Source organism: Haliotis cracherodii, unplaced genomic scaffold, assembly GCF_022045235.1.
Source record: "Haliotis cracherodii isolate W230 unplaced genomic scaffold, xgHalCrac1.p SCAF_7, whole genome shotgun sequence".
Classification (NCBI taxonomy): Eukaryota; Metazoa; Mollusca; class Gastropoda; order Lepetellida; family Haliotidae; genus Haliotis; species Haliotis cracherodii.
In genome coordinates, this window is record NW_027266330.1 from 4,924,994 (window position 1) to 4,997,082 (window position 72,089).

The following is a 72,089-nucleotide window of genomic DNA, read 5'->3' on the forward strand; positions in this document are numbered from 1 at the left end:
AGCAGCAAAACATCCATGTCAAGCCATGGCCCCAACTCAGTCCTGACCTTTACCCAATGGAACCCATTGGCGGACGTGTACGTCAACGTCAATATTCATTCCCCTATCCCAACGAAATCGCAGTTGCTTCTAGAGTTGAGTCAACCAACACGAACAACACGAGCCAAGCTGACATCAGAAGCATGCCTCGAAGAACTCGTACATGTCTGGTCAACAGAGGAGGTTTTATCCGATATTAGCGACGCTGTTTGCAAAATGCAAAATTCGAATTTGACACCCGACCTATTTAACGAAGTGTTGTGCCACCATCTCATCACATAATCTATTCGAAACCAACTCGATCTAATCCTCCTCAGATATGATCACATGATATCCATTTTCCAGTACCATGTTGATCAGAATATATATCTTGATGATTCCCAATATCCCCTACCTTTTTGCCATAGTTTTTGTTATATTATATTATTACATTGAACTCAAATTGATCACGTAGTTGGTTGTAGATCTATGAATGAATGGAACGTAATGTATCTCTACTCTCACAATATATAGTGTTATTGAGCTACTCACATTAATGTAAGGTGACTATGTAACCTCACTCCAGTTTGAGCAATAACGTATGCTCACTCATAAATCTTTAGAAAATGAAATTAAAAGTGTTATACTTACTATTTCCGCTTCGACTGAAAAGGAAAAAAATCATCAAATTAAACTAATTACATGAACAAACAATAATTATATTTCAGATGCAAGAAGATGCAAGCATGTTGCAGTTGTATCTCTATGTATTGTTACTACCGCATAGTTACCACGACTTCAGTTACATTGCAAGCAATCACATACAAACAAAAACTAAACATGTTGCTGGGATAATTAGTTCTTGGTTATTGGATATGCTTTGGGATATGTAAAGCTTGTAACAGGTTCAGGTGCGACCGACATACATAAGCCCACTGGAGGCATTTAGATACATTGAGAGATAGGCCCATGCTTACCACACAGCCATTCGACCGATTTGAAACATGAAGACTAGCAACAGAACAATGATGACAATAAAAGGGACGAGTATCTTCCACAGAGGTGTTGTGCTGTCATTCCCCTTGGTTTCATGTTCTTCCCCTGAAACTATACACATACAATCAGTTAATAATTCTAAAAGAGCTCACTCCTCTTGGTGGTTATTACAAGATCGATAATAGCATTTGTGTCATTTAATTGATAAATTATAAAGAGATATGTTTCTTTCATCTCTTATCAACTGCATTTCCTTGTGCCCCTGGTTACCGCTTACTGGTAACCATGGATACTGATGCAATCATACTGTATAAAAACTTAAGTCCGATGTGTTTTAAATATCATTTGCCAAATGTATTGTATATGAGCTGTCACAACCAGCTGACAATTTTTATAGTCATGCCCGTTCGCACATAGACGGAACCAAGTCGCAAAAATGGCCACAAGACGGGCCGAGTCGGTATTCTGCTTTTCCCGGAATAACACGCGTTGGTCTTGCATGACAAAATTCATAAAGATGAACATCTAGGAACTTGACTACTGTATTTTACACAGTCCCATATGACGAGCTTCTGTCATTGCCCCGCGTAGTGTTAATTTTCACTTGACCTTAAGCTGCATGGATGGTTAAGGTACACGCATGTCAAAACGCTTAAAAATATGACAAAAGAAATGTTGGATTCGCTACTTGTGACAACAGATATATGAAGACTAAAATTAAGTGGAATGTACAGTACATCACTATTTCTTAACACAAATCCCTGTCAACGCATGGAAAGAAACCTTGACATGTATATGGTTTTCTACAACGTCAACATTTGTACGTAAGGGGATATACTAGAAAAACATTAAGAAAGAAATGTTAACTGGATGTTGTATCAACATACATCTGTTGATAATATACTATAGAAATATACGGCTTCTGCTGATTTGACCTCATTTTGTATCCTGGTCCTGTGTAAATCAAAAAGTATTCATTCGAGTTTTAACATAAGACCCAATAGCCTTTTGCCACATATGCCGCTGTTAACTTTATTCACTCACTCAATTTTGATTAAGTGTAGAAGTGTCATTGAAGAACATTTTTTTTAAATAAGGGGATTCGTCATCTGTCAACTTAGTTCTCTTACCTGCGCATTGCCATGTTATTAACCTATAGCCAGAGAGGAATTAACTACACTCCTAACGATCAGGGGGAGATAACTCGTAAACTATCTGACAAATTCTTGCAAATAATGGCTGGAACAATACGGCAGGTTACTGGTGACTCTTCTTCAATACCCTGAGAAACAAATTCATATTATGCCATGACATACTTTTGTCACTTGAATTCAAAATGGCGGAATTGGAGGACACGTACACATATTTTGTGTGATCAGTTTAATTACATTTTCTAATTCATACTTTCACAAAAATTCCCCGTTTCGCCATCTTTACAGCCCGTTGTACACGCTCCGTCTCCATGATTGCAGATGTTGTTGATACATTTCGTGTTGCATTTTTTATTGCAGGTATCGTCATACCAGCCTGGAATACATCCTTCCGAACAACTTCCACTGGTCCTGTCACAGTGTATAATGCCCAGGCTAGGTAAAATCCTACAGTGTTCAGAACAGTTTTTGTCACATGTATCTCCATATTTGCCCCATGGACATATTGGGTCACCTCTGACATCCAGCACTGCAACATAGCATAAACAAATATTGTGCTGATAATGTAAATGTTTTCCTATCGTGTACATTTCTAAGTCTGTAGTTCGAATGATTAAATATACTCAACAACTTAAGTTCCTGTGACACCAATATTTTAGTGTATTTTTCAAACAAGTAAAGTTTGGTTTTCAATATAGTAGTACATGTATGGAATCAAGTCACAAAAACGCAACTGCTACAGAAAAGCATGCATTCCATGGAAAAGTTGACTTTTATGCAAGCCCGATGCATGTCACTACCAAAGAATGGGTATAAAAACTTGTGCGTGAACGGGATTCCATATGCGTTGTTTACTGTTTAGCATCGTACTGACAACAACCACTGCGAGCCATTGGCAGGCTTGAATCAGGATCGAGTCAACGTGATGTAGCAAGACCATTTAACGTCCACAACGTTGGCAACAGACGAATGCAGTCAGAGACCATCCTCGGAGTGGCAAGTCACGTGTAACCAATAATGGACAAGACAAATGGATTCGAACAACACACCTACGAAATCGATACAAGCCAACAACAGTGACTGCAAGAAACATCCCTGGCCTTCGACGAATACCTTTACAAACCGTACGTCGCCGCCTCAGAGGTGCATGGATTGTCACCAGAAGACCCGACAGACGGCCCATTTTGACAGGAAAACACCGTCAAGCACGCCTACATTGGTGCAGACAGCGTCTACGCTGGACTGCCATGCAGTGGGGACAAGTTCTATTCACTGACGAGTCTCATTTTCACCTCAGCCACAGCGATGGACGGATTCAAGTGTACCGACGTCGAGGTGAACGTTACGTCAATCATTGTGTCATGCAAGAAGATCGGTTCGGGGGCGGCAGCGTTATGGTATGAGATGGGATTGGATCATAGCAAGACAGTGGACCCGTTTCATAGTGGTGGAGGGAAATCTCAATGGACAGCGCTACCGCGACGAGATCATCGGCCCTGTTGTTCTACCGTTTTTGCGTCGTCATGGCCCAGGCATTACCTTTCAACATGACAACGCCCGGCCTCATATTTTTCGACTTGTTCAGGATTCTCTTCAACAAAACAACGTGAATGTCATCCCCTGGCCGGCTCGCTCCCCTGATCTCTCACCATTCGAGCACATGTTGGATGAGATGGATCAACCACGTATTCCTCAGACACCCCAGGAACTTCGAAACATGCTCCAGCAGATATGTACAGATATCCCACAGGACTTTGTGCGACGCCTGGTCCTTTCCATGAGACGAAGATGTGTTGCTTGCCTCGCACCAGAGCCGGACACACACGCTATTAATTTGTAAATGGATATTTTGGCATGTTCATGCTTTTTATGAAATCACGCCTTTTCTGAAGTGAGTTTGGCAAATTAAACCATTTGAACACTTACAGGCGTCTTTTATCTGTTGCAAACCGAAATTGTTTCAGATTTGGTAAAAAACATAACTTTGCATTAAATCATATTCAATGTCACAGGAACTTTTGTTGTTCAGTGTATATTATAATTTCCATTTATTAGATCCAAGAATACGCGTAGCTTACTTTCAAAACGAGAACATAAAAAAAATATTTTATGCAGATATTAAGTCATGTTATGTCACATTTTATAACGAAGCTATTTGTAAATAGACACACTCACCGAGTATGATATGTAGTAAGATAAACATCAGTACTTCTGCTCTTTTCGCTGTAGCCTGCAATGACACATTGGACATCCTACAGAGGACTACCCACTTTATTGGCATTGATTTGTAAACTAACATTGATAACCAAGCGAAATGATTAGGAATTTGAAGCGTTATGAACGATTATGAGAGATTGACACAGTGTCAGGGCATTGTTTTCAATATTGAACATTAACATTTTCTGTTTGTGATTTTCATCAAAAGAGATGTTATTTAAATGGTAGTGGATAGCAGTGGATTTCAGACTCGGCACCCCAATACATGGATCCAACATTCTGGTATCGATACTGGGTGCCAAGACTTACGAAGAATCAGAAAAACCAGGCTTTAGGACGACTGCATGCTGCTGGTGACCTGGCAGCGTTGCTGTAATCTGTTTCCCACGTCGACATTAAAAGCCTAAGCCTTGTTCTGGTTCTCAGATCCTTCGTAAATTATATCGATACTCGAATGTTGGATACACGTATTTTGGTGTGTGTGTGTGGGTGTGTGTGGTGTGGTGGGGTGGGGTGGTGGGTCAGGGTACAGTCAGGCACCATAAGTATTTGTCGTTTTCAACTACCCTTTGCCGTGTGGCAATGGTCACAAGCCATAGCTTTTCATACCGGTATGAATATCATTTTGAGCAAATAAATGACCCTCCCCGACTGAGTTTTTAAATGCAACATGACTTGCATGTAAGAATAGCATTGATACGTGTTGAATTGAATAAAAGCGACAAAACACTTTCCATACTCATTACAAAATCTCTGCTTAACGGTAAATTCGAAGAATTGGCTTTTTTTTCGTTATCGAAGAATATCAGATCATCTACCCGCCCGAGAATTGAGAGGTGAAAAGGTCAAAGAAAGGTTACAATTTAAGAAAAACACGTGTTTGGTCTTAATACAAACTTCTAGACGTACAACAGTATAAGTACAATTGAAACAAGTGGAGACTAAAAAGTTTTCAATATGGCCACCGTGGCGAGTGGATTGAAATTCGGATTAAAACCTGGGCCCCGCTCCAATCTTAATTAACGCTAAAATGATGGTAAATCACATACTTTAACATTCCCGTAGGCTTACGGTCACCGTTGCGCTACGATTGTTTCACGGAACGGGGCAGTAGTTGGGGGCCCCGTTACCGGACGAGGACAGGGTCTGCGCATGCGCGAAGGATACTCCCGTTTTCGGTTTGGTCACGTGACTGCGCATGCGCGAAGGGGCCATTGTGGGTCATGCGTGCGCGGGTTGTGCGCATCCAAGATGGCGGCATTTCCGTTTCCCTGAGGCGTGCGCACCTCCAAGATGGCGGCTCGGCGCCCTAAGAGGGTAGGAGGATAGAGGGCCGGAAGGCGGGAGGTGGGTTTTTTTGTGGGGGAGGTGGTGATGGTGGTGGTGGTGGGGGAGGAGGAGGAGGAAGGGGAGGAAGGGTGTGTGCAGGGTGTGTGCCGATTGCGTGTGGAGATGATAGATCACTGAGACGAGCTTAAAATACACAGTCGACGACAGTTGAGGTCATATCGGCGAAGGATCTTGCAACAAAATTTTAAAAAATCATGTCATCGGGTATGATGATGTGATTGTAAACTTTGAGGTGCAAGGTCTCGTTCCACAAGGCGATCGTATTGTAGCGCAATGACAGTCGTTCGTCTAAGTTAAAGTAGGTGAGTGGCGATCACCTTAGCGCTACGGTCATGTTGTGGAACGGACGCCTGAATTCTAAAAGTGAATCGACATGCACAGACGTGAACGTGATGTAGGTATATGTACGGAAGCCTTTTAGGGCCATTTGTTTTTTAAAACATTTTCGACAGTATCTTGAAATTCCAAGATACTATGTTGAAATTTCAAGATAATAAGTTGAAATTTCAAGATACTAAGTTGAAATTTCAAGATACTAAGTTGAAATTTCAAGATACTATGTTGAATTTCAAGATACTAAGTTGAAATTTCAAGATACTAAGTTGAAATTTCAAGATACTATCTTCAAATTTCAAGATAATAATTTGAATTTTCAAGATAATAAGTTAACATCCCATGATGTAAAAATACGTTTGAAGTGAATAATCTTGAAATATCAAGATCATCTGTTGATTGTTATAATTATATAAAGCTGTGGGTCAGCATTTGGGGATTGTCTTTTTGATAGGAAGGATGGTTCATCCTACAAGATCAAGGGAAACCACAGATGCTTCCAGCGCAGATGCAGTCAATGTAAGTAACTTTCTATGCCAATTTATTTAATCAAATTATCAAAATATATAGTGTAATATCATTATGTATTTCCATATTGGCCCGGTTACAGGTCCGAGGCCGGATTACTGGCTCGTCACTGTTTAACATAAATTGTAGCCCCTGACTGCTGAGTATAAAGTTTTGCTTTAGCGGTATGACAAATGATTGTATTTGACATTATAATTATCTCCCCTGCCAAACCTCACTCTAGAGTTATCTTCCTTTTGCAAATAGCGCCGTTTTGAGCAGTTCCTTTTCAACAAGACAAGTATGTACTATATTTGAGCTTTTGATATTTTGAGCATGCCTAGTCAAGGACGTACAAAGAGCTCTTTATTTGTCCTTGATTGAGTTAATTGCGAGTGTCCTGTCAATTCTAATGAAGTTCATGCTATTCTAAGCGAATAAATGCGTTCCGGTTCGCCATGTTGTAAACACAAACTGAAAGTGTCAAACCCCATGCTAAAGCATTTAGTTAACTAGGGATCTAATATTGCCAATATGTCGTAGTTGCCGAACATATGTGACGACGTCTGACAAAATGTAGGGCAAGATGAGATAATTGTTAGACCTATTTCACGGTACATCAGTGTCTCGAAAAACCTTTTTCAACATCTGTAATTGTGTCAAGCGTTGGACAGATCTATGTCTGAGATTTTGTGTGTACATTTTGTGTTCAAATTTGGGACTCATGTAATACCCGTGTAGGTAAAATTCAATTTAACAAGGCAATGTACGCTGTTAGCAGGTTAGACAACTCTATAAAATATGACCCATGATATTTTTAGAAGAAATTGTTGTCGATCACACGGACAAACAAATATTTCAGTCACCTTGGACAAATAACTTTACGTTGCTAAATGTGCGGTGGTCTATGTTATTTCGGGAAAACTGGTACATGACATTGTAAGTGATGATTTCACATCGTTAATACACAATTTGATAATGGTAGTAAGTAACGTATATTTTAGGAACACGTTTTGGTGAAAGACTAAACTACTATCATTAACTTTTGGGAAAATGCCGATTATGTAGAAAGAAGGACATATGATAAAAATGCCATTATTTTCTCAGCCACTGTGATGGCAACCAACCAACCCCCCCCCCCCCCCCCCCCCCCCCCCCAGAGGGGGAAGCAGAGATGGCTTCTCAGAAGAAAACTTCAAAACGGAAGCAGAGTCTATTTGATCGTTTGCGCATCAAACTGAACCGACCATCGACAAGTGATGATCCCCAACATATAAGTCCACAAAGCCAAAATGCTGTTAAGGTGACAAAAATGTTGGGAATTGGCATTATGAAATTGGACGAAAAGAAAAGCATGTATACTCAAGTCCGAACCAAATCAGGAGTGGGTACTCGGTACATATCGGTTACAAAACAGCCAACTAAACAAGATCTTCTTGTTCAAGCAAAGAATATCTTCTTCCCAGGTGGAGGTTCTGTAAAATTTGGACCCGAAACTGATTATGAATTTCATGTCATGGACTATCAGTTTATCATTCTGAACGAGGAGGATATCACTGTTCAGGAAATGTGTGATCTAACTCGACTGACGAACCTGAGGTTTTACTTGGCAATGAAAAAAGTACAAGACCCCTCCACCAGAGTTCCTGCTCCTGGTGATGGCTCCCAGACAGATGCACCTGATACAGAAACTCGTGCTCATTCAAGACAGCAGTCTTTGGAAGAGGCTAGGCAAGATCAACCAAGACCACCACCTTTTGAACAAGTTCAGCAGGATCAACAACCTTGGCCGAATTTTGAACCACAGGATAATCAAGATGATCGGGCACATGCTACAGGCAACAGAGCTGAACAAAGTGATGATAATGATGAGTTACCAAATATCTTGCCTCTTCATGCTGAAATTAATCCAGATTCAGTTGATATTGATCTCCTGAATAACTTCATTGCAGATCTTGAACACCAGACAGAACACGCCAATATCAACCACCATACCATCCGCATACACAGAGGACATGTCTTTAAGGAACTAAAAGAAAAATTCAAAGGAAACACATTTGATTTGGATAAGGATATTTTCAATTTCCAGATGCTTCTACCAAATGGAGAAATGGAGGTTGCCGAAGACAATGGAGGTGTAATGCGGGATACTTTGGTAGAATTCTGGGATTCTTTCTTTGAACAGTGTTGTCTTGGAAGGGCTTGTAAGGTGCCTTTTATAAGGCATGACTATGGGAATGATGATTGGCAGGCAATTGCTTCTGTTCTCTATTTCGGTTGGAAGTGGCAGAACTACTTCCCCGTGTGCATAGCAAAATCATTCGTGTCATGTTGCATTTATGGCATGGATATGTTTTCAACAACAAAAGAATCCCTTATTCAGGAGTATCTTGCCTTCCTTCCGTTGTCGGAGGCAGACATACTCAAGGCGTCCTTGGAAGGTGATTTTGAGGATGATGACATTGTTGATGTCCTCAGTGGTCACGAATGTAGAGTTCTGCCCACAAAGGAAAATCTCAAGAGGTTGGTTGGTGAGATAGCACACAAGGAGATGATTCAACAACCAATGTATGTGAAAGGAGCATGGTTCGACAAACTTACTTTGTTGGGGTTCAGTCTTGAAGAAGCATCACTTGAATCACTCTATGAATCACTCAAGCCAAATCCTCGGAAAGTCATGAAGATGCTTTCATTTCCAGGAGACATGTCCACGCAACAAAAAGGTACATCGGATTACCTTAGAAAATATGTTCGTGAACTAGAGAAAGATTCTCTTTCCCGCTTTCTAAGGTTCTGCACAGGAGCCGACTTGTGTATCACAGATGTACATGGTCAAGTGAAGCCAATCTATATTCGTTTCACAACGGTATCAGGTCTGGCAAGGAGGCCTGTTGCTCACACATGTGGACAAGTACTTGAACTGCCTGAACAGTACGAGAACTTCCTTGACTTTAGAACAGAATTCAACATGATCCTCGAGAGTGGTGTGTGGGTGATGTATTTTGTTTAAGAATCCATGCTAAAACAAGTTTGACTTTTGACGTTATTTGCTTTATTTTACTTTACAGTTCAGTAGTTGATTCTGTCAAAAATGTTAATTGACAAATGATTAATAAAGAACAAATATTAATGATGAAAACAAAGCTTTTTTACAATATAATTTGATGTACAATAATTACTTAAGTATCCTCTTTTGATGATATGTTTGCTATGACGTTTTACTGATTTGTCAGTTTGAGTTATAGTTGGTGGAACAAGAAAATATTGTAGTCATTGTATTTGTCATTTTTTTAAACTTTTATCATAATTACAATCCAAGGGGATTTTCTGTTTTAATGTAGAGCAATTATTGTAAGAGAAATGAAGTAAAGTAGCAATTTAGTGATATTCAATATTGTGACCTGTGAAATATTGCTGCCATTTGCATTGTTAGATCTCATTATTTTTATAACAGTGCAATGTGAAATTACAATAAACAATGACCAATACAAATACTATTGTTATGTTTAATTAGTTATTGAGTTGTCTTTTGATATATTATTATGGTTTGATATATATTTATAGTCATCACATGGTATCAGGTATTGCTGTGAACATTTTGAACTGAGAAATTCATGTATACTAACGGGAAAAAGTAACAGTGCTTCATGAAAAGTAGAGCAAATGTTATGTAATTGAAAATAACATAATATTTTGTCATTCGTCTGATCAGTGTTTTATCAACTCAATTAACTATGTCAATATCAGTGAGCACCATTTTAATTAATGCAGGCGAGGCAGTGGCGGCGCATTGAAGTACCAGGCGATTGAAAACAGCCTGAGGGGTGTCAACCAAACATTAGCTTAACTGGTTGGTACGGGTCCTGTCGTAGGCGTACTCCCATCTCATAACAGACATGTTCTATGGGGGAGAAGTCTTGAGAAACAGCCGGCCATGCATGGCAGTACAGCAATGTAATGCTGCCTCAAAATGTCCGTTACAACACATGCAATGCGTGGGCGGGTATTATCCTGCTGCAACGTGACGTTAGGTCCCGGCATTTCACAAAGGAAAGAACGATGTCGCCCTGGTAACGTACGCCATTCACATTGCCATAAACAATGATGAGTTGTTTTCTCCCATGAGTTGTTATGCCATTACACTTCCACCCCCATACTGACATTGAGTAACACAAGTGTCGCTAAAGTGTTCTGGACGTCTGATGACCCTTGCACGCCATCAGAGCTGTTCAGATGAAACTGTATACTGTCTCAGTCTTGTCTTCTGAACCTGAGATGCGGTTTACAATCGCGTGCCTGGCGGTGACGTGGAAGCAAAATTGGGCGTATCGCTTGACGTCAGGGCTGGATGGTGTGCTCCCTCGACCGGCTGTGTACGGTGGTGCTACTAATTGAACGCCGCTTTTAACAGTATTCCAGTTATATAACGGCAGGTCAGCTTAATGTGGGAGGAAAGCCCGATGCAGGTCTTAGACGTTTACCACTTTGGTGAAACCCACGAGCACGGGTATGGTGCTGACTATCCTACAAACATAATGGGGGCCAACCGGAATTCGAACCCACAATCATAGGTTTCTGGTGTGTCCAAGGGACGCAACTCTGCACAACGAATTGCGGCGCCTGAGACGACTTGGTCACCCGTGCCCCGGGTTTATTAGAGGGTTTATGTACCAGTACACCTCCCCATTTTTGTGAATTTGAAGCCAGATTTTGTGTCTGGTTTGGTCAAGGTTGGGGTTTCATAAAAACAAAACAATATAAGGATGTTTGTATCTTCACTCGGAGTATTTATCCAGTTACAATTGAAATCGCAGTTCAATAACATTAACATCGACAAAGGGTACAAATGCCAGATTAAAGAACAGAAAATACACATTCATCATATCTATATATGCCATATTAAACATTTGTTAGCAATATTAAGCTGAGTCGTCTTTCACAGCTCATGAAAATTGCCCCGTTATCATGATCATCCATTCCTGCTCCTTCACGTTCACTCAAAAGTTAATACTCAAAAAGTTCTTGTCTAAATTCTCTCCTGAGACCCAATTACAGTTTATTTAAATCAGTCTTGTCTTCTGGAAACAGCAATTGCTTTTCTTCCATGATCAAAACACACAAGTCAAACACTGTTGGGTCGCATGTCATTTGCATGTCTCGTGTAGTGGCCTCTTCCTCACACAGTTGCAGGACATCTGGGTCGACAGTCTGCACGTGGTCTGCCTTGTCATACAATGTGGGTAGTGAATACAACACTGCTGGTTTACCATGTTGACCTGGGTTTTTCTTGTTGGCTCTCATGTGATGAAAATTCCATGTGTGTGCGACACTTCTGAGTTCATCCTGAAATAGACAATTGTGTAACACTGAATTTACATATACTTAACATATTGATAAATACAATAAATTTGACACTGAATTTCCCATAAATTAAATGAACGTACTATTTGGAGAGTATTTATTTTACGTTACATTAAACATGGCATAATGAATTGTGTCTGACATATATAATTAAGTCAAAAAATATTAATTAGATATTATAAATAACGCCATCATTGATATTTTCAAGATACTTCAAACACAAAATACATCTACAAACCTGTATATAACGCAGAAAGCAGAACTGAACAAGATTCTTGTCTATGAAATCTCCTGAAAAATAGCCATCCTCCTTAAGCTGTTTGAAGTGATCCATCCAGTACGGTGCCCATTGCTTCCTGAGAATACACCACCACGACTCTATCCGTTGATTTGTCTGACTGGATCCACACAAGAAACTCTTGTGACCTGAGAATATGTCAGTATGTTGGCTTCGTAGTAAACGATGCATGTGTTCTACTGATGTGTTTTCTGTCCCCAGATCAGATCGAACTCGTTCTGGACAACCGTTTAGTCTTCTCACAGCTTCAGTGTAGTACCCAGCGATTACCTTAGGGTCATTATTTGTCACCTAAACTTCAAGCCAAATTACATATCGTGAAAAGCCATCTATGCATCCTGATACAAATGCCATAGGGTTTCAATTTATCTTAACCATCCATGTGCCATACAGAATTTGGTCCTGAACAGATATAGGTTCGACGTAATAATGCATGCTTTTTGCGACAGTTGACTCCATCAGGATCTACTATATAAGGTAAACACCGAACAGTCTCTTTATCAACAACATATCCCTTTTCCTGACACTTTCGATGCATCCAACGATAGCCGTGTTGTCGACCAGAAGAGTCACACTAGTGTAACATATACAAAGCTACTTGCAGAATGTCTGTGCATTCTTTCCTCCGAAACAACCTACACTTGGACAGCAATCGTTTCAGAGTCCTGTTGCTTATTATCATCCCGTGGTCATGGGCGAGGAAACACAGAATCTCATTGTTCGTCAATCCAAGGGAGAAGTATATAGTAATGAGTTGAACACGATCAGGTTCCATTTTGCCACCAGAGGTGCAATGAACTATCAAAACATGTGCACTATATAAATGTATTCCGAGGTTGCTCATTATCTTGAAATTTCAACTTAGTATCTTGAAATGTCACGATAGTATCTTGAAATTTCAACTTAGTATCTTGAAATTTAAAGATAGTATCGAAAAAAATAAAAAAAACAAATGGCCCTAAAAGGCTTCCGTATATATGCCTACGTGATGTATTTCGTGTCTCCATGCAAACGTTGTGCCACGCGTGACTACAAACAGACGTTTATAAATATGATTATGTCGTTGTCACTCGTTCATCCACGCCGAGGAGTTGGCATTCGTGTATGCCTACATGCGTACTTTTACGCGTGTCTTCAAACAGACGTGTTGTACTTCGTGTCTTCAAACACACATGGTGCACTACGTGTCCCCATGCAACCGTGATGTACTACGTCTCTCCATGCAAAACGTGGTGCCCCGCGTGACTACAAACAGACGTTTATCAATATGATTATGACGTAGTCACTCGCTCATCCACGCCTAGGTGTTGGCACTCGTGTATATCTACATGTGTGCTACCATTCGTGTCTCCATGAAAAACGGGGTGTCATGCGTGTCATCAAACATACGTTTATAAATAGTATTATTCATAATATTTATATTTATAAGGATAGAGAGAGATCGATAGACATCTGTGGTGTTTTACTCGTGTCTCCATGCAAACGTGATCCCACTGAACACATACATACATACATACATACATACATACATACATACACACACACACACACACACACACACACACACACACACACACACACATACATACATACATAGAGGCGTGGTGTCACTCGTAGGCGTGTACCTCCAAGAGGACTGGGGAGGGTGTGGGTTCTTTTGGAAACAAGCTGGACGAGGCTTGTCTCTGTTTTACATTACTTTCCTTCTTCTCGATGCTAGATAATAATACGGACCACCCGAAAAGTCGGGGACGTCAACTCCGCGTTGTATAGCTTGTTGTAATGCTGTAACAGCCTCACACTTGTTCTTAAACCAGTGCGGGCTCTGCGATAGGATCGTCTCCGATTCAACAGGTGGGTAGGCCACTACTGTCCAGGCCCCGGGATCATGAAACTAACTTAAGACCCAATTTGGTCTTAACCCTCTTGCCCTTTTTAAACTGTGAATTTTGATATTTAACACTGAGTGCGCAAAGTCAAAACTATAACCATCATCACCCCAATCATCTGAGCTTTAACATCGTGTAACTCATACTTTATACAATGCTACGGATTGCGAAATATGGCGAGATTAGTAAAGTGGCTACCGCTCTTCTCGGCCTTTTTCTGCCATGTTTGAACACCAAGCGAATGACGGCGAATTTTGATTATACACCAATGTCACATACACGTAAATATTTTCAGACAAAATCCTTGTTCAGAAGAAAAAATATGACCTGAGTGGTCAGAAAGACATATTTTTCCCAACTGTATACTTATTCACGTAAATGCAATTCTGTTCACTCCTTTATGAACACGTTTATTTACACGTTTTGTATATTTTTATCGACTATCGGTAATGGCGGAATGGTCGGTACGCATGAGAAAACGACAGATTATATATTTCCATTACATTTATGCCGTTCATTGAATGAATTTATAACCATCATCACCCTAATTATCTCAACGTTAATATCGTGTAACTCATATTTTATGCAGTGCTACGGATTGCGAAATATGGCGAGATTAGTAATGTGGTTACCGCGCTTCTCGATCTTTTTCTGCCATGTTGAACTTCATGCGAATGAAGTCAATTTTTTATTATGCACCCTTGTCACATACACGTTACTATTATTATATCAGACAGCCAATTTGAAAAAGAAATCTGATCGGACTGGTCAGAAAGATTCACTAGTCCCCACTGTTTAGTTATTGGCGTAAGAGTACTAACGTTTAGTCGGCCAGGGAAGTTTTTTGTTCAAGTATTGCATATGTTTATCGACTGTGTGTCATGGCGATATAGCACGGCGCTACATACAAACAGACAGTGCAGATTGTCTTTTTGTTTATGATGCTGATTTACAGAAAATATTCAAATCAAAGATACGGAAAGATAGCTATAATCGTTAATATTAAGTTGGTATAGTGTATATTTATGGGCAGGAGGTTCATGATCAAAACCTAAACATTGAATGGCCAAGCCCGAAGTGATCGACAGGGCACGTTCGCATCATAGCAGTGCCGTGATTTTTTTGTCTACCGGTTGCCCTACATACTCGCCCGTTCAGACAAATAACTGCTACTTTTTTCATATGAAATGACTAAGAGTCATGTGTGATTGCTCAAACTAGCTGACCGTGTGGGTGACTTGCCCTAACTGTTTCACATTTTGTCGCAAATGGAGATTTTAAAAGTGTGGCCACGACATCTAACGTGAGTCGACGCCATATTGTAAACAAATTGTGTCAAGGTCGGTTCCACATGTGGTAGCTCGGGCCCCGTTTCTGTCGATGGTACACGCGATACAAACATATGGAACTACTGAAAACATCAACATAACTTCTACAATGATGCCAGCAATACCTTTTTGCATTTGGATTAACCGCTTATGGATACGCTGTGTTGTAAAGTTCGATTGCGATTTGTTTTTCCTTTCATTGAAACTGTGATAATGGCGCTGTGATTGGTGTGCTGAAATAGTATTTTCCATGAGTCTAATGTACGTAGTACATGCTGTGATTGTAGAAGATAATTGATAACCAATTGTGTATGCATATATATCATCAAATACACATTACTCATCTCTTCAGAAAATGGAATATATTATAGCTTATTTTCAAAAATTCTGCCATGGATATTAGATCAAAAATTAATATTAGATTTACAAATTATTTATGTACACTGTACTCTCGATTAACGTATGATAATCTATTGCAAGTCTTCAACTCTTATTTGATATGTCATCGGAAATGTCAGCAATGAGTAAAATTAATTTTATTTCGTTACAATCTGCAATTTTATTCAAATAGGCTAATTGACGGTCGATGATTTCCCGCCGCTGTGAATTTGTCGTCTGGACAGGTGCGCGTGCTTTGACCTCGCGTGTTGTGACGAGGATGACGTTTCATGAAACAGCTGATCTTATGTTGTGGTAGTATAATGGATACACGTGGTTTCCTTTTCCAAATAACAATATTCTCTTTGACTGAACTAGAAAGCATATCTAGTACATCACGATTGGAAAATGTCTACGGCGACCGACGAGTGAATGAGACCGCATATCATTTGACGAACAGTGTTAGAATATTTGGCGCAGTTTTCTAATTTTGGTATGTTGACATGTGCTTTTCATATCTGTTTGAATGCTTGATATTCCAAAAATATAATGTGCATTTAGTTGAGTACAGTGAGAAAGCTGTCAAAATGGATCCAATATTAAACAACCTAGATTTTTAATATTTTAGCTTCATCTATTGGAATCTCGAATGGTTCAATTTATAACATAAACAGTAAAAGTAATTAGATCTACTCACAATAAATAGATAATCAATTTCTGAAAGACAAAAAGTTTTCAGTGTAAATGTGATTTCGTTTTGATGTTTTATATAGTTATATTTATGTCTTTTTTCACTTTGCATTATCTAAATTACCAAATACTTCGACCAGTGACATAGTAGTGATTAGATTCTACTTTGTTTTGTATCCTAAGTATGAAATAGATATTTTTTTAAAATAAATGTTTGTCTAAGAGCAAAATCAATGCATTCTTGTGGAGTTTTTTTCACCATTTTAATTTGTATATCTTCCCTCCAAGCTGTAGTTTAGCTAGCCCAAAATTAAGAAAAAAGGAAAGACATAATAAACCATTTTTATTAAAGATTTTACTGGTTAAATTTTCGAAGTTCAATACCAAGAATATAATTTTCCTTTTATGACAAATAATTCCATTACTTTCATTGACCTACGATCATTGTCTATTTCAATCTTTTCCTTCAGTAGAATGGGATGGAATGGGAAACTAGTGGAAATAAACTATCACGTATGTCCTTAATGTACATGTACATACCTGGCTAAGTGTAAAATACACTTCTAAAGTCGTATTCATAAATCAAATGAATAAATGAAAGAAAAAGTGGTATTTCATGGACTCGCCATACAAGTATATTTTGAGCAAAGGTCTAAGTTAGGCAGCCAAGTGCGAAATACGAGCTGATACGAGGATGTATGTTTTCTGGTGGCCATAATGAAACAATGACATATGGCGCCCGAGTTGCGAGTGATCGAAAATAGGTTTGTTGAATAGATTTGCTGCCCATGAAAACGTTTCAACAATTTTGATTGAATCTACATGTACTTACTCTTGGGTGTAGTTACGTTAGTATAATCTTGTTAATTATTAAGAAATAATAATGATGCCCGATATTGAGCGATGTCAATTTGAGTATTGTTAGGGCTGTTTAGCGATCTTTCACATTTTGTCCTTCGAAAATGTACGATGTCAATTACCCCGAAGTTGTTTTTATAACTAATAAAAGAGCACGGTCACTGAAACATACATGGACGTAACCGGGATTTCTTCAAGATATACATTCCAAACTGTCATTCGTTTTGTGACATAATCTTTGAAACAGTCTGCGTATGAATTAATCACGACCACTTCCGTCAATTTTGTTATGACGTCAAAAACACGCACAATTTCATCGGGATTTTTTATCGGTAAATATAACTCACGGAAAATTTGCAGTGAATGTGTACTTCAACATAAATATCATATGCCTGTCACTGTTAGGACATGTACTTGCCAATGATATGAATTATTGGTCATTTAGATTTCAAACAAGGGCGCTTACCTGACTTTGCTTGCCATATTCGGGTGCGTCCATATTACGATTAATGTGGAAAAGTAGGAAACTTATAATACCAGCACTTTTATCGATGGCTGGGCAGTGCATTGATCTTTTGGATTTGGTGACTTTAGATACTGTTGGAAAGACAATCAACTCGAGTTGCATGTTATACAATTTGGTTACACTGTGTGAAGAAATGAAGACGTTGCAACACTTTTGATACAATGTATACGTTTTTGTAACCGCGACGTCAGCATGGTGCGACACTGAGCGGTTTGCAGGCTGACTGACGTCCAGGCACCACGAGGGTTAAATCGGGGTTCACGAAGCACAATCTATGAGAATATCTTAAGCCTTAGACAAAATTTGATCTTAAGTCCTAAGACTGCCCCTGAGTAGACTTAAGACAAAATTTGTAGCAAGAAAGTTGGCGGTGGTTGTTCGCCTCATGCGTCGCCTAGGGGCTAAAAAGGACAAAATAGCAATTTATCGGACATTTCGAGACCGATTCAACCCTCTTGATCTGTACAACGACGAAGAGCTCTTTGAGAGATATAGATTTTGTCGTTCTACCATTTTTTTCATCGTTGGTCTAACCGGTGATGAACTGGCATAGATTCTACCCCACTCAGCGTTCCCACAGTCACCCACCTATCATTCAAGTTATGATATTCCTTCAGTTTGTTGCCACTAGGGCTTTTCACCTTTATTTGCTCAGTAGTTTTGTGTCAGCCATATTGGATAGTGTTTACAAAATCGCGTTATACGTACACCGGTAATGAGACGCAAATACCATCACGTATATAGAGGTTATCACGCGAGTGTGTTTGGGGATGGTAGGTAAATATCCTGCATTAGGAATAAACATTGTATTTAGCGAGCCTTGGCGAGCTAAATACATAGTGTTTATTCCTAATACAGGATATTTACCATCCCCAAACACACAAGCGTGATAACCTCTTTATCATCTAATGTCATTCTTTAATTCTTTGCTTCAGAATCGCTTTCCCTCTCTCACAAACAATACCGAAACATTGCGAGTTTTCCTGGAATGCGCGCATTAATATTTATTACATCACAGAGTAAGTGATGTGTCCGTCGGACAGTGACAGTAGCCAATATAGTTCCAACTGAAATCTCTTTCTTATACAGTGGCAAGCAACATATACGCGAAACAACATTTGTTTTTAATTGCCTTTCGCAGCAATCCATCAGTCAGTCTGCTAGAGTAACTGCCCTTTGTCAAAGGGAAGCTACTCTAATCCTAGTCTATGAGACGTCACGGTCGGACGTTGTTGACAGTCGGTCTGTCCTGTAATAACGTTAAGAAGTCTAGTCAGATGTACACACAACGACAAAACGAAACAAGGTAATAACGATCAAAACATATTTCGGAAGCGGGATCAGTAGCCATATCTGTGCTTGTAGACCTCTGCGGCTTGAACCTTTCTCCACAAATTAAAATAGTTGTTAGGACATGTACTTGCCAATGATATGAATTATTGGTCATTTAGATTTCAAACAAGGGCGCTTACCTGACTTTGCTTGCCATATTCGGGTGCGTCCATATTACGATTAATGTGGAAAAGTAGGAAACTTATAATACCAGCACTTTTATCGATGGCTGGGCAGTGCATTGGTCTTTTGGATTTGGTGACTTTAGATACTGTTGGAAAGACAATCAACTCTAGTGGCATGTTATACAATTTGGTTACACTGTGTGAAGAAATGAAGACGTTGCAACACTTTTGATACAATGTATACGTTTTTGTAACCGCGACGTCAGCATGGTGCGACACTGAGCGGTTTGCAGGCTGACTGACGTCCAGGCACCACGAGGGTTAAATCGGGGTTCACGAAGCACAATCTATGAGAATATCTTAAGCCTTAGACAAAATTTGATCTTAAGTCCTAAGACTGCCCCTGAGTAGACTTAAGACAAAATTTGTAGCAAGAAAGTTGGCGGAGGTTGTTCGCCTCATGCGTCGCCTAGGGGCTAAAAAGGACAAAATAGCAATTCATCGGACATTTCGAGACCGATTCAACCCTCTTGATCTGTACAACGACGAAGAGCTCTTTGAGAGATATAGATTTCGTCGTTCTACCATTTTTTTCATCGTTGGTCTAACCGGTGATGAACTGGCATAGATTCTACCCCACTCAGCGTTCCCACAGTCACCCACCTATCATTCAAGTTATGATATTCCTTCAGTTTTTTGCCACTAGGGCTTTTCACCTTTATTTGCTCAGTAGTTTTGTGTCAGCCATATTGGATAGTGTTTACAAAATCGCGTTATACGTACACCGGTAATGAGACGCAAATACCATCACGTATATAGAGGTTATCACGCGAGTGTGTTTGGGGATGGTAAATATCCTGCATTAGGAATAAACATTGTATTTAGCGAGCCTTGGCGAGCTAAACACATAGTGTTTATTCCTAATACAGGATATTTACCATCCCCAAACACACAAGCGTGATAACCTCTTTATCATCTAATGTCATTCTTTAATTCTTTGCTTCAGAATCGCTTTCCCTCTCTCACAAACAATACCGAAACATTGCGAGTTTTCCTGGAATGCGCGCATTAATATTTATTACATCACAGAGTAAGTGATGTGTCCGTCGGACAGTGACAGTAGCCAATATAGTTCCAACTGAAATCTCTTTCTTATACAGTGGCAAGCAACATATACGCGAAACAACATTTGTTTTTAATTGCCTTTCGCAGCAATCCATCGGTCGGTCTGCTAGAGTAACTGCCCAACTGTCCTAACAACTATTTTAATTTGTGGAGAAAGGTTCAAGCCGCAGAGGTCTACAAGCACAGATATGGCTACTGATCCCGCTTGGCTAGGCCTCGTGCCCTCGCAAAATTGTGTCGAAATTTATATCTCCAAAGTTGCCAAAACTTATAAAATGCCTTAGCTACGTCACAGTTAGACACTGATTTTCAGTATATTAGACTGTTCTTTTGATAATGAAAGCAATTATCTCTGTAGTTGATCCAGATTCCCGATGGTTAATTCTGACTCGATCGCCGATTGACGAGGGCGACGCCATGTTTGTTTATAAACAGTGAAAGTAGTCCCTACTTGACCTTTGATATTTGCATCTCTATCCGCATATGACCCCAACGGATATCGTTTTTATCCGTTGGCTTTATCCTGCTGAGAAACCTACCCATTATATGATAAATTTCAAAATCAGCTGCGATACCTACATCCTTGAATTCCCCATACATTTTAGAATCAAATACCAAATAGTCTTTGTCACCAATGCAAATTTTCTGGATGTAATGAAGCAAAATAAATGAGGTGTGAAAACGAAGGCTGAAAAAAGTGCACTTGTTGGAAATGTAAACAAAGCCATTCGTCTATTCGTTGAGTACATTGGCTCAGCATTTTCAGAATAAACACGGGAAGAGAATCGTAGGGAGAATTAGGAAATATATACCTTGCAATGATTTGATATTTTCAACAGAACTTGTCGAAGTTCCTGTCCAGTGTGACGCCATGACTGACGCAAAATCACGCACAACGACAACGGTATTTATCAGTATTTATCGGAATTTCCGTTTGTTACAATGAATAATATAACAACAAATAACAGTACACAGATTGTCAGAATGGGTCTGATTACTTACTTGTCACATTTATGTATATACGAACCCTGAATCAACGAAAGTCCTCTTGTAAAATCCCGCGTACTGTTGACAGTCAACACGCCATTTTGTAAAAGTCGGTCACCGGTAGTGATGTCATACGTCAACATATGTTGTACATATTAGGTAATTTCTTTGAGGTGAAGGTCCTTGAATGAAAGTACACCCGATCATTGTGTCATAGCAGGCTATTTTCAGTTTCAATTATGATGTACATCGTGCATGTCTTGTGTACATTTTTCACACATTTAATTTCACTTTGGATATTTATCAATGTTCAATATGATATCATAAGTAGATATAGGCCACAAAATGTATGAACCTTTAATAATATCCTGTTTGTTTGAACAATGTTTACATTTGAAATTGATAAGTTTATAGTGTCGTATACGATATTTCTTTATTTTGGACAAGTGATACTAGATGAAATGTAAATGCAACTACAACATGTATGTATTTCTAGGGAGTGTAATAGTCAATATTATATAAGTTCATATAAACAGTGTCAACGAATAGCTGTATAACTAAACTGAAGATATAACTTAAAGAAAATTGATATTATTTTTCGTTAAAATATATGCACACATTTCTAGAAGAATTGTCCTTGTCTTGGAATTTTTTTTATGCCGTTTGATATACAGAACAGTGATATCTAACGATTCGCCAGGTGCGCGTTAGTCACAAACGACTTATGAATTATTTCTCTAGTTTTGCATTATATAATCAATGGGTTCATCCCTTATCAAATATTGTGACCACAAGATATTTAACTGTTTACTATATTTCTACAAGAATTGTAAAAAGTTTTAAAATATAACCTGTGCCATGTACCCCGTTGGTGGACGATTATCCTTATACGATTATCCTGTTAATTCTATACCAAGAGAGCTTTCTTCGCATCTTTTATGGTATAATTTTGAGATAAGATGATGAGAAATAATTACATACTAATGAACAAATACATGTCCAATATTGAATAATAATTTTGTTTGAAATAATTTTTTGAGTACTTGATTACGTAAAATTGATGCCAAAAAGGTGCGTGTCTTGTCCAATTAAGGTACACTGTACATTATCGAATTGTTTATCTATTCAAGACATTCTTTACATGGTAAACGCAGTCTTTTTATGTTGTGTCGAAAAAGCGTCAAATTCCGTTTTAAACACATGGACTTTTTGCTGAGATTTATATCAATCAAAATACCAGTGTCGTCTTTCTCCGACGTTCAAAGACAAACAAGCAGCCATGACATCAAATAGAATTGTGTCATTTTCTTAGTAATTAATTACATTTGATGATACTGCTAGTGATCCAATTAGATAGGTGCAACATCAGTCAAATTAGGAGATCAGGAGAATGTTGGAATCTAAGGACTAATTTATGGTTTACATAGGGCCATCCATTTCGCTATTACTCATTTTTTATGAAGTATAATTTCATCATTTCTGATGTTTTTTTATGCCTAAACGTATACAGTTTCAATATCGATATTTGTTGGAATAGTTTGGTTCCTCGTGAACAAAACACCACGAAAATACTCTGTCCTTACCCACAGCTAATTCTTACCAAGTGACCCTAGTTACAATAAACTAGTGCTAAGCATAGCGAAGTTATGTCCCCTTTCCTTTGAACGCGTGTAACCCCTCTGTCGCCTTTTGACGTCATAGCGGTAAATCAGTTTTCTTCATTTACGGCAGGCTATTTTTTGCTTTGAATTTATGTCGTTATACATACTCATATAACTCCATTTGATATATATTTATGTCGTTCAAATATTAGGCAGTATTTTGTTCGCTCACAGTTTCGGTAAAGCTGTGGGGTTTTTTGTCGTACAGTACTTTTATTGGTGTACGCTAAAAAGCGGAGAAATTTCCTGTTTTCCGACGCAGAATAAATTCTCGGACAAAACTTAGCAGCGTCTTTTTTTCAAACCGGTTTAATATTTACAGTTAAATTTCCACCATCAGATAGGAAATTTAATATTCTACATCACTGCATAATTTTATAGCCAGAGGTAGATCCAGTGCCGAGTGAGCGCAATTCTCGCACAACCTTCTCTTTTCCGATCTTAGGGAAATGTGCGTCAGAAAAATTACCTCGGCAACCAATGATTACAGTAGTGCGATATTACGTGCGCGTTTACCTATGACGACGGTCTTAGACTAAGACTTACCTAAGACTTTGCTGAGACCGTTTCAAGATCCAGTCTTAGACCGAATCTTAGCTAAGCAAAATCTTAAAAACTTAAGATAAAATTTGTTCTCAGCAAAATTTGAGCTAAGACCACTTTCATGATCCCGGGGCCAGGAATAGACTTTACTCATCCACGGACATTGTTGACTGTTGGTCTGACACTTCAGACAGCTGCATCGACACGACATGGTTGATCTCTAATTCAGTGCTCAGACTGTGACGGTGTGCGTGGCTTCGCTCTTTTTTTATTTTTTTTATAGGAGAGGCACTGAAACTTTGCTTCCTGATTGGTCGAAAACGCTGCACGCCTGGTCTGACCCTCGGTTTTTCCAAACCGGACACAGACCCTTGTGATGGATGTCTTACAAGGGAGTACAGTCAGTCTTACAGGGATGTACAGTCAGTCTTACATGGTTGTACATTCAGCCTTACGGGGGTATACAATCCCTCTTAAGGGGTGTGCAGTCACTCTTAAGGATTGAGCAGTCAGTCTTAGGGGTTGTACAGTCAGTCTTACATGGTTGTATAGTCAATATAACATGGGCGTACAATCAGTCTTAAGTGGTGTACAGTCACTCTTAAGAGATGTACAGTCAGTCTTACGGGGTTGTACAGTCAATATTACGTGGGTGTACAATCAGTCTTAAGGGGTGTACAGTCAGTCTTAAGGGTGTACAGTCAGTCTTACGGGGTTGTACAGTCAATATTACATGGGTGTACAATCAGTCTTAATGGGTGTACAGTCAGTCTTAAGAGGTGTACAGTCTTATATGGGTGTACAGACACTCTAAAGGGGTGTACAGTCAGTCTTACAGGGATGTAAGTCAGTCTTATATGGGTGTACAGTCAGCCTTACAGGAGTGTACAGACAGTCTTACATGGGTGTACAGTCAGTCTTAAGAGGTTACAGTCAGTCTTATATGGGTGTACATGGTTTACGTGGCATCTAAACCAGTGATGTACGTCACTAACAGACTCTGGTGTTGGTTCACGTGACACCTATATTAATGATGTACGTTACTAACAGACTCTGGTGGTGGTGCCTGTGGCATCTACTAGTGATGTATATTACTAACAGACTCTGGTGGCGGTGCCTGTGGCATATACTAGTGATATAGAGGATTGTCCCCAGCCTCGTTTTCGAATATGCTCAGTAAGACAACTGCACCATAAACAGGTAAAAAGGATCTAGCGAAGACAACTCGCGCGAGTTTTCCGTGACAGGCAAGCCACTTGTTAAATATTCGTATGTTTTATGTTAACTATTAAAAGCTGGTTGGAGTAACGTTTTGAGACTTAGTATTGTGATTTGATATTTGTTAATGGTTTTGGATTACTCGGCCGATAACTTTATTTGCATTAGTCTCGCCGTGACTATCATTCTCAATGCGCAACACTAAATAGGCCCACCTTTTTAGTGTATGTAAATACGTTATTCGTTTATTTGTTCGCTAGAACCTAATTAAGAGAAAATTTAATACTGTCTTATATATTGTGAAATATTGTTTAAAAAACAAGGGCCCAAAGGAACAGCAGGATTGATCAGGCAAGATTCTATAAATACCAACTCAGGCAACTGATTTACATCTTCTCAAATCCATCAATGGATTGTAATATTTTTGGACGAATTTTCCTCTTTAAAACTAATTTTACAGTGAATATTTTAATTTGTAAAATGATGATTTATATCATGTCATCTTTTTTTTGTTTTGTTTTTGTTACTGAGCATGGTGAGCACATGGGATTTTATTATATAAAATAAAACTTATTCAGAGGACAATGTTTCTATTGAACATAATATTTAACATCATGACACCAAAAATGTTACTAAATGAGTCATCTAATTTCCCCTTATTTGTGAATGACAAGAAACAATGTGAATTTGACAAGCACAATATTTATTGTGTAAAGGATATATGTAAACAATAAATTATCATTTCAGTAGTTCTACAAATATTTACACGTGTACAAGTAAGTACACCACGTGTACATGTACAACACGTATTCAAGTACAATAGCACGTACAACTCAGAACGTACTTGTTCACGTGTTGTACTTACTTGAGCACAGACATGACAGACAGCGTTTACATCTCAACTCAGCCTCTACCCTCAGTAGTAGATGCCTCATGGACCACCACCAGAGCCTGTTAGTAACGTACATCACTAGTAGATGCCACAGACACCATCACCAAAGTCTGTTAGTAACGTACATCATTAGTAGATGCCACAGACACTATCACCAGAGTCTGTTAGTAACGTACATCACTAGTAGATGCCACAGACACCATCACCAGAGTCTTTAAGTAATGTACATCAGTAGTAGATGCCACAGACACCACCACCAGAGCCTGTTAGTAACATACATCATTAGTAGATGCCTCATGAACCACCATCAGATTCCGTTAGTAACGTACATCAGTAGTAGATGCCACAGACACCACCACCAGAGCCTGTTAGTAACATACATCACTAGTAGATGCCACAGACACCACCACCAGAGCCTGTTAGTAACGTACATCAGTAGTAGATGCCACAGACACCACCACCAGAGCCTGTTAGTAACATACATCAGTAGTAGATGCCACAGACACCACCACCAGAGCCTGTTAGTAACGTACATCACTAGTAGATGCCACAGACACCACCACCAGGGCCTGTTAGTAACATACATCATTAGTAGATGCCTCATGAACCACCACCAGAGCCTGTTAGTAACGTACATCACTAGTAGATGCCACAGACACCACCACCAGAGCCTGTTAGTAACGTACATCAGTAGTAGATGCCACAGACACCACCACTAGGGCCTGTCAACAACCTACATCAGTAGTAGATGCCACAGGCACCACCACCAGAGTCTGTTAGTAACGTACATCATAAGCAGATGCCACCAGATTCCGTTAGTAACGTACATCAGTAGTAGATGTCACATGGTCCACCACCAGTCTGTTGGTAACGATATATCACTAGTATATCCCACAGGCACCACCACCAGAGTCTGGTAGTAACGTATATCACTAGTAAAGATGCCACAGGCACCACCACCAGAGTCTGTTAGAAATGTTCATCATTAGTAGATGCAACAGAGACCACAACCAGAGTCTGTTAGTAACGTACATCAGTAGTATAGATGCCACGTGAACCATGTACACCCATATAAGACGGATTGTACACCTCTTAAGACTGACTGTACACCCATGTAAGATTGACTTACATCCCTGTAATATTGACTAAACAACCATGTAAGACTGACTGTACAACCCTTAAGACTGACTGCTCAACCCTTAAGAGTGACTGCACACCCCTTAAGAGTGGCTGTATACCCCTGTAAGACTGACTGTACATCCCTGTAAGACTGACTGTACACCCTTGTAAGACTGTCTGTACACCCATCACAAGGGTCTGTGTCAGGTTTGGAAAAAAACAGGGTCAGACCAGGCGCCGGAACGGACCCATCGGCGTGCTGCGTTTTCGACCAATCACGAAGCAGGGTTTCAGTGCCTCTCCTATAAAAAAAATAAAAAAGAGCGAGGCCACGCACACCGTCACAGTCTGAGCACTGAATGAGAGATCAACCATGTCGTCTCGATGCAGCTGTATGACGTGTCAGACCAACAGTCAACAATGCCCGTGGATGAGTAAAGTATATTCGTGGACAATAGTGGCCTACCCACCTGATGAATCGGAGACGATCTTATCGCAGAGCCCGCACTGGTTTAAGAACAAGTCTGAGGCTATGGCAGCATTACAACAAGCTATACAACGCGGAGTTGACGACCCCGACAGTTAGGGTGGTCCGTATTATTATCTAGTATCGAGATCAAGGAAAGTAGTGTAAAACAGAGACAAGCCTCGTCCAACTTGTTTCCAGTTTGTTTCCAACGGCCCTTTTCAGGGCCACCCATCTCTCCCGAAAGAACGCTTTCATCCTTTGCTATGCCAATACAAACAACAATCCAAAATAACCCACACCCTCCCCAGTATTCTTGGAGGTACACGCCTACGAGTGACACCACGCCTCTATGTATGTATGTATGTATGTATGTATGTATGTATGTATGTATGTATGTATGTATGTATGGATGTATAGATGTGTTCAGTGGGATCACGTTTGCATGGAGACACGAGTAAAACGCCACGGATATCTATCGATCTCTCTCTATCCTTATAAATATAAATATTATGAATAATACTATTTATAAACGTATGTTTGATGACACGCATGACACCACGTTTTTCATGGAGACACGAATGGTAGCACACATGTAGACATACACGAGTGCCAACACCTAGGCGTGGATGAGCGAGTAACAACGTCACGCATGTCTATCGATCTATACCTCTATTCTTATACATATAAATATGATAAATAATAATATTTATAAACGTGTGTGAGACACGAGTAAAACAGCATGTTTGCATGGAGACACGTGTGACACTACGTTTGCAGGGAGACACGTGTGACACTACGTTTGCATGGAGACACGAAGTTCATCACGTTTGCATGGAGACACGCGTGACAGTACGCATGTAAACATACACGAGTGCCAACACCTCGGCGTGGATGAGCGAGTGACAACGTCATAATCATATTGATAAACGTCTGTTTGTAGTCACGCGTCCTCCTCCTACTCCCCCCTCCTCCACCACCACTACCTCCAAAAAAAAAAAACCCTCCTCCCCTCCTCGCGCCTTCCCGCCCTCTCTCCTCCCACCCTCTTGGATGGGGAGATGCCCCCTCGGAAACGGAAATGCCGCCATCTTGGATGCGCGCCCCTCACGGAAACGGAAATGCCGACATCTTCGATGCGCGCGCCACCGGAAACGGACGTGTCGCCATCTTGGATGCGCTTGCCACCGCAAACGGAAGTGCCGCATGCATGACCCACAATGCCCAATTCGCATATGCGCAGTCACGTGACCAAACCGAAATCGTAAGTGACCTTCGGGCATGCGCAGACCCGTTCCTCGTCCTGTAACTGGGCGCCCAACTTATCGGGGCCCTGTAACTTAAGTTGACCTCCTTGGCCAAATTGCCTTGTTTTACCAATCCGATCTGAAATTCCGATAGGGAATGTTACAGGGACAGACAATAAATCAGTCAGATGACATCTTATGTCGACTTACACGCAGAAGCAGTCGTACAATATCCCACTGACATTCTGACGTAAAGGTAAGCCATAGAAAGACATTATAGTTATTATACACTCGGGACCAGTGAAGGGTAACACATAGGGTACTTTTCGTACTACATAAATACATCGTGCAATTTAATATGAACGGAACTGTGATATATGTCATTGGCGTTAATGACATTATTAGAGACGCGTTCTGAAATGTAGTTAAAAACAATGCGTCAGTCCAACATAAATTTATTTTCAGTTACAGTGAATATCTTTAGACAAAGCACATTGGTCACATTCTTAGAAAGAAAATACTAAACTTGCTGCTTACGTTTTGAAGGACGATACTCCCTTATATCCTTCTCCTACTGCAATCACTGTAAGGTATGTCAGCACAGTAAATGTACATGTGTCAAAGTCAGCATATGTATTGAAATGTTAGCCTGTGAGAGTTTGACAATAGGACAAAAGGGCTCACTCAGACACGTTATTCTGGCTCGGTGCCAACCAATCCTTGTTTCATGCCTGTGATAACCAAGTCTCTTGTGCTCTTTATTCTTTATTCTTCATTCTTATCTATTTTCCTTTGGGTCGTTTTCACAGTGCCGATTGATTGAATTGAAACAGACGAGACGCTGTCTCAATGTTTGATAAAGCAAACAATTAAATATTAAACATCTATTCATTTTAACTGATGATTAACTTAAAAGATAAGGATAACTCCAAATCTAAGACTAACATTTGAACTAACACACGCACGGGAGGAACAATTAGCTGTTTCTTCTAAACCTGAGAATTACTCAAATGTACCATAATGAATATACGTAATGTAATATTGCATTTACAATAAATGCTTGAGGCTTGTCTAGTCCATTTTATGGCTTGGCGACTTGGACATGTGCATGCAAAGAAAATATGGCTTGACATTCATGACTCCAGAGCATTTACCTCCTTGCATTTACCTTGTCACAGGCATGGAAGAGTAACAAAAGGCCTGTTAATCATTAATTTCAGAATTTGAAACGAAATGGAAATGTTACATTCACGTGTGAAACATGATAATGTATGCATGTGTGACCACTATAATGGTTCAAACCGAGCAGCAGCCAGGGTAACAACAAGTACCATAGTTTAACGTCTTTTAGTATGACGCGGGATCGAACCACCGATCTTTAGCTCTCTGGGCAAACGCTCAAGCTCAAATGAAAGAGGTAAAACTACGACACTACAAAGGCAGAGGTTTTATTGAAGCAACAAATCAGCTGTATGTACAATTGTACAATAATAAAACATTATATAGTTTCTATTCCCTGTATCAGACTTGCAATGCTGATGGAGACTTCGGGATGAAAACGCAATGCTATTATATCCCAACAGGTGGTGTTGGATTTGGATTGCGATGATGTCCAATTTACCAAAACATGCCATCTCTACTGGCAGTTCTTCTAAGGCCAGGCTGCATGGCATATTGACGTTCAGCGAAACTTTGAAAACGTTATATACAACAGGGAAACACTCATGACTTGCCACAGGCCGGTCGTCCACGTGTGACATCATGTCAACAAGACGACCACATTCGATTAGTTTATCAAAGGAATCCATTCAAAACTGCCACATTAACAGCTTGAACAATTCCTGGGTTGAAACCAATAAATTGCAGAACTGTACACAACCGGTTGAGGGAGCACAATATCCGACCTGAACTTCTAGTGATGAACCCACTTCCTCGTCAGCGTCAGGCTCGACTAGCTCGGTGTAGACAACATATGAGGTTCACAAGACAAGAATGGGACAGTATACTGTACACAGATACATGTAAATATAAATTGGAAATACAAGAAAATAGCCAGCCTAGATTTTATGCTGAAAAGATTTGGCGGAAAGGGCAAAATAGCCGTGGACATTATATGAATGGACAACTAAAAATCAGTGATGATACCAGGTAGCAACCGTCATTCATAAAATTTCCATAAAAATGTACGTATTTATTGCCGCACAGCAGTACTCCTATCATGCATTAAACAAACCAGACAATCAAGTGATCGATGAACCAGAAATCCAGTTACATGATCGCACCATTACTGATTTTGTTGAAACTAATAAAAACGATATGTTAATTTTGAATTACGTCTGCTGTGTACAAGTGCAGACATCTTGCTGCTAATAAGTGTAGAAAAACGTTAAGAAATATATTCGTTTTGCAACACATTGGACCGCAGTTATAAAGTCTCGGCCCAAATATTTTTGTTGTTGTTGCTTATGATGAAACTCCAGGACTTCAGTCTACCAGCAGAAACCTTGACCCAGTTCAATTAAATTTAAGTTGTCAATGCAAAAGAATAACCAGCCTGGTGTTTCAGTTGAAACAGATTTCATTTGGCGTAATATTTGGCAAAATAGCAAAATTGCAAAATAAGTCTACTTCAATTGAAGCACAGTTGCTTTTTTCCAGGAGTAAATTAAGTATTTCTGTAAAAAAAACAACAACACTTAATCTGATTGATCACGAATATGCAAAAAGTAGGGGATATTTTGTTTTGAGGTGAAACTACAGGAATATACACCAATGTGGGGCAAAGTAAGTGATTTCTGTGTCAAGAACATTTCCGAAGATATCAAGTCCCCTAACCAACTATTGTGACAGTCATCAAGCACGTGACATCGGACAGCACGTGCGACGTTTGCAACGTGATGAACGTTCACGTGCCATTGGTAAGTTGAAGGTTGGCACACATATTGTTGCCCAAACGCTACAAGTTTCTCAACCGCGATCGGTTATCATAAGATTGTGGGCCTGATTCCAACAAACGTATAACGTCGATGCTCGACGCCAGGACCGACTAGTAGTCAGAACTGCCACTCAGACAAGGGACCGGTTGCAACAGGTAGTTGGGTTAAGAGTACATGCCCAGAAGGTGTGCAATCGTCTGCACAGAAGGCATTTGCGCGCAAGTCCATGTCCACGTGTTAGTGTCATTCCACAACTTACCGGACGTCATTTGAATCAAAGGCGTCAGTGGTGTAGGTAACGTCAGCACTGAGACATACGACTTGGACTGATGTCATGTTTTCTTCCACAACTGAAGGAATCAAACTTGGAGACGTCCTAATGAGCGTTTTATGGGCGCTAACGTCAGCGCTGCTGACATGAGTCGACTCACCAGAAGCATGCATCGATGAATTCGTGCATGTCTGTTTACAAGAGGTGGTTGTACCTGATATTAGTGACGTTGGCTAAAAAATGCAAATTACGAATTTGACACCTCTTTAACGAACTATGCCACCATCTCATCACACTAGCCATTAGAACCAATTCGTTCTGATCACCTACTCCCCAGGATCATATTATTTCCATCTACCAATGTCTTGATGACTTCCTGGCGGTCGGGTAGCCTAATGGTTAAAGCGTTCGCGTTGCTAAATGCGGCACAAAACTATACTCACTCACTCACTTGATGATTTCCACAATCCTCTACCTTTTGGCACTTAAAGCAAATTTACAGCAAACTCAACCAACACAGAAACAACAACTACCCTACAACAAAGAAAATTAATGGCATATAACGGAAAAATCCAAAGTATGAAACATAACGTATATATCTCTTCAACCAAATAACCAACATACACTTCGGTTCTAAACGGAGGTGATTTTGGACATAATCTATGGATCAGTGTTTTACTTGTCGTCAAATTTAAATGATACTGTTGCAGTAAGTTTCATGAGTGAATGACCTTCAAAGTGATCTTGACATTTGATTTTATTTGCTTATCCCGAATGTTCCGAATATATATTATAGTGAAGGGAATGGAGGTTGACTTTGAAATACTGTTCACTGGACGTCCTGTTCCTCATCTGGTGTTATATATTTGATATCAGCTCTTTGATCATCGATGCAGATGTCATGCATTAGGTGAGTGTATGGCGGGTTGTCTTCAGGTGCCTCATCGGATGAAAGGTCAACGTGTGTCTCACTGGCGTGTGCTTCCTGAAGCTGTTCTGCCAAAACACTATTTTGAGGGGAGTCACTTTCTTGGTTCACATCTGCATCTCTGATTTCCCAATATCTGTTTGATCCAGGCTGGTACTCGACTATGAAGTTGTCTGCTTCATCCTGTCTGTGAATACATTAAGAAGGTTAAAGTCTTAAACGGTAAACTAGTTAACAGAAAAAATAATATTTTGGTTATCTGTAATGAAGTTACAGCTCTGGGTTAACCACCGACCATGCGTATAATGGTAACAGAAGACGATCCTTTTTTTCGCCTATACTGGGACACGAACCCACGATATCCTGTGAGGTAGGAGATGTACGTCTTCAAGGCGAGTTATGGCATCTTAGACGATATGAGGAACCGTCCCCATGTGTGTACATTGCCATGTAATGTCAACTGTCGCCTCTGGTACTTATGACGGTTCATCAGAATAACCAAGGAAGTTTAAAACCGAGGAGGTGAGGTGAGGTGAAATGGGATGAAACGTCGTGTCCAGGACTATTGCACTTATGCAGCGGCGTGCGAGGGCTCACGCACGCGCACGTGTGTTTTTGTGTGTGTGTGTGTGTGTGTGTGTGTGTGTGGCTGTTTGTACTAGCGTGCGTGCGTGCGTGCGTGCGAGGCTGTTTGTTCTAGTCCGGACTGGTGCCGTATTTTAGTGCTAGCCCACTGAGATACCATGCCACAGTTTAACATGAATACCCAACTCAGAAACAGTGTACCAGTCCTTGCTTTAGCCTCTTAATGCCGAGCGCCAGACAACAATAAGTACCATCTTTTAACATCTGTTGGTATGACGCGGCCGGGTATCGAACCCCGGACCTTCAGTTCTCCGGGCGGACGCTCTACCATTAAACCACTTGTGCAAGTGGACTCACCTTCTTTTCGACAAGCATTTTCGAATGCAAAATGCACACAGGATGCCAGTAAGAACAAGTAATGCTGACAGTCCTGTTACGATATACTTGATATCCATCTTCGGCTGACCACCTGCTGATTTAAAAAAAACACGTCAATACTCAGAAATGAGAAGGGAAGAAGTTCCCAAAGGAAAATTTGACGCCATAACGAACGTATAGATACGTTTCAAGGGAATAAAGGAAATCTAAGGGGTAATATATTTTATATTCTACAAACAGCTTAGGCATTGTAGTCAATAATCCTGGATAATTTATCCTTGACGGAACATAACCTTATATACAGCAATTACGTCTCTGACCTTGCAACATCTTATTTGTGCGTCCTGTCTTTTCACCTTTGTCGTCCGGTTTAGTCAATCACATGCCTCGATCATCTATGTTTGCCTTTCCATCCCATGGGTTCCTTATGTAGAGGCCGAACTATTCTACATATACTATTTCAAGTGACCTGCACTTTTGATTAAGGTTCCGTAAGACCACATCAATACCCTATTCTAAGGATGTGTTTAAAATAACAGTCACACAGTGACAAAGACCTTATATTGACTCTAATTTACGGCACCACCATAAAGTGATTAAGCTACTGTAAATACTTATCTGGGTTGTTTCTAACAAACCTGTTGTCCTTGATATGTGACGTGAATAGCCCCAAAATCACCTAGGACTATGACGCATATAACACTGAGGTGTTCAGATATTATTATATACTTCATTGTGAAAGACGTAGTTTTCGGAAGTTGAGAAAAGTGATTTTTATTATTTTAGTGAACATAACACTTGACATTTCACTGCAGTGAACATTACACTTTGACGGAAATATTGTCATACAAGAGTTTCCTTCCTTTAAATTATCTCCCCTTGTCGTAAGTGTCTAGACCTTACACGAATTGTTGACGTCCTTTTTATTTTCCGTTAGTTCCACATGAACAAGATAAAATAATGACAGATGGTCAGGTATGAAGCTAATATTATACATTATTTAACACATCACTTCTTGACGGTTGATATTCTCTCGAAATTGTTTCGTTATAAACTGTAAATTTCTCATTTAAGTTGTCAATCGAGACTGTTCGTTTCGCAAAGCGACATTTTTGCTACTTGACCAGCGTGTATTCTTTGGCTTCCAACAGCGCTCTCCTAGTTTTCAAGAATATTTTTTGTTTAAGTTGATTTTGTACATAATCATATTATCTAAATGTGTGATAAAGAATTTTCGTGACCCTTAATATGTTTTGATACTTTTGTTTATATTGTTTAAGATTTTGCAAACATAAAACTACTTTTTAAGTCGCAAAACACTAGGGGTGAACGGGACCTGTGTGTTAGGGTAGGGAGAATTTACGTTTCAAGGTTTTACGTTTTTACTGAAATAATTTACTTTTCCGGTAGACATCTACACAAAAAGTATATAATAAAACGGATATTTCATATGTCTCGTGAAATATCATGTTTCTCTCATCTCGTGGCGCCACTCGGGAAAAAATCACTTTCCCCCAATCATTACACAACTGTGGGCTGTCAAATTATTGCTGAAAGTCATACATTAAATTTCTGAATAATATTTTACTCACAGTACATGAAAGGATGTAACAAGTTGTTTACCCAGTGCCCATGCCAAACATGACCAGTAACAGTCCATGTGCGTATCAAATGGTTCATTCCAGATGCGACTGAATTGCACTTTTGGAATTTAAAAATGAGACGTTTATCTCATATTATCTGCCTGACCCCTCAATAATGTTTAAAAACATTTTCCCACCCGATCCATACCATAAGAGCAAAATTAGCGGACCAAGAGGTGCTAAATGAAGAGGTTTAATGTGTCATAGTGCCAGTGACACATTTCCCGGATCAAAATGATCACAACAAGGACATGCAAGCTATAAGTCGGGAAACACGTACGATCCGAAAACAAACGTACCCAGTGAATTTACAAAAGGGCCATGGAGCTGCACGTTCTGCACGTGCAGCAGCACTATGAACAGTATCAGAGTGCATTTTTTTTATTTCCTGGCATCTGCGTCAATCTAGCAGTGACAGTTCAACAACAAGATTAACACAAGTGCAAAGAAACAACGTCATAGGCTGCTTGCGGTAAGGGGAATCCCGATCAAAACGTGATCGGCCAAGATCGGGAGGACCAAGAGTAACCACCCCGAACGAAGATCACTACATCCGAATGCGCCACCTACATGAAAGGACGACCACAGCCACCTCAACTGCATCCCAAACACCCGGACTTCTCAGCATCTCCGACCAAACCGTACGGAACAGTTTAAAAGCAGCAGGTCTACGAGTAAGACGTCCTGTTCGACATGTCATATTAAGTCGTCAACATCGTCAACAGCAACTGCCTTGGTGTCAACACAGGGTATGCCGATGGAGAGATGTCTGGTTCAGCGACAAATCAAGATTTCCCCTCCGTCAAGGGGATCAAAAGAGTACGGTTCTACAGATGTCGGGGAGAAAACTGCGTACAGGAAGTGGACAGGTTTGTAGGGGATAGCGTTATGATGTGGGGGGCTATTTATCATCATGGCAGGACAGGTTTGGTCCATATCCAGGGCAATCAACGATACATCAACGAAATTCTACTTCCACACGTTCTCCCAATTGCATCCAACGGCAACGGGTATTCAAGCAGGACAACGCTCGACCGCATACAGCACGGATCACAAGAGCCAGTCTACACAACAACAATATTGATGTTGTCCCCTTACCCTCCAGATCCCCGGACGTGAACCCGATAGAGCACCTATTGGATGAATTGGATAGACGGCTACGCCTACGTCAACCACAACCCCATACGTAGCAGCAGTTGGCTTTTATCTTGCATGCCGAGTGGGCTACCATTTCCCAGGATGTTATTCACATACTCGTCTTTTTCATGGGCAGGAGATGTTAGGCCGCTATCGATTCCAAAGGAGCACATGCGCGTTATGGATGGCAGCTGTCCTTCACCTTGAACTTTTCCTATGTACCGATAACTGAGATGACTACAATCACCACGTGTTCTCTCCACACACAATTTTGGCTCAATACCTTGTACGGTTCCTTGAATAAATGTATGTTTTTTTTAGGAATATATATATTCTTACATGTGCAAAATTATGTTAATATTTCAAGAACATACCTTCACAAGAACTGCTTGAAAGACAAACATCTAAGGGACAATCATGTGTACAGGTAGATTTACATGTACGGTCAATAAAATTACATCCTCTGATGCAGGTTCCAAATTTCCGTTCACATATGCCGTCAAGACAGATCTCACAGGTGTTGTTACAAAATCCACCATAATAACCGTTGATGCACCCTTTCACGCAGGTGCCACTCTCAGCGTGACAAACATGATCGATGCAGTTTTCATAGCATGAGCAGTCAGTCCCATTATAACCTTGGGCACAACCATCTACACACGCTCCATACTCATCGCAGGTCATATTTGCACATCTTGAACTACATCGAGATGAGCAGTTAGTACCATACCATCCGACGTTACAACCGTAGATACAATCTCCTGTTTTGTCGCATTTAGGGATGCAATTGAAGGAGGTATTTGTGTTACATTCCAAGATAGAAACTGCATCTCTGTCGGGACCAGTACGGCAGTTTTCACTGCACACCTCATCACACCAAAGACCATAGGAGCCTGCTTTACAGCCTCCTTCACATCCAGACTCACAAGATCCTGCACAGTGCTCACATGACATCTCACAGTTCAGACCTCTGTATCGATCATGACAATAGTCACATATCCCCGTGGACCTGTTACAGGATTTACATCTCTCAGAACAGTTCTTACAGTCAAGGCCATAGTAGGAGTCAACACATCCAGAAACACAGGATGAAGGACTCATGCAGTACCCGCCATCACATCCACCTTCACACTCCGTACACTGTTTCCCAGGGTTCCCACATGGTATCTTGCAGCTTGTACCCATGAATCCAGGAACACATCCCTCCGTGCATGTCTCGATGCCTATGGCTGTGAGGTTACACGACTTATGTGTGCATCTGCTGCTGCACTCTGACCAGCACTTCCTGCCAAAGTATCCACGTTCACACTGTGTTGAACAGTCTCCATCGTTGTAACAGTCTGAACAGTGTTGACCATTTTCACAATATTTTGCTGAAAACATAGAATCAGTTTTGCATAAAAAGGGGACATAATTTTCACATGGTCAATGTAAGAATGTTAACTTTTTTACAAATGCATTTATCTTTGTAAATGCATTTTGCCACATTCCTATAACAACTAGTTATTCCTACACTTGAAATGTCAATGAAAGCCAGATGTGTTGTTTAACCATGGATTAATTAGAGTCGAACCCCGTTGTCTCGAAGTCCATCGACCATCTACCACTCACCACAAACCACCCACCATCTACAACGACCATCTACCACCCACCATCTACCACCACCATCTACCATTCACCACCCATCACCAACCACAACCATCTACCTCTCACCACCAACAACCTACCGTCTACCACCCACCTTCTACCACCACCATCTAACACTCAACAACCACCATCTACCACCAACCACCAACCAGCTACAATCTACCACTCACAACCATCTAACACCCACTACCAACCACTCACCTATAACCACACACCACCCATTACAAACCATCCACCACCAACCATCCACATTCTACCACTCACTACCAACCATATACCACTCACCACCCACCATCTACAACCCACCACCAACCATCCAAGACCCACCACCAACCAACCACCACCCACCACTAACCACCATCCACCAACCAGCAACCACCCACCACTCACCACCCACCACCCACCACAAACCACCCACGAACTACCACTCACCCACCACTATCGACCACTCACCATCCACCATCTACAAACCATAACAAGCCACCCACCACCCACCACTCACCACCCACCGCTCACCACCCACCACCAACCACCCACCATCTACCACTCACCTACAAACAATCACCACCAACCACTCACCACCCATCATCTTCCACCCATCATCTACCACTCACCACCCACCATCTACCACTCACCATCTACCACTCAACACCCACCACCCACCATCCACCACTCACCATTTCCACTCACAACTCACCTACCACGATCTACCACTCACCACCCACCATCTACCACTCACCACCCACCACCCACCACCCACCATCTACCACTCACCACCAACCATCCACCATCTACCACTCACCATCTACCACCCACGATCTACCACTCACCATCTACCACCCACGATCTACCACTCACCACCCACCATCTACCACTTACAACCCACCACCCACCATCTACCACTCATCACCCTCCACCCACCATCTACAACCCACCACCCACGATCTACCACTCACCCCCCACCATAAACCACACATCAACCACCACCCACCATCTACCACTCACCAACCACCACCCACCATCTACCACTCACCATCTACCACCCACAATCTACCACTCACCACCCACCATCTACCACTCACCACCCACCATCTACCACTTACCACCCACCATCTACCACTCACCACCCACCACCCACCACCCACCATCTACCACTTACCACTCACCATCTACCACCCACCATCTACCACTCACCACCCACCACCTACCATCTACCACTCACCACCCACCACCCAACACCCACCACAAACCAGCCACGATCTACCACTCACCAACCACCATCTACCACTCACCATCCACCATCTACAACCCACAACCATCCACCCACCACTCACCACCCACCATCTACCACTCACCATCTACCACCCACGATCTTCCACTCACTACCCACCATCTACCACTTACCACCCACAACCCACCATCTACCACTCACCACCCGCCACCCACCATCTACCATTCACAACTCACTACCCACCATCTACCACTCACCTCCAACCATGCACCATCTACCACTCACCACCCACCATCTACCACTCACCATCTATCACTCACCTCCCACCACCCACGATCTACCACTCACCACCCACCATCTACCACTTACCACCAACCATCTTCCACCCACTATCTACCACGCACCACACACCATCCACCATCTACCACCCACCACCAACCACCAATCACTCACCACCCATTACCGACCACCCACCATCTACAACTCACCACCCACCACTCACCACCAACCATTCACCCCCACCACCCACCATCTACCACCACAATCTAACACTCACAACCCCATCTACCACCAACCACCAACCAACCACCATCTAACACCCGCCACCAACGACACACATACAACCACTCACCACCCATTACCAACCACACACCACCAACAAACCCACCATCTACCACTCACCACCAACCATCTACCACTCACCACCCACCATCTACAACGACCATCTACCACCCACCATCTACCACCACCATCTACCACTCACCACCCACCACCAACCACAACCATTTACCACTTACCACCAACCACTTACCATCTACTACTCACCCTAAACCACCCACCATCTACCACTCACCACCCACGATCTAACACCCACCATTAACCACCCACCTACAACCACTCACCACCCATTACCAAACACTCATCACTCACCACCAACCACCTAACATCTACCACTCACCACTCACCACCCACAACCAACGGTCTAACACCCACCACCAACCACCCACCTACAACCACTCACCACCCATAACCAACCACCCACCACTCACCACCCACACGCAACTACTCACCACTAACCACCCACCATCTACCACTCATGACCAACCCAGCTAACACACGACGTTGTCACAACGTTGTGGAAAGGTTGTGGATTGGTAACGTCGTGAAATAACGTTGTCACAACGTTATTATAACGTCAACGTGCAACGTTATTTCACAACGTTATAACAACGTTGCACATTCACGTTGTGAAAACGTTGTGCATCGGACATCGCACAACGTTTTGTAACTACGTTTCTGAAACGTCGGTGAAACGTTAAAAAGTTTGCTTCTTGATAGTCATAAAGGAATAGAACTGCTTTATCAAAAATCAACATGAATTTGTCAGAATACCAAGGCAGTAATGCATTACCTTTCTGTATATTCGGCATTTGAATTTTCATCTCTTAATACTAAAATTTCCAGAACGTTATTGCGTATCTCTATTACAACGTTAGTATTACGTTACATTGTAACGTTATTCCACAACGTAACAACAACGTTGCAAATTAACGTTGTGATAACGTTATGCTTTGGACATTACAACACTTTTTGTAAATGATGTTTAGCAAACCACTTGTAGATCTACCATCTCGTAGTTTTATTTTTTTTAAAACATATTTATCTATGAACGCTTTTATCTGTCTACTAAATGTTGTCACAAGCAAAATTACAGTTAAAAACACATTGGCGCGCATTTTTTTGCGGCGTGAGAGCGACTGCTGAAAAGTTTAGCCTGTTGCCTCGTGAAGTGACGTCAAAATGACGTCACATTGTCGCGGAAGATTTGTTTTCACCAGCCATCTTAGATCAAGCACACTCTGGATATATTACAACCAAGTGATTGTGCAGCAACGGGAACTGGACAGATGATCTGTGAATTCGGATAAGGTAAGTTATTTTTCAAAAGCAGTCTCCGCTTGTTGATATGTTTCTGTATATGCAGATAGTCAAATGATTTAAATGTATCGTATTATTCAGAAGTGACGGGGTTTAGAATGCAGTTTGCCGGTCACTTTCACTGAGCTGAGCGTCAGTGTTGATAGTAATATTTGATACACAGAACGTGATGTATATAGAGGTGAAAGAAGCCCATGACTTTTTTCCATATTATTATTTTATGGATACCAAGGGTAATTACCAAGGGCAAGCAGTAGATCTATATGTTTGACAAGAATTCAGTCTGGCGGCGTTTTGTGGTCGTCATATTATGTTCGGGTTTCGATCGTAAGCGTATAAGGTCTGTAAATAGGCATCTTATACACAAAGAGAGGGAATCAAAACAATGGAAGTATTATTCTAGATCGACTCTCTGTAGGCTGCTAGTTATAGCCCTAGTCTAAAGGGCTCAATGATGTTATGAAAAATTGTATTTTCGGGAAGAGACAGAAACATACTTGTTGTTCCCGAAAAGGCCCAATTAGCACTGACTGAAGTAGCTCAATGTCGATCATATGGTTGTTGGTGCTGTCTATAAAGTTTATTTGAGCAAGGCGCTTATCATGTGTATTTTTAATTTTTCCAAAAAATCAATTCATCATGTTCCGATAACTAGATCTATGTCCGACTCCCTTCTAATGAAAACGAGCAATAGTAAAACGAGTCTCGTCGCGCGCTGTAACGGGGTGTTTGCGGTATTGTTCTCGCTGGTGACGATAGTCAAAAGTTAAATATCACCATACATTGTCAGTGATTTGGTCATCGTTTGTTGATTATTAAGGTGAAATAGGTGTCGATCTAGTCAATGTGCACCAATGAAAAATACAATGGAATTGATAGCAACCATATTCGTTCGGTTTTCGATCTCCGTATGTTGCCAGGTAGGCTACCACACTACAGAATTATATTTAACGATACTGAACTGTATTATGTTAATAAACGTAGTGTAAGTATATGATACTTGGTTCTCTGAAACTTTTTGGCAATGAGAGAGAATAAAATGGTGATCGAAAACTGAACGAGTAAGTTCCAGTGCTCCCTACGAAATCGTACTGTAGCTAGATCTATATAAACAGCGCTGCGATGAAGATGTGAGTCGTAATTAGCTACAATGCCTGTCTAATATATCTGTTCCCGTTTGGAAAAGGTCCCCAACAAACCATGATTGTGTGTCATTGTACTCTGACAGAGGTTGTGAGACGTGGCTCACTATAATAATCACTGGTTTGCCTGACCGGTTTGTCAGACCGGTGTATATGTAAAACCAAATTACATTAGGTGTGGGGTTTTTTATGATGGTACTCATAATTTTGTTACTTATATCTGTAGTCTGAGTTTATTTCCGATCGGACCTTATACATGAAGTCTTTAGATTTACAGTTTTCCTAAATTTTAGGCAATTATACAATGTATGTTATATTTTTGTTTAGACTACAGATCTAAATGTATGCTTATTGACTATAGTTTTAGTTTTGACTTTTTTAATATGTTTTCGTTGCAGCAAGGGGGAAAATGTTACACGACCATTCCAGGAGATAAAATCAAGAATGTTGAATCATTGAGGAACACACCAAATAAACCCTGGGCTGTGAATTATGTTAACGTACGTACAATTGTTTACAGTTACATTCCATTGTCTATGTCCATGTTAATTGGTGTGTATTTTTGCTTGAAATGAATGCTAAGAATGTAGATCTATTTATATATAAATCTATGCTCGTACCACGTTTTGTATTCAACCTGATTCTTGATGTCTCTGAATGAAAGTTAAAATTTGTTTCCATCAGTCACTTGAATTATACATTATTGTTTGAATATTGATAAAACCTTATCTCCAAATGAATGTTTCTCGTCATATGAAATCTTTCATATACCTGCTCGAGATTTATTAAGCTGTTTGTATTTCAGGGAAGTGGAAGTGAACACCAAAGAAAGAAGATTCTGTCATTCAATAATTTCGAATAGTGTAGAAAATTTTCTATAATCTAAAAATAATAAAATGTCAACGCAAATGTGTCTTGGAGTTCTTTGTTGAATGGTGACTTCGCATGACTGAAAGTTGAAGTATACTATATGGACTTGATTAGAGACCATTTAATATCCAAGGAGGTGGGGACCTGGAACTTTTCTATGGAGATTACATATGTTTTCGGTCACAGCTACAAAAGCAGATATACGATTTTCTTTAACACTTTGAGCCTGAAGATAAGCACCTTGCATCTAGATCTATGTCATTTTTTTGTGGCAGGCATTTTTTTCACCAGTCTGAACCGTAATTAATTTTGTCAAGAATTTTCGGTGACAATATATTTTTTCGATAATATTCCAGGACCCGACCCTCCCCAGAAAATATCACATGGTCAACCCCTTACAATGTCTGCCATTCTTTTTTTTGTTTCTTTCAGTACAAGCCTAAAGGGTAATGGTGTCTGACTTTGTTATAGTCAAATCATGTATCTAGTTAACAGCTCAGTGATGTTTTTACATTTTGAACATTGTTAGCAAAACACGAGTTAACTCACTGTTAACCGGGCTATTCGACGCCCTGGTTTTAAAATATTTGTAAAAGGTATCTCGAATCATACACATTCACGTGACTAAACCATATTCTAAAACATTTCCTGGAACAAGTTTTGGGGTTGTTTTTTAGTATGGAATGGTCACAACCGTATTTCATCCTTGTAACACAAAGTTATTTCACGTCCTTGTGACAACGTCCATGGTAGTACACAGAATAACGTTGTAGGGACGCATTATTATAACATTGCCACAACGTAAAATACAACATAACCACAACGTAAAAATACAACGTAAAATACAACGTCATCACAACGTTCTGACGACGTGAATATGACGTAACACAACGTTAGGCCATGACGTTGTGACAACATAAATGGGAGTCCACAGAATAACGTTATATTGACGTAACATCCGCAACGTTACCACAACGTAAACACAACGTTATCACAACGTTCCCACAACGTAAAATACAACGTCATCACAACGTTGTGACGACGTTAATATGACGTAAGACAACGTTAGGCCATGACGTTGTGACAACATAAATGGGAGTCCACAGAATAACGTTATATGGACGTAACATCCGCAACGTTGCCACAACGTAAACACAACGTTGTCACGACGTTGTAACAACGTGAAGTTGTTAGCTGGGAACCACCCACCACTAACCATCTACCACTCACCATCTACCACGCACCACCCACGATCTACCACTCACTACCCACCATCTACCACTTACCACCCACCATCTTCCACCCACCATCTACCACTCACCACCCACCATCTACCACTCACCATCTACCACTCACCAGCCACAACCCACGATCTACCACTCACCACCCACCATCTACCACTTACCACCACCTTCTTCCACCCACCATCTACCACCCACGATCTACCACTCACCATGTATCACTCACCTCCCACCACCCACGATCTACCACTCACCACCCACCATCTACCACTTACCACCCACCATCTTCCACCGACCATCTACCACTCACCACCCACCATCCACCATCTACCACCCACCACCAACCACCAATCACTCACCACCCACCACCGACCGCCCACCATCTACCACTCACCACCTACCTCCCATCACTCACCACTCACCACCTACCACTAACCACCCACGATCTACCACCCACCATCTACCACTCACAACCCATTATCTACCACTAACCATCTACCTCCCACCACTCACAACCTACCACAACCCACCATCTACCACTCACCACCTACCTCCCACCATTCACCACTCACCACCCACCACTCATCATCTACCACTCACCACCCATGATCTTCAACCAACCATCTACCACCCACCACTCACCATCTACCACAAACCACCCACGATCTACCACCCACCATCTACCACTCACAACCCACGATCTACCACCAAACATCTACCACTCACTACGAACGATCTACCACCCACCATCTACCACTCACAACCCACCTCCCATCACCCACTACTCACCACCCACCACCCACCATCCATCATCTACCACTCACCACCAACCAACCAACTACCACCCACCATCTACTGCTCACCACCCGCCTCCCATCACCCACCATCTAACACCCACCACCCACCATCTACCACTCACCACTCACCATCTACCGCTCACCACCTACCTCCCATCACTCACCACTCACCACTCACCTCCCACCACCCACCATCTACCACTCACCACATCCCACCCTTCCTTCTTTATTGAATGCCCTGATCACGTCTCTACTCATTCTTAAACAACCTATGATATTACCTAGCAAAGGTAGAACAACAAATGCTATAGCACTGATGTGATATTTCTGAGATGTTTAGATACAACTGCGTGATGTCACATTCTAGAAGTAAAGTATAACCAACATAACCCTAGTCCGTCTCTCATATCTAGCATACATCACGCACATGAATGACGTTCACGTGACTTCATATTGTCGGCAGTGGGTACAGTCCAAGGCGTTGCTATTGACTAGCTACAGACTTATCTTATATTGAGAATATATCAAGTAACTTGATCAGGCCAGCCTTAAATCAAGGCAGTCAGTGGTTTCGCGTCTTTCATGTTTCACACCCTACCGCGCTGATTCAAAAACTCGCACTATGCTGGGTTTTTTTTAAAATGAGTACGATTTATCATGCTAAATATATACATATTTTTTTTAGACTATGAACTAAGTTCGAGACAACTGGGAGCTCAATACATCCAGTTCGACACATCCTGGTTGAAATAGTGATAAACCTGGTGAAATTATATTGGAGAAAATGTCTTCAGGAGTGATAGTGCAATTCCTCACAAAATGTAATTGGCAGAGTACGTGATTAGACAATGACGATTTTATAAACTTACCTTGTATGCTGAGGACAATGAATGCCAAACAAACAACTGCTAACGGAAGTATGAAGTGTCTGAAAATGAAAACGAATACATACCAATATGAAGCATAACAACAAACAGATCATAATACTGAAAACATGAGTTCATATAACCTGCTTACTTGTAATGAGAGAGGAACATTTTCAATGTTGCTGTATCACGCTAACAGATGGAGACTAATGTGGGATTCGCGGATTCAAAGTTTATATTACCGGTCAACTGTATTCTTCCTTACAATGGGGAAGTATAAATGAAACAGCTCATGGATAGAGCGTGTGCTGTCTGATGAAAACAGTTAAACTATCATGTGTGTTATCATTACTAAACAACTATTTTGTTTCGATGTTTTTTATATATTTGTCGCATTGACATTTTGTAATCCTATTATCGAGATATTCGCACCATACTTGCCCTGGTTATGATTACTATTTTCTCAGTGTTATCGAAGTGGTAAACGTCAACGACCTCAATCATGACACGTCTTGACATCTGAAATACTGTTCAAAGCATTGTTAAAACAAACTCACTCAGTCTCCATCTTCCAATGAGAGCCAAGCACGTAACGGGTAGTGTATGTGTAATGTGTGTTTTATTATATAAAGTTGAAATATTCAACTAAAACAAAGCGTTGTGCGCGTTGTGGTTCGAGACACTTGTGAGGCAGATAATGATAATTTACTGATTCCTATGGAAATGGGACCACGTTCGGTTCTCGTTCGGGAAGTGACAACATCGAGTCAGTAGCTTACGTTATACATATAAAAGTGTTTTCTATACACACATAGATATATGCAAAAATCCCGATGTTCAAGGTCAGCCCGCAGCACCTTACCCAAGCTAGGCTAAGTGTGAGACCTTTTCGTCATCATGTCTTTACCATGGTTTATAAAACTGAAATGTAGTAAGCCATAAACAATAGGTAATAATGAGCAGTGAAACGTAAAGTTCACATTCGCCAACAGTAAATGTGCAGGCCCGTGAAGATCCGGGGTAGAATAGGTCTTCAGCAACCCATGCTTGCCGTAAAAGGCGACTCTGCTTGTCGTAAGATGCGATTTACGGGATCGGGTGGTCAGGCTCGCTGACTTGGTTGATGCGTGTCATCGATTCCAATTGCTTGGATGGATGCTTATGATGTCAATCACTGGATTGTCTGGTCCAGACACGATTATTTACAGACAGCCGTCATATAGTTGGAATATTGCTGAGTGCAGCGTTAAACATCAAACAAACAAAGTAAATGCGCAGTGCAATGGTGATGAGGATCAACCATGGAGATGGGCATCTTATAATGTAAAAACAGCAATGAAAGTGATTCTAGATAACTGCTCGTCGTGGCTGCAGACAGACAGACAGACAGACAGACGGAACTGTTTATTTAAGTCTCACTCATGGCACAATTGATAAAAGTATAAAATTCATGAAAAATATAACCATGACCAATCGCCCAGCGATTTATGAGAGACTATATACATATAGTTAAGACAACGTATAAACAGTAAACAGGCATTAAAATACACAATAAAAAGGATAAAAATTATTTATACAAAGTTAAACGATGCTTTAATAAGATACTTTGGCAGGTTTTGGCAACGTGAAAGGTAAGGACCTTAGCAGTTAAAACATAGTGTAACTTCTCTTGCTTATTGAGATACTGAAAGTAAGCGTTTGTTGACATTTGGTTAGGATATAAGTTCTTCTTCGTATACTGGGCATAATAGATGGACATGCATCTCATCTCCGATCCCATTGACACAGTTGAAGCAAAATCTCTGATCGCTCAGAATACCCTCTATTCGAATAGGCGCGACCCCACATCTTAACTTGGCAAGGGCGCTTCTGCCTGACCTATTCAAAGGGACTTGTAGGTAGTGTTCTGTTTGATCATTCGACTTTAATTGTCCATAGGTTCTAAGTTTGTTGCCTCCAGAACCACGGGTTAAGGCGTCTCTACTGAGATCTCTTTCCCAGCTGAGTATGAAGTGTTTAAATATGGCATCAGAGACTGTTTTAACGAGTAGAGATCTTTTAATGTTATTTAGCACAAGAATTCAAGGTTCCTGAGCGCCTCATTTCTGTATCGACGTTTAGCATGTTGCACGGACCTATCAAAGTCTTTTCTTTATGATATGTATGTACACACGCATTTCCTTTTATCTACACAAGAAGCTTTTCGCCATGTTTTCTCTGGGTTACTCATCAAGTTCCACTTCTCACTCAGAACAAGCGTCCACCATGAGCGGTCAGATCTGCTTATCCTGTTGTTACTCTCATGTAGATGTATTTTGCGTTTAGGTAGTTTTTCATCCATTTCTTTCTCAGACACAGACACTATGTCATCAGACGCTTAGTCAATATCACACTGCCGTTCCAGTTTTGTTATGGTTTCTATTAGAGATTATCTCTTATTTTCACAGTCTAGAAAGTTCTCAATTAGTTTTTTGTTTGTATGAAAGACAATGGTACCCTCGCCTTCGTTAGAAATTACATCACAGGAGTCACACAGAGGTGCGACCCACTTCAGCATTGAGTGATCAGTTTTCAACAGTTCACTGCCATCTACCCGACCTACACAACCTGCACGTTCTAACAGTGTCGTAGGATACACAACCTCAAAATTACTAAAATCACACACAATCTCATAAGGTTCAAAATAAAAGTCTACCACAGGCATGCCAATATTTGATACATATGTAGAATCATCAGATAAGGAATCACGACCGTTTAATATACACAAATTAGCATCAATTAAACGTTCAATACATCGTTTACCATTTCGATTCAATTTAAAGTCTATAGGTTTTCTTTCCGAGGGTCTGTCTACACCTTTAATGAAATCCGATTCATCACCACATCTGCTTTAAAGTCTCCACATATATAGGCAATGTCTTTATACTTATGAACCTTTGAAAGCAATGTTTCAAAAAAAAAGATCTGAACATACATTTCTGGTGCTATTCTCTGGAGGTAAATAACACATGCATATATATTTAAAATAAGAGCAAACACAGAATACCTTCCAAGGAATCATTTACTACAGTTACGTTATCATGTGGTGCTCTAACGTGTAGGTGTTTCCGATTATGACCGAAGCATACATAACCATCTTCACTAATCACTTCATTATTCTTCAAATGAGTCTCGGTTATTGCTAAAATATCACAGTTACTATTGAGCAAACACTGTCTTCGTAGTAAAGCATTTTGTGAATGAAAGTCATGTGACCATCCTTTCACGTTCCAGCACCCGCAGAACACCTTTCTGTGACGATGATTCATCTGACTATTACTAACTCTCGTATCATTGGCCCGCCGTCCACTGGATCTGTGTCTTGGCTTCTCCCACTCCGAATCGGTGTCAATGGCACGAGCAGTAGGATTCAGGTTGTTTCATTTCGCACGTGATGTCTCATTGTATATATATCGCTACAAGACGATTCCCAATCTGTTCAGATTTATCATATATTTAACAGAACTAAATACTCAATAGCAATAATGTCAAGGATAAATTCCATAGGAAGTGCAAGTAGGTGTTTGGCGTTAAAAGCATTAATACCAGGGCTCAAGCTTTACTGCGATACTCAAACGGTACAAGTGGGTATCCTATTCTGTCATCAAAACTCTGACACTATGACTACTATTTAATTAAACTCTTCATGCTGACATAGACATATGTTGTATTGACCGTTGGAACTAAACATATCCCTTGAACCAGATTCATCTGGCTGAGTGAATACAACATCCAGCCCCCAGCGGTACGTTCAAATATGTTTCCCCGTCACCGTCAAGCTCGGTGTATAAAACATCTGACGTTCAGGAGACAAAAGTGGGACAGTATACTGTTCACAGATATGTCCAAGTTTCATCTGGACAGCTCTGATGTTCGTAAAAGGGTCTACAGGTATCCAGGAAGCGGTTTTAGTGACTCCTGCGATACTCAACGTCAACAGGTTTATTAGTGGAAATGTAATGGTACTTCATTGTTAATTGAAATTTGAATTGCGTAGGCTACCGGGACGATAGAGTTCAATATCTTGTCCCACTCTTAGTGCAAAAGAAGATACATAACGTTTTGTTGCAGCAGGATAATGCCCGCTAACATGTTGCACATGTTGTAGCTGACTTGTTGAGACAGCTTAACATTGCTGTACTATATTGCTGTACTGCTATGGCTCTTTATCCAGACCTCTTCTCTACAGAACATTTCTGAGATGACCTGTACCGACACCTTCGACCAGGATCAGCCGGTAACGTAAGCTCAGTTGGGCCATTCATTTGTTCGTATTTCAGTCATTTTGTGCCATCCATGCACCACCACCGCCCCGTCTGTATGAACGCAAATGGTGGTCTGTCTCATGTTACCAGTTTTATCAAGTAATGTCTTATGATAAATCATTGATCAGACATGTAATCCAATATTATGATTTTTTACAATAACATAACACTTACCGTTGTTAGTATATAATTTTAACACCTCTGCCCAAGTCCGCACATACTCTCTGTGCAATCCTGTGAATTGACACACTGTTGGAAATCCTGGTAGTTATCTTATTACAGTGCAAGATTATTGTGTATCTGCTTAAACTGTTTAAAAGATATGCAACAAATACTGCTGGATTCTATTTTATTACGCATATTATCTACACTTTCTTTCGTGACTATTGCTTGCATCTATCCATCGACAAACGCTCATTACCTGATGTTGTAAATGTTAACAGAAAAACAGATAACATAATAAACCCAAAGCATATGGCTGCCAAACGTGACAAGGTCTCAAATAACATTATATGTACATAAAAGTGGCACAACTCTCACTATTGTGAGTAATTGTGCGATTACGTCTTTATATGTGCGTGTTGACAATATCAGGCGTTCATGAAAGGGCTACACCCGTCACAAACCCGTGCAAAAGTAAATCTACTCTTAACTTTACAAAACATGGAAACAAATGGTACATGTCAAATAGGGAAGTACATAATTTGGCGTCAAATTTGGACGTGTCTTCACATGGCTGTCATAAACCTTTCTTGAACGCTTTACTTAGCCATTTAGTGCTGTGAACCTGAACAGACAACTTGCAATCAAGAGTCATATGACTCGCTTTGAAATCTCGTAGAAAGAGCAAGCTCGATTGTACTTTGAAGTTGAAAAAAATAGGCGTGAAAGGCTTGAGCTGCTCGAAATTTACTGAAGGGAAAGCAGACTACTGGAAAAAGAAAGCGTAAATCATCCCCTCTTGTAATACAGGTTTATTGATAGTTACTGGTCCACAAACACAAGAAAAGACGAATCCAAAGGGTAATAGGGCACGTCTCTGTATTTAACTGATGACTCTTTTAAAAATTGTATATACACCGAACCAAAAACCAGTGGTTATTGAATACATTTGAGACAATCCAATAACCAGAGATGAGATGAAACTAAATATCAATGCACTTTCACTGTTGCATTCACTGATTTTCCTAAGTCATTGGACTCTATTCCTCTTCTATGACATCTGTTTGACCAACATGGATTTAGTTCTAAAAATACTAATACGATTCAAGGAGAAAAAAATCTAGTTTCCGGTCTGTCAACTACACGTCTGTTTGATTGTTTTATTGGTGTTAGACAGGGCTGTGTGATGAGTCCGTTCCTATCTCAGGTATTCAAAAATACATTAGTATCTTCAGATGGAAAAGGAGTGCCCAGTGTGTCTGCAGTTACATCCAGATATACATTCTACTTCTCTTATTTGCTGATGTTGTGATACTGCTTTGTGCGACAGTCTTCAAGCTACAAAAAAAGATAAATACTCCTCAGAATATGCTTGTATACTTCGAAAATATCGGTGAGTATTTCTAAAACTAAAATTGTAGTTTTCAAAAATATGTTAGATTGTCTGGTATTGAGAAGTTGCATTATAAAGTCGATGCATTTCAGTTGTTCTTTATTGTGGTGTATGTAAACTGACGGCCAAAAGAAACGTTACCAACGATACTTCTAGGATAAAATATGACCAACACAATTTGAAGCAGCAATAACAATTTTATTGTAGAAATTCATCATTCAGAACAGTAAAACGCGAATTTACTAATTCAACAGCAAAGTCTTTGACCTCCAACAGGGGTCATTCGTCCAGTATTCGATCAACAACATTGGTTACAACTTTAAGGTGACGGCGGCCCAGACCGTTCAATACGGGATATGACCTCCATGAGCGGCAATGCATCTTCGAATGTGGCGTCCAACTGAGTAGACAAGCGTCCTCACATCGACTGCAGGTATCCGATTCCATTCCTCACGGAGGGCAACGATCAACGCTTGTCTCGTGAAGGGAGGATGTTGACGTTTCCGAAGACGACGTCCCAGCTGGTCCCAGAGATGTTCTATGGGTGACAGATCTGGTGATCTAGCTGGCCACGGTAGGACAGTCACGTTGTTGGCGTTGAGGAAGTCTCTAGTAATACGGGCTTTATAGGGTGTGACGTTATCTTGTTAGAACACCGTCCGTTGATGACGCTGGATGAAAGGAAGAACCACTGGCCGTAAGATATTGTCAATGTAGCGTTTTGCTGTCAAATTGCCTTCGATGATGACAAGTTCCGTCTTCACGTCCCCGCATATGCCGCCCCAGTCCATCACACTTCCGCCCCCGTAAAGTTCCACCTCCTGGACACAACAAGGAGTCGTACGGTCACCACGTCGTCAATAAACTCGCGTCCTCCCATCAGGTTTGAAGAGTTGGAACCTGCTCTCGTCACTGAACAGTACTTGCCGCCATTCCCTTTGTTGCCATCGCTGAGTTTGCCTTAACCACGTCAATCTGGCACGTCGATGTTGACGGGTCAAGGTCATGGCCCTGAAAGGGCGATAAGCCCGGAGACCAAATGTCGTAATCGTCGGGTCACTGTTTGTCTGCTGACCGGATGTCCTAAGCTGTTTGCAGCTGATGACGTCACAGTAAGAATTCCGTTCCTCAGATGAAGTACCCGTAAATAGCGGTCATCCTGCAGGGTCGTGACCTTTGGTCTGCCACTCTGTGGTCTGTCTGCGGTTCTGCTAGTCTGTCGGATACGTGCGACCAGTCTGGTAATGGTCATCTTGGAGCAGTTCATGTTAATGGCAACCGTTCTCTGTGTAGCTCCCATCTGCAGCATACCTATGGCTCTCTCCCTCTGGACAGCGGTCAGTCTTGGCATGTTCGTTGGTGTTAATCATCGCAACCAATGATAGGGACCAGTCCTGGTTTTAGCCCCTTTATGCCGACCGCCAGACAGGATAACAAAAACGTACATTCTTTTTAGGTCTTTTGTCATGATGCGGCCGGGAATGGAACTCCGCAACTTCCACTCTCCGGGCGGAAGCTATACCACCAGACCACGGAGGCAGTCTCTTTGATAACAGAACAGATCTGGTACTTAGGACCACTACAAGGAGAAACATGCCACCAATATACAAAGCAATTGAAAGCAATTGAAATATCACCATACTGTTAATAATATGCTAATATATGCTAATAGTCGCCTGCTGACCCTTTCGCGAATACCTGGTGTCATCAACGATTTTCAGTGGCCATTCCAATAGATGTTCACAGCTATTTTGCCCTTGAAGCCAAATGAAATCCGTTTCGGCGAATATCCAAGGCTGGTTATTTTCTTGCATTGACGATTCATATTTAATAGTTTCCTTATGCATATCGTAAAATTCTCGCGAGTGACTTTAGTTCTTAGATGGTTATTTACATCACACCTCCACTCATCCATTTACATGCTTACAGTTGACTTAGGAACCTTAAGATAATGTGAAAGAAACAATTATTAACAGCAGAATTTCATGATCAGAAATTGAATTTTAATCCTTTCTATTAATCTTCCAAAAGGATGCCATTATTAATTTACAAAGCAAGAGACTTTTGTGTCCGTGTTTCATAACAAGCAAACAAACACTATGTGACGTGAACATCCACTAAAGAAATACTATCACAGGGCCTGTTTCATTTTTATCAGGATCAAAATCCATAAGCTCGTAGTGGCGTACTTCCAGCTGTTCTACTGGACATTCCTCTTCTTCATCATCAGTCTCTTTCCTACACAAAAAGATCATTTTTGTTTATAGACATTGTCTAATAAGACATAGGAAAATTATTTTACAAATCAACGCTCTTAACTAAATGTAAATGCGTATTCAGTACGCATTACGTTTTGTTTTGGTAATCGTATGGATTAGATCATTATGACGTTTTCTTATTTTGCCCAGAGGAAACAGAAGACATGCTAAATATTACAGAACATTGTTTTTAAATAAGAATTGAATATTAACCATTTGACGTAGCAACGTTCGAGGTAACCAATGCATATGGCGACAATGATACCAGCAAGACAAATCATACACGCTACTGCTGTTCCGATAATTGTCACTTTTAGGCTTTCAGGTGTAGGCTCTGAGGAAAACACCAAAGGAAGTGTTAAACCGAGGACGTGAGGTGAGGTGAAATGGAATGTAACGTCGTGTCCAAGATATTTGCACTTATACAGTGTGTGTGTGTGTGTGTGTGTGTGTGTGTGTTTGTGTGTGTGTGTGTGTGTGTGTGTTTGGCTGTTTGTACTAGTCCGGACTGATGCCGAATTTTAGTGCTAGCCAACTGAGATTCCATGCCACAGTTTAACATGAATACCCAACTCAGAAACAGTGTACCAGTCCTTGCTTTAGCCTCTTAATGCCGAGCGCCAGACAACAATAAGTACCATCTTTTAACATCTTTTGGATTGACGCGGCCGGGGATCGAACCCCGGACCTTCAATTCTCCGGGCGGACGCTCTACCATTAAACCACTTGTGCAAGTGGACTCACCTTCTTTTCGACCAGCATTTTCGAATGCAAAATGCACACAGGATGCCAGTAAGAACAAGCAATGCTGACAGTCCTGTTACGATATACTTGATATCCATCTTCGGCTGACCACCTGCTGATTTAAAAAAAAACGTCAATACTCAGAAGTGAGAAGGGAAGAAGTTCCCAAAGGGAAAATTTGACGCCTAAACGAACGTATATATACGTTTCATGGGAATGAGGACATCTAAGGGGTAATTTCTATTATATTCTACAAACAGCTTAGGCATTGTAACTGGTCAATAATCCTGGATAATTTATCCTTGACGAAACATAACCTTATTTACAGCAATTACGTCTCTGACCTTGCAACATCTTATTTGTGCGTCCTGTCTTTTCACCTTTGCCGTCCGGTTTAGTCAATCACATGCCTCGATCATCTATGTTTGCCTTTCCATCACATGGGTTCCTTATGTAGAGGCCGAACTATTCTACATATACTATTTCAAGTGACCTGCACTTTTGATTAAGGTTCCTTAAGACCACATGAATATCCCATTCTAAGGATGTGTTTATCTGTCTGAGTTTAAATGAACATATCATGTTTGTGTAACTGGCCTTGAGGATTAATTAGACTGCCAATAGCAGGTAACCATCTTTTAAGAACAATCTATCAAAGGGATATATAGCAGGTACAAAATTGTAACAACTATGACATGGCATATGTTATTCTTGGAAATGACCAACTACTGCTTTCAAAAGATTTGGAACGGATCTCTCGACATATACTCTAATTCTCCCGACAGATCATAACTAATCACATTGTACTCCACAATATCTTCATAAGAAATAGTTGCGGTAAAATAAGTCATACCGTAACAAAGACCTTATATGGACCCTAATTTGGAGCACCTCCATAAAGTGATTAAGTTACTGTAAATACTTACCTGGGTTGTTTCTATCAAACCTGTTGTCCTTGATATGTGACGTGAATAGCCCAAAATTCACCTAGGACTATGACGCATATAACACTGAGGTGTTCAAATATTATTATATACTTCATTGTGAAAGAAATTGAGTTCAGTTTTCGGAGTTTCCTTCCCTTAAATTGTCTCCCTTTATCTTAAGTTTCTAGTCCGAACACAAACTGTTGACATCCTTTATATTTTACGTTAGTTCCACATGAACAAGGCAAAGTAATGACAGATGGTCAGGTATGGAGTTAATATTATTTCTTGAGTGAGTGAGTGAGTTAATATTTAACGTCACATCGGCAATATTTCAGCCATATTCTGACGAGAAGTAATACATTCTCTAACACACACATTGTTTCTTTATTAACTAGATTTCTCATTTAACTTGTTCGTTTCGCAGAGCGCCATTTTTGCTACTTGACCAGCGCGTATAGTTTCGCTTCCATCAGCGGTCTCCTAGTTTTCAAGAATATATTTTTGTTTAAGTTGATTTTGTATAGAATCATAATATCTAAATGTGTAATAAAGAGTTTTCGTGACCCTTAATATTTTTTTATACTTTTGTTTATATTGTTTAAGATTTTGCAAACATAAAACTACTCTTTAAGTCACAAAAGACAAGGGTGAACGGGACCTGTGTGTTAGGTAGGGAGAATTTACGTCACAAGGTTTTACGATTTTACTGAAATAATTTACTTTTCCGGTAGACATTTACACAAAATGTAAATAATAAACCGGATATTTCATATGTCTCGTGAAATATCATGTTTCTCTCATCTCGTGGCGCCACTCGTGGAAACGTTTCCTTTTCCCCCGTCACTCGATGGGAGAAACTTAATATTTCACTCGACACATGAGATATTAATATATTACAGTTTTACAATCATCACACAACTGTGGGCTGTCAAATTATAGCTGAAAGTCATACATTAAATCTCTGAATAAAATGGTTCATTCAAGATGCGACTGAATTGCACTTTTGGAATTTGGAAATGAGATGTTCATCTCATATCATCTGCCAGACCCCTCAATATATTTAAAAAAGCATTTTCCCACCCCATCCATACCCATTTATACTCTTCAGAAAAAGTAACGCAAAACTGATATTTTTTTATTTTTTACCATAACAGCAGAATTAGCGGACCAAGAGGTGCTAAATGAAGAGGTTTAATGTGTCATAGTGCCAGTGACAAATTTCCCGGATCAAAATGATCACAACAAGGACATGCAAACCATAAGTCGGGAAACACGTACGATCCGAAAAAAACCGCACCAGGTGAATTAACAAAAGGGCCATGACAGGATTAAAAGAAGTGCAAATAAACAACGTCATCAGCCCCGATCAGCTGTAGCCAGGGTTTTCAATGTAGCGCCCAGCACCACCACAAGGCTATGGGATCGGTTTCAACAGCATCGGTCAAAACGTGATCAGAAAGTGGACAGGTGTGTAGGGGATAGCGTTATGATGTGGGTAGCTATCTATCATCATGGCAGGACAGGTTTGGTCCATATCCAGGGCAATCAACAATATCAACGAAATTCTACTATCACACGTCCTCCCAATTGCATCCAACGGCAACGGTGTATTCCAGCAGGACAACGCTCGTCCACATACAGCACGGATCACAAGAGCCTGTCTGCACAACAACAACGTTGATGTTCTCCCCTTACCCTCCAGATCCCCGGACGTGAGCCCGAGAGAGCACCTTTGGGATTAATTGGATAGACGGCTACGCCTACGTCAACCACAACCCCAGACGTAGAAGCACTTGGCTTTTGTCTTGCATGCCGAGTGGGCTACCATTTCCTAGAATGTTATTCGCAAACTCTTCTCTTTCGTGGGCAGGAGATGTCAGGTCGCTATCGATTCCAAAGGAGGAGATACGCGTTATGGATGGCAGTTGTCCTTCACCATGGACTTTTCCTATGTACCGATAACTGAGATGACTACAATCACCACTTTTTCTCTCAACACCATTTTGGCTAAATACCTTGTACGGTTCCTTGAATAAATGTATTTTTCTGCCTCACACAAATCGGGCTTTGCGGTTGTTGTTTTTTAGGAAAATATATTCTTACATGTGCAAAATTATGTTAATATTTCAAGAACATACCTTTACAAGAACTACCTGAAAGACAAACATCTAAGGGACAATCATGTGTACAGGTAGATTTACATGTACTGTCAGTAAAATTACCTTCTCTGATGCAGGTTCCAAATTTCTGATCACATATGCCGTCAAGACAGATCTCACAGGTGGCGTTACAAAATCCACCATAGTAACCGTTGATGCACCCGTTCGCACAGGTGCCACTCTCATTGTAACAAACATGATCGATGCAGTTCTCATAGCATGAGCAGTCAGTCCCATTATACCCTGGGGCACAACCATCTGCACACGCTCCATACTCATCGCAGCTCATATTTGCACACCTTGAACTACATCGAGATGAGCAGTTAGTACCATACCATCCGACGTTACAACCGTGGATACAATCTCCTGTTTTGTCGCATTTAGGGATGCAATTGAAGGTGGTATTTGTGTCACATTCCAAGATAGAAACTGCATCTCTGTCGGGACCAGGACGGCAGTTTTCACTGCACACCTCATCACACCAAAGACCATAGGAGCCTGCTTTACAGCCTCCTTCACATCCAGAGACACACGATCCTAGACAGTTCTCACATGACATCTCACAGTTCAGACCTCTGTATGGATCATGACAATAGTCACATATCCCTGTGGACCTGTTACATGATTTACAACTCTCAGAACAGTTCTTACAGTCAAGGCCATAGTAGGAGTCAACACATTCAGAAACACAAGATGTAGGAGTCATGCAGTACCCGCCATCACATCCACCTTCACACTCCGTACACTGTTTCCCAGGGTTGCCACATGGTATCTTGCAGCTTGTGCCCTGGAATCCTGGAACACATCCCTCCGTGCATGTCTCGATGCCTATGGCTGTGAGGTGACACGACTTATGTGTGCATCTGCTGCTGCACTCTGACCAGCACTTCCTGCCAAAGTATCCACGTTCACACTGTGTTGAACAGTCTCCATCCCTGTCACAGCCTCGACAGTGCTGACCATTTTCACATGGTATCTCTGAAAAAATAAAAAGGGGCAAAAATGCGCTTGTTTGAGATGTTGTTTTTAACCTGTTATTACCATAATGTAATTACGGATGATACCCTTCGCCTTGAACTCCTTAGAATTAGAGTATGATTAACACCTAGCATGTATGTTATGTAAATTACATAGATACTTACATGTATGATACAAATAAAAACTTAGTTCTAAGTTGTTGATATTGATTTTTCTATGCTGAATATACACATAATATTGACACATCCGAGATGAAAAAGGGATAGCCATAGTTTGTTAAGCCGTAAATGGGCTTTCTTAAGATGTGAATCCATGTTGATGCGATCTTGGAACATTGGGATCCTTTCCCTCCCAAAACGATAATGCTTTACACACACTGATCTCATAAAGAAGATAAATTGATTAGGAGAAAAAAGTTCTGTGGTTTTCACATTTAGGGTAGTCTAACTGAAAATTAGATACCTCTTATTTCAATTATTGAATCTGTTTTCTTGGGACAATATCTTCTGAGAACCACATCTTTAGGGAAGATATTGTATTACTCACATACTGATGTTATGGAGCAGAGAACAAGATTAAACTATGAAAATTTTACAAACTTACCTCGTATTGATAGTACAATCAATGCCAGACATACAATCGCAAAAGGAGGTATGACGTGTCTGAAAATGGAAACAAATACATATCAGTATAAATTCCTTCAAACAAACAGAGCGTGCTACTGAAAATAGGTATTTATTAATCCTACTTACTTGTGATGAAAGAGGAACATTTTCAGTGGTGGTGTATCACGCTAACAGATGCAGACTGATGTGTGGATTCGAGTTTGTATTGCCGGTTAACTGTATTCTTCCTTAAAAAGGGGAAGTAAAAATGAAACAGTCCATGAAAAAATGTGTTGTGTCTAATGAAAACTGATAAACTATCATAATGCTATCCATATCAAAATACTATGCAATTTATTACTGCTACCACATGATGTATGGATGGGATATGTGCACTGAACGGTTACAGAACATATACTTACATATATGAAATATACAGATATAACGAATTACTTCCTGTGATCGCATTCCTCACCCTTTCCCATTATAATGTCAATATTTGCTTTCAATGGATCCTAAAGTAACTTTAATCGTCCGAATCATCAAATGATGCGGATAAAGTAATGTTCCAGTCTTTGGTGGCTGTTCCTAGTGTAATCGTCCGCAGGGTAGGTTCTCGGTCCAGATTAACAGGGTTTCATTCACTGTACAATTTTCTCGGCAATGTTCCTTTTCTTTCATTTGCTTTGATGGAACTATTTCTTCTTTTAAGGCGCCTGCGTTCACGAAATATAATTGCAGTTCATATAAGTTCTTCTTGTAAGTTATGGTATATACAGTTTCATAATGTATTATTTCTTTTCACCTGGTTTGAAAGAGGCGTTGTTGTTAACCCTTGTAGTGTCATCGTTTAACATTTGCCTATGGTACGGTTGTGAGGAGTAACATGCTGAGTGTGTATTTCATTCCACGTGGCTGACCGTCAGATACCAACGACACTGGATTTCGCACATCAGTTTGACAAGCCTAGGGTTACTCAAGTGTTTGTAACATGATATGGTGGCCGGACCCACTATCAGTTTAGGAAGATAATGTCAGTCAGTAACTGCTTGAGTTGTATTCTAGAGTGTGAGTAATTAGTGCTTAACGCCGCATCCGTAATCTTGCAGCTATAAGCGGAGATGACATTTAAGAACTTGTTCAGTAGAAAGCATACAACGTTACGGACAACAATTTCTGGTTTATTGAAAAATATGTGTAGATTGTTACACTGTTATTAAGATGGTGTGACTACAACCAAGTAATGAGAGATAAATATAATATGCCGACATGACACACTAAGCTCAAAGAAGGATAGTTGGTGTATACGGTGTTATAGAGACGGCATGACACAATAAGCTCTAGTCAGGACTGTCAGTGGATAGAGTGTTATAGTGACGACATGGCACACTAAGCTCTAGTCGGGACTGTCAGTGTATACCGTGTTTTAAAGTCGACATAACGCACTAAGCTCTAGTCAGGACTGTCAGTATACACAGTGTTATAGTGACGACATGGCACACTAAGCTCTAGTCGGGACTGTCAGTGGCATGGATACAGTGTTATAGTGACGACATGACACACTAAGCTCAAGTCAGGACTGTCAGTGGATACAATGTTATAGTGACGACATGACACACTAAGCTCAAGTCAGGACTGTCAGTGGATACAGTGTTATAGTGACGACATGACACACTAAGCTCAAGTCAGGACTGTCAGTGGATACAGTGTTATAGAGACGACATGGCACACTAAGCTCAAGTCAGGACAGTCAGTGGATACAGTGTTATAGTGACGACATGGCACACCAAGCTCTAGTCGGGACTGTCAGTGGCATGGATACAGTGTTATAGTGACGGCATGACACACTAAGCTCTAGTCAGGACTGTCAGTGGATACAGTGTTATAGTGACGACATGGCACACTAAGCTCTAGTCAGGACTGTCAGTGGATACAGTGTTATAGTGACGACATGACACACTAAGCTCGTCAGGACTGTCAGTGGAAACTGTGTTATAGAGACGACATGGCACACTAAGCTCAAGTCAGGACTGTCAGTGGCATGGATACAGTGTTATAGTGACGACATGACACACTTAGCTCGTCAGGACTGTCAGTGGATACAGTGTTATAGTGACGACATGGCACACTAAGCTCTAGTCGGGACTGTCAGTGGCATGGATACAGTGTTATAGTGACGACATGACACACTAAGCTCAAGTCAGGACTGTCAGTGGATACAGTGTTATAGTGACGACATGACACACTAAGCTCAAGTCAGGACTGTCAGTGGCATGGATACAGTGTTATAGTGACGACATGACACATTTAGCTCGTCAGCACTGTCAGTCGATACAGTGTTATAGTGACGACATGGCACACTAAGCTCAAGTCAGGACTATCAGTGGATACAGTGTTATAGAGACGACATGGCACATTAAGCTCAAGTCAGGACTGTCAGTGGATACAGTGTTATAGTGACGACATGGCACACTAAGCTTTAGTCAGGACTATCAGTGGATACAGTGTTATAGAGACAACATGGCACACTAAGCTCTAGTCAGGACTGTCAGTGGATACAGTGTTATAGTGACAACATGACACACTAAGCTCTAGTCGTGTCTGTCAGTGTATACAGTGTTTTAAAGTAGATATGACACTCAGCTTTAGTCAGGACTGTCAGTGTATACAATGTTATAGTGACGACATGGCACACTAAGCTCTACTCAGGTCTATCAGTGGATACAGTGTTATAGTGACGACATGACACACTAAGCTCTACTCAGGACTGTCAGTGGATACAGTGTTATAGAGACGACATGGCACACTAAGCTCAAGTCGGGACTGTCAGTGGATACAGTGTTATAGTGACGACATGGCACACTAAGCTCTAGTCAGGACTGTCAGGGTATACAGTGTTATAGTGACGACATGGCACACTAAGCTCTAGTCAGGACTGTCAGTATATACAGTGTTATAGAGACGGCATGACACACTAAGCTCTAGTCAGGACTGTCAGTGGATACAGTGTTATAGTGACGACATGGCACACTAAGCTCTAGTCAGGACTGTCAGTGGATACAGTGTTATAGTGACGACATGACACACTAAGCTCTAGTCAGGACTGTCAGTGGAAACTGTGTTATAGAGACGACATGGCACACTAAGCTCAAGTCAGGACTGTCAGTGGCATGGATACAGTGTTATAGTGAAGACATGACACACTTAGCTCGTCAGGACTGTCAGTGGATACAGTGTTATAGTGACGACATGGCACACTAAGCTCTAGTCGGGACTGTCAGTGGCATGGATACAGTGTTATAGTGACGACATGACACACTTAGCTCGTCAGGACTGTCAGTGGATACAGTGTTATAGTGACGACATGGCACACTAAGCTCAAGTCAGGACTGTCAGTGGCATGGATACAGTGTTATAGTGACGACATGACACACTTAGCTCGTCAGGACTGTCAGTGTATACAGTGTTATAGTGACGACATGGCACACTAAGCTCTAGTCAGGACTGTCAGTGTATACAGTGTTATAGTGACGACATGGCACATTAAGCTCAAGTCAGGACTGTCAGTGGATACAGTGTTATAGTGACGACATGGCACACTAAGCTCAAGTCAGGACTGTCAGTGGATACCATGTTATAGTGACGACATGGCACATTAAGCTCAAGTCAGGACTGTCAGTGGATACAGTGTTATGATGACGACATGGCACACTAAGCTCTAGTCAGGACTGTCAGTGGATACAGTGTTATAGTGACGACATGGCACACTAAGCTTTAGTCAGGACTATCAGTGGATACAGTGTTATAGAGACGACATGGCACACTAAGCTCAAGTCAGGACTGTCAGTGGATACAATGTTATAGTGACGACATGACACACTAAGCTCGTCAGGACTGTCAGTGGAAACTGTGTTATAGAGACGACATGGCACACTAAGCTCTAGTCGGGACTGTCAGTGGCATGGATACAGTGTTATAGTGACGACATGACACACTTAGCTCGTCAGGACTGTCAGTGGATACAGTGTTATAGTGACGACATGGCACACTAAGCTCTAGTCGGGACTGTCAGTGGCATGGATACAGTGTTATAGTGACGACATGACACACTAAGCTCAAGTCAGGACTGTCAGTGGATACAGTGTTATAGTGACGACATGGCACACTAAGCTCTAGTCAGGACTGTCAGTGTATACAGTGTTATAGTGACGACATGGCACATTAAGCTCAAGTCAGAACTGTCAGTGGATACAGTGTTATAGAGACGACATGGCACACTAAGCTCAAGTCAGGACTGTCAGTGGATACCATGTTATAGTGACGACATGGCACATTAAGCTCAAGTCAGGACTGTCAGTGGATACAGTGTTATGATGACGACATGGCACACTAAGCTCAAGTCAGGACTGTCAGTGGATACAGTGTTATAGTGACGACATGGCACACTAAGCTTTAGTCAGGACTATCAGTGGATACAGTGTTACAGAGACGACATGGCACACTAAGCTCAAGTCAGGACTGTCAGTGGATACAGTGTTATGATGACGACATGGCACACTAAGCTCTAGTCAGGACTGTCAGTGGATACAGTGTTATAGTGACGACATGGCACACTAAGCTCTAGTCAGGACTGTCAGTGGCATGGATACAGTGTTATAGTGACGACATGACACACTTAGCTCGTCAGGACTGTCAGTGGATACAGTGTTATAGTGACGACATGGCACACTAAGCTCTAGTCGGGACTGTCAGTGGCATGGATACAGTGTTATAGTGACGACATGACACACTTAGCTCGTCAGGACTGTCAGTGGATACAGTGTTATAGTGACGACATGGCACACTAAGCTCAAGTCAGGACTGTCAGTGGCATGGATACAGTGTTATAGTGACGACATGACACACTTAGCTCGTCAGGACTGTCAGTGTATACAGTGTTATAGTGACGACATGGCACACTGAGCTCTAGTCAGGACTGTCAGTGTATACAGTGTTATAGTGACGACATGGCACATTAAGCTCAAGTCAGGACTGTCAGTGGATACAGTGTTATAGAGACGACATGGCACACTAAGCTCAAGTCAGGACTGTCAGTGGATACCATGTTATAGTGACGACATGGCACATTAAGCTCAAGTCAGGACTGTCAGTGGATACAGTGTTATGATGACGACATGGCACACTAAGCTCTAGTCAGGACTGTCAGTGGATACAGTGTTATAGTGACGACATGACACACTAAGCTTTAGTCAGGACTATCAGTGGATACAGTGTTATAGAGACGACATGGCACACTAAGCTCAAGTCAGGACTGTCAGTGGATACAGTGTTATGATGACGACATGGCACACTAAGCTCTAGTCAGGACTGTCAGTGGATACAGTGTTATAGTGACGACATGACACACTAAGCTCAAGTCAGGACTGTCAGTGGAAACTGTGTTATAGAGACGACATGACACACTAAGCTCAAGTCAGGACTGTCAGTGGCATGGATACAGTGTTATAGTGACGACATGACACACTTAGCTCGTCAGGACTGTCAGTGTATACAGTGTTATAGTGACGACATGGCACACTAAGCTCTAGTCGGGACTGTCAGTGGCATGGATACAGTGTTATAGTGACGACATGACACACTTAGCTCGTCAGGACTGTCAGTGGATACAGTGTTATAGTGACGACATGGCACACTAAGCTCAAGTCAGGACTGTCAGTGGCATGGATACAGTGTTATAGTGACGACATGACACACTTAGCTCGTCAGGACTGTCAGTGTATACAGTGTTATAGTGACGACATGGCACACTAAGCTCTAGTCAGGACTGTCAGTGTATACAGTGTTATAGTGACGACATGGCACATTAAGCTCAAGTCAGGACTGTCAGTGGATACAGTGTTATAGAGACGACATGGCACATTAAGCTCAAGTCAGGACTGTCAGTGGATACCATGTTATAGTGACGACATGGCACATTAAGCTCAAGTCAGGACTGTCAGTGGATACAGTGTTATGATAACGACATGGCACACTAAGCTCTAGTCAGGACTGTCAGTGGATACAGTGTTATAGTGACGACAAGGCACACTAAGCTTTAGTCAGGACTATCAGTGGATACAGTGTTATAGAGACGACATGGCACACTAAGCTCTAGTCAGGACTGTCAGTGGATACAGTGTTATAGTGACGACATGACACACTAAGCTCTAGTCGGGTCTGTCAGTGTATACAGTGTTCTAAAGTCGACATGACACTCAGCTTTCGTCAGGACTGTCAGTGTATACAGTGTTATAGTGACGACGTGATACACTAAGCTCAAGTCGGGACTGTCAGTGGATACAGTGTTATAGAGACGACATGGCACACTAAGCTCAAGTCAGGACTGTCAGTGGATACAGTGTTATAGTGACGACATGGCACATTAAGCTCAAGTCAGGACTGTCAGTGGATACAGTGTTATAGAGACGACATGGCACACTAAGCTCTAGTCAGGACTGTCAGTGGATACAGTGTTATAGTGACGACATGACACACTAAGCTCTAGTCGGGTCTGTCAGTGTATACAGTGTTTTAAAGTCGACATGACACTCAGCTTTCGTCAGGACTGTCAGTGTATACAGTGTTATAGAGACGACATGGCACACTAAGCTCTAGTCAGGACTGTCAGTGGATACAGTGTTATAGTGACGACATGACACACTAAGCTCTAGTCAGGACTGTCAGTATATACAGTGTTATAGAGACGGCATGACACACTAAGCTCTAGTCAGGACTGTCAGTGGATACAGTGTTATAGTGACGACGTGGCACACTAAGCTCTATTCAGGACTGTCAGTATATACAGTGTTATAGAGACGACATGGCACACTAAGCTCAAGTCAGGACTGTCAGTGGATACAGTGTTATAGTGACGACATGACACACTAAGCTCAAGTCAGGACTGTCAGTGGATACAGTGTTATAGTGACGACATGGCACACTAAGCTCAAGTCAGGACTGTCAGTGGATACAGTGTTATAGAGACGACATGGCACACTAAGCTCAAGTCAGGACAGTCAGTGGATACAGTGTTATAGTGACGACATGGCACACCAAGCTCTAGTCAGGACTGTCAGTGGCATGGATACAGTGTTATAGTGACGGTATGACACACTAAGCTCAAGTCAGGACTGTCAATGGATACAGTGTTATAGTGACGACATGGCACACTAAGCTCTAGTCAGGACTGTCAGTGGATACAGTGTTATAGTGACGACATGACACACTAAGCTCGTCAGGACTGTCAGTGGAAACTGTGTTATAGAGACGACATGGCACACTAAGCTCAAGTCAGGACTGTCAGTGGCATGGATACAGTGTTATAGTGACGACATGACACACTTAGCTTGTCAGGACTGTCAGTGGACACAGTGTTATAGTGACGACATGGCACACTTAGCTCTAGTTGGGACTGTCAGTGGCATGGATACAGTGTTATAGTGACGACATGACACACTAAGCTCAAGTCAGGACTGTCAGTGGATACAGTGTTATAGTGACGACATGGCACACTAAGCTCAAGTCAGGACTGTCAGTGGCATGGATACAGTGTTATAGTGACGACATGACACACTTAGCTCGTCAGGACTGTCAGTGGATACAGTGTTATAGTGACGACATGGCACACTAAGCTCTAGTCAGGACTGTCAGTGGCATGGATACAGTGTTATAGTGACGACATGACACACTAAGCTCAAGTCAGGACTGTCAGTGGATACAGTGTTATAGTGACGACATGACACACTAAGCTCTAGACGGGACTGTCAGTGGCATGGATACAGTGTTATAGTGACGACATGACACACTAAGCTCAAGTCAGGACTGTCAGTGGATACAGTGTTATAGTGACGACATGACACACTAAGCTCAAGTCAGGACTGTCAGTAGATACAGTGTTATAGTGACGACATGGCACACTAAGCTCAAGTCAGGACAGTCAGTGGATACAGTGTTATAGTGACGACATGGCACACCAAGCTCTTCAAGACTGTCAGTGTATACAATGTTATAGTGACGACATGACACACTAAGCTCAAGTCAGGACTGTCAGTGGATACAGTGTTATAGAGACGACATGGCACACTAAGCTCAAGTCAGGACTGTCAGTGGATACAGTGTTATAGTGACGACATGACACACTAAGCTCAAGTCAGGACTGTCAGTGTATACAGTGTTACAGTGACGACATGGCACACTAAGCTCAAAGAAGGACAGTCAGTGTATACAGTGTTATAGTGACGACATGGCACACTAAGCTCAAGTCAGGACTGTCAGTGTATAAAGTGTTATAGAGACGACATGACACACTAAGCTCTAGTCGTGTCTGTCAGTGTATACAGTGTTTTAAAGTAGATATGACACTAAGCTTTAGTCAGGACTGTCGGTGTATACAGTGTTATAGTGACGACATGACACACTAAGCTCTAGTCGGGACTGTCAGTGGATACAGTGTTATAGTGACGACATGACACACTAAGCTCTACTCAGGACTGTCAGTGGATACAGTGTTATAGTGACGACATGACACACTAAGCTCTAGACGGGACTGTCAGTGGATACAGTGTTATAGTGACGACATGACACACTAAGCTCTAGACGGGACTGTCAGTGGCATGGATACAGTGTTATAGTGACGACATGACACACTAAGCTCAAGTCAGGACTGTCAGTGGATACAGTGTTATAGTGACGACATGACACACTAAGCTCAAGTCAGGACTGTCAGTGGATACAGTGTTATAGTGACGACATGACACACTAAGCTCTAGACGGGACTGTCAGTGGCATGGATACAGTGTTATAGTGACGACATGACACACTAAGCTCAAGTCAGGACTGTCAGTGGATACAGTGTTATAGTGACGACATGGCACACTAAGTTTTAGTCGGGAATGTCAGTGGATACAGTGTTATAGTGACGACATGACACACTAAGCTCTAGTCGTGTCTGTCAGTGTATACAGTGTTTTAAAGTCGACATGACACTCAGCTTTAGTCAGGACTGTCAGTATATACAGTGTTATAGTGACGACGTGACACACTAAGCTCAAGTCAGGACTGTCAGTGGATACAGTGTTATAGTGACGACATGACACACTAAGCTCTAGTCGGGACTGTCAATGTAGAAACTGTTACTTTGACGGAGTTATATACTTAGATCTGGTTGTAGTTATCAATACATACTGTATACAATGTTACAGTGACGGAATTGTGTATTAATTTCAGTTGAGGGCATTCAATTTTTACAGTGGTATTTTGCACACTTGCCTTGGGGCATAAGACTTGATTTTATTCAAGGTCTCAGTAAGGCTTTCAAAAAGTGTATGGTGGACTTAAGGAGGAGATTTCTGAATGTAACGCATCAGTGACAAAAGATATGTACGATGCAGTTCCTAATTTGACTTTTACCATATGTTCCCGTGTTTGTTTTTTTTCAGTTGAACAATTGACTTGCCTTTACGTGTATTATTGACGGGTGCCACCCGTGGGGCAGTATACGCTCACCTTTTCTAGGGAACACTTACTGACTATATTACACAAACACATACATGGAAGTAGATCCCGCTAGGGTCCTCGCTAAGACTGCTTCGTAATTAATCTTTTAAACGTTACCTACACTTGTGACAAGTACATTTGTTTGTACCCATCTGACCTTTTAAGTCTGCATATTTTCCTGTGAATTGCCCCAATGGCCGTTCTGTTCCGTTGGGTTTATCCTGTCGAGAAAGTTACCCATTAAATGATAAATACATTTTCTGTGAAATGTTTATTTTCTCAAAACCAAGATCATTGACACCAGGTACACATCACACGGTATGGTGTTGAAGGTCCCTGTTATGTGGTCTTCCCTCTACTTACACTCCACATTCAGGACAGGAGGCATGCATAAAGCAAACTATAGAAAGACACCGGAAATATTTCTCTTGTAACTTCTGTGTATTATTGATGTTGGAAATATAAAATTACAACTAGCTGTGACTTGCTTGGTTTAATAAAGACGAATATATTTTATTGTTTTAATGAATTATTTTCAATGCATTATCAATGGCTCATCTGATTATATTTAACATAAACATCAAATTGAAATGCAGTCGTGATATTCCCTTCAGAGCAAACCTGAGATAAATAGTTTTTGAGACATTTGAATTTCAAAAGCGGAGTAAGATGACATTACATATTAGTCATAATAAGGACCACGTCAGTGGCTAAATTCAATGTACATCAGGCAATAAGGCAAAAGCCGCATGCTTCAGTTTCAAGTGTTCTGGTGGATCGAACATTAGACAGAGGTGCATACTCTCAACTTATTTCATTATCTTATGTTTATTCATGGTCCAGCATATTTCCCGTTGACGAGGAATATGGCGCATAGCTAAGAATTATTCAAAACATGTATCGACAGGAAATGTTTCCACGTATCGTGCAATACACGTCGGGGCGGCCACAAGGTCACCAAGTATTTCAAACGCTGCACAATTACATTTCCACCCGCTTTATTTTTTTTCTCGATAAGGATACGCTAACGAAATCGAGTGTGTCAACTGCATACAAAATTATTCAATGCCAAGTTGCATGAATGTACTATGGAATTGAAAGGGATTTCTAAGGGATATTTGACAATAGCACAGCAACATATACACCAGATTAACAGTTGCTTAAGTTGCATGAATAGGCGTGTGATATTCCTGTTTTAAAATCATTTATCTAAAATTAAATGACACATCTATTTACAATAAAACCGTGATTGTTTCATTCAATGACAAGGTACAATGTGCATACTTTGGTAGGAGGTCAAAGTTTCCCATTCCGCAGTAGTATGACTTTCATCAGCCTCTGAGATAACTGTTTTTCCCAATGATGTCCTTGATACGAGCTCGTATTATTGAACATTACAGAGTGAACGTTCTATAAGGACGACAGTAAGAGAAAAAAATGGTTTCAATGTGCTCGGTTAAATTCAAAGTGTTATTCAGTTATTTTAACCTATAATGAAAATAATCTAAATTTCAATATTTGCTAATCTGTATGCAGAAATGCATTTTCAACCCACCATATGACGGATCGTTCCTGATTTTCTTTCACCACTACTACCCAGCTTAACATCGCTGTGTGTAAATGGCTTTGTCCAACGTTGGTGTTATATATATTCAATGTAAATGTTAAAGTGAGTGAGTATGGTTTTACGCCGTTATTAGCACTATTCCAGCATGATCACGGCGGGTGACACCAGAAATAGACTTCCTAAAACGTATGTCCATGGTCACAGAAAGGTAACAACTGCACACACCCAAGTGTCATTATCTGGACGGGGTATGGACGCATCATTAGCTATAGCAGGTGACATGTGCATTTGAACGATGCGTTGATTTCGGGGATTTTCCGATCAGGTGTAGTCAATGTCAAGTAGGAGCGCGTTATTATGTCTACCAGAGTGTTTTCAGAAGATTGATCACGACAGAGGTACCGATCCCTGGGACTGTTGCATTATGCTCAGAGAGTCAGGGCAGGTATCTTGTTAACTTGGTTCTACGCAAGATGAAGTAAAGTCAAATCCTTTAAAATATGAAAACTTAAATGCAACAGACATCTTCATTAGCATATCCAGTGCAAGGAACAGATTGCATTCATCCACAAATACGTCCCCACTGCAACCATGTCATTGCCAAGGTCGTTTGCTATGGTGTCATCAGCCGTGAAATCAACGTCAGTTCTGTTCTCAGATGAGAGCAGATTCAGTATCAGCTTCTATGATGGTCGTAGCTGTGTTACGGTATATCATAGTGATTCATTAACACACGTTTATGATACAGTAGGAACCGTACAATAGACTTTTTTAACATAGCGTTTCTTGTGAATATGGAAAGGGTTTAGGTCGCATTCATTGTTAGGGTTCTGTTTTTTATCGGTAGTGATTGCATGTGGTCTTTGCCATCACAAGTACTGCACGAAACACAACGCTACGTAATAAAACAATGTATCGCTATACAGGTGCTCTGAATTTATAGTCATACTCGTTTCCGTGTTAAATGCTCTTAAGTCCTTTTAAAAAAAGGCCGTATGCAGAATGGCCACAGGTTGCCGCTACACCTGTATTTGTTTTCAACAAAATTGTTTTTCAGTCCTATAAAATGTGACCATTCAATACTTGGCCTGAGTTTATAATGTATTGTCATTGTCTCTTTAAATTGAAAAAAAAGCAAACGTTTGAGAACAAACAGTGTCTTTTCTCCACTGAAATACATAATACTATTGGGCATTTAAGCCAACAAAAGCGGTGAAAACTGTGTGGATGT

The 72,089-nt window shown here is 41.0% G+C and overlaps 3 protein-coding genes across 3 annotated transcripts in view; all 3 read right to left on the reverse strand.

The window, feature by feature from the left end:
• The window catches only part of LOC139447992 (putative ankyrin repeat protein RF_0381), a 12,441-nt gene extending 8,025 nt beyond the window's left edge, over nt 1-4,416 (reverse strand). The window contains exons 1-3 of the mRNA XM_071229491.1: nt 4,341-4,416; nt 2,419-2,694; nt 1,001-1,125 (exon numbers count right to left, since the gene is read on the reverse strand). Of these exons, the coding sequence (XP_071085592.1) occupies nt 1,001-1,125; nt 2,419-2,694; nt 4,341-4,416 (477 nt within the window). The remainder of the gene's footprint in view (nt 1-1,000; nt 1,126-2,418; nt 2,695-4,340) is intronic.
• A 28,235-nt stretch (nt 4,417-32,651) lies between these two features.
• On the reverse strand, nt 32,652-53,435 carry LOC139447994 (cell death abnormality protein 1-like). The gene is made up of 6 exons (XM_071229492.1): nt 53,160-53,435; nt 52,781-52,905; nt 46,229-46,287; nt 36,868-37,866; nt 33,693-33,807; nt 32,652-32,937 (listed from the first exon to the last, which is right to left on the reverse strand). Exons 1-6 carry the CDS (start codon nt 53,433-53,435, stop codon nt 32,652-32,654), a joined length of 1,860 nt encoding a protein of 619 aa, XP_071085593.1.
• A 766-nt stretch (nt 53,436-54,201) lies between these two features.
• Nucleotides 54,202-59,828, reverse strand: LOC139449124 (multiple epidermal growth factor-like domains protein 10; the record flags this gene model as incomplete). The annotated part of the gene is made up of 4 exons (XM_071230608.1): nt 54,202-54,322; nt 54,556-54,676; nt 58,154-59,152; nt 59,756-59,828. Coding segments are annotated over 4 exons (1,314 nt in total), but the record flags the coding sequence as incomplete, so codon positions are not given.
• Between the last annotated feature and the right edge of the window lie 12,261 nt (nt 59,829-72,089).

Coding starts and splice junctions, on each gene's coding strand:
- LOC139447994 (XM_071229492.1), bottom strand. CDS start 53,435: ATGCCAAGACTGACCGCTGTCCAGAGGGAGAGAGCCATAGGTATGCTG. Junction 37,867..46,228: donor CATTGTCCTCAGCATACAAG/GTAAGTTTATAA, acceptor CTATGTTTTCAG/CAAAATATTGTGAAAATGGT. Junction 32,938..33,692: donor AAATGCTTGTCGAAAAGAAG/GTGAGTCCACTT, acceptor ATGTATTCACAG/ACAGGATGAAGCAGACAACT.